The sequence below is a fragment of the Euleptes europaea genome, chromosome 5 (genome assembly GCF_029931775.1).
Source record: "Euleptes europaea isolate rEulEur1 chromosome 5, rEulEur1.hap1, whole genome shotgun sequence".
Taxonomy (NCBI): Eukaryota; Metazoa; Chordata; class Lepidosauria; order Squamata; family Sphaerodactylidae; genus Euleptes; species Euleptes europaea.
This window is the reverse complement of record NC_079316.1, coordinates 103,084,744-103,156,662: the sequence shown is the minus strand read 5'-3', so window position 1 is coordinate 103,156,662 and position 71,919 is coordinate 103,084,744. Positions and strand designations below refer to the sequence as shown.

Below are 71,919 nucleotides of genomic sequence, written 5' to 3'. Positions count from 1 at the left end.
AGCCAAGCGGCCTTGAAAAATGTCTCTGCTGCAGACATCTGTTTGTTTCGTTTTATTTATCGCTGACATCTCCTGGCCGATTGCCTTGCTAACGAGGCTCGTTAAACACTGCAAACGAACAGGCTGGGGCTCAGACACAACGCTGCCTCATTAAACCCTGCCCTGCCTTATTTTTGATCCTATTGGGGTATCAGTTCGAAGGCAACTTTCATTGTACACAATGCTTTGGAATTCCTAAAACATTCCTTAGTCTGTGTAACAGCCCGGTATGGTTGAGCAATAGGGCTGCCAACCTCCAGGTGGTGGCTGGAGATCTCCTGCTATTACAACTGACCTCCAGCCGATAGAGATCAGTTCACCTGGAGAAAATGGCCGCTTTGGCAATTGAACTCTATGGCATTGAAGTCCCTCCCCTCCCCAGACCCTGCCCTCCTCAGTCTTCACCCCCAAAACCTCCTGCCGGTGGCAAAGAGGGACCTGGAAACCCTATTGAGCAAGATTGATTTGCCCTGGACCAGCCAGTGGGCATCAATGCTAAGTGGACAGTTCTAACACAAGAGGGCTGCCCTTGAGACTGATCTGGAAACGCCAGCTGGTTCAAAATGTGGCAACGAGGGTCCTTACCAGGACCCCACTGAGAGCTAGGGTTGCCAACCTCCAGATACTAGTTGGAGATCTCCTGCTATTACAACTGAACTCTGATAGAGATCAGTTCACCTGGAGAAAAGGGCAACTCTGGCAATTGGACTCCATGGCACTGAAGTCCCTCCCCTCCCCAAACCCTGCCCTCCTCAGGCTCCGCCCCAGAAACCTCCAGGTATTTACCAAACTGGAGCTGGCAACTCTATCTCCACCCTACAATCCATCTTGGTATTTTAGTCATTTACACTCTACACATGCTCCAGAGACTGGTGAAATACTGGCAAAAGGAAAACTACAGATGAAGAAGAAGAAGAAGAGTTGGTTTTTATTTGCCAACTTTCTCTACACAAGGCAGAATCAAACCAGCTTACAATCGCCTTCCCTTCCCCTCCCACAACTGACACCCTGTGAGGTAGGTGAGGTTGAGAGAGCTCTTAATAGAACTGTGACTAGCCCAAGGTCACCCTGCTGGCTTCATGTGTAGGAATGGGGAAACCAACCCAGTTCACCAGATTAGCATCCACCACTCATGTGGAAGAGTGGGGAATCAAACCTGGTTCTCCAGATTAGAGTCCACTGCTCCAAACCACCGCTCTTAACCACTACACTACATATGAAGGCAGCGATTGGTCTAATAGCTGCTGATGTATCCCTTAAGAAGAACTGCAATGATGTTTCCAGATATATTGCTCCTAGGGGAAAGGCCGTTGTGGGGGAGGGATTGCTTTCAGGTTGCAGGTTCTCCACATGGTCACGGGTTCTCCAGGTTCTCCCTTCCTCTATCGAGTATTGTCTATTTTGAATGGAGGATAGGGCTACCCATGGCTACTAGTCAAAATGGATACTAGTCATGATGCATACCTATTTTCTCCGGGATCAGAGGAGCACGCCTATTACATTTGGTGCTATGGAACACAGGCAGGATAATGCTGCTGCCGTTGTCTTGTTTGGGGGCTTCTTAGAGGCATCTGGTTGGCCGCTGTGTGAACAGACTGCTGGACTTGATGGGCCATGGTCTGATCCAGCAGGGCTTTTCTTATGTTCTTATGAATGGCACTTTCTCCTTTCTCCAGCTTTTGGACTGATCCTCTCACACCCAGTTCAGGAGGAGAAGGTGTGCAAGGTAGAAATCAGCTCACAGAAATGTGGAGTATAATTATAGGAGATCATTATATCCATATCCCTGTTGTTATCATCAGTATTACTGTTACTATGGCTGGCAGATTAGGATGTATGGATGAAAGATGGTTTCTTTAAAGCCAGAACCAAAAAGTACCCACTTTATTGAAGGAAGAGAGAGCATCGATGTTGCTGCACCAGAATGTGTATTTCACAGCCGCGCGCACACACGCACATGCTCTGTGCACCTGCAAGCTCCATCTGTCTCTGCGTATATTGTAAAAATTATTTAGACGTCACTGGAAGCGGGTGAGAAGCAATGAGATAAAAGCTCTACTTTATGAATGCTCTCAGTTGCTCTCTCCTCAGCACCATAAATACCTCTGGCATCTGCTGGGAGAGATGTGTCACCATGAAATGGTGGAGGCTATTCATTTGTACGTAGGGTTTATTATCCAGTCCCTCCTCACCCACCCACCCCCTCGTTCTAACTCACTTAGGTTGAATCTAAAGGAACTTGCTTTGAAATATTTCTAATATGAGCACCTTGCAATGCCCTGACCTGGGTGGCCCAGGCTAGCCTCATTTCATCAGAACTTGGAAGCTACGCAGGGTGGGCCCTGGTTAGTACTTGGATGGGAGACCACCAAGGGAGTCCAGGGTCATGGTGCAGTGGCAAGCAATCCAAACCACCTCTGTTCATCTCTTGCTTTGAAAACCCTATGGCAGGGGTGTCAAACTCAATTGTTATGAGGGCCGGATATGACATAAATGTCACTTGATCGGGCCGGGCCATGCCTCACCAGCCCAGATTGAGAGTAGGGGGGTAGCTGCCTCGGCTGACTCGCAGGCCAGATAAGAGCTCTCAAGGGGTCGGATCCGGCCCATGGGCCATATGTTTGACACCCCTGCCCTCTGAGGTCACCATAATTTGGCTGTGGCAATTACACTTTCCACAACCACTTCATGATATGGTGATATGCACTTGGAGGATCAAGTATGCCAACTGGCAAAAGAGATAACTTTAGCTCAGACCTCAGTAGGATCCCCTGAATCACTGGCTCTCTGGCAAGCAGGCTCAGATGCCACAATCTGTCTGCTACTGGCTTACTTTATCAAAGGTGACTGTGAAAGCTGAGCTTTCATGCCACCGCTGTGGGTTACCTAGAAATCATTACAACTACCAGGTCTGTCGAGGTCAGGTCTTCCCAGTTGCAGAAGCTTCTCTCCTTAAGCACAGAGTGATATATAACCTCAATCCTTGACATTTTGTAATGGCTCCTCCTCCTGCAGCAGCCATTTTGTGATTGCACCCACAGCCTTTTAATAGAATTCCATTGGTGCCTGCAGCCTCAAAAGGTTTGGGGACCCCTGGCATAAGCTGTGTTCCATAGGAGGAAGGGGGAGAGAGGGGCTCTGGGCTTTCCTGATAGACTGCAAGCCGTAGCCACTACGATTACATACATGTGTGAGGCATTCCAGTCCTGAAGGTTATGGGACTTGTTATGGGGCTATGCCCTGCTATGCCAAATTTCCCCCTGCAGTCTGCGCTCTCCTGCTTGTTTGATGCTCTCCAAACCTTATCTCTCATCCAAGCTCAGATATCCTGCCCTCTTTGTGCCACCAAATGCACTTGCCTTTTCAGTCTGCCTCTTCGTTGTCTACTGTCCTTCAAGCTATGTAGATGCACAGCCAAATTCCCTCACTTCACTCTGCGGTCTGTGTTCCTGTGTTTTTGGAATCTTTCCTATCAATTCTCCCATGGACATTAATGTTACACATAGGCCCCTTTAATTGCCTCAAAAAAGAGGACCTCCTTATTCTATCTGATTGATGTTTGGCAGCATGGATGTCCTAGGAGTGTGTTGCAGTCTGTGATGAACAAGCTCAGAGACAGGGAGTGGGCAGAGCTAAGGAACTCACTCTCTCTGTTCTGAAGAAAGGAATTGATTCTGATTTTGGTAACCTGCATGTTCAGTAGCTGTGTTTGACTCTGGGAGCCTGAGGGTTCAGATTTGACAGGCAGAGACTGGGAGGAAAGGGACCCTTTGTCAGATCACTGGGAAGGAGATATTCCAGATACAGGGTGTTGTTTAGTGATTATTGCCACAGAGGTGGGGTATACCTTTAGTGAGAACTGGAAGAGGGAATTGAGGAGAAATCTCCATGCTTCTGTGTTTCTCTGGGGAAGAGAGATTGTATGGTCTCTACTTTCCCTGATAGCTAGGCAGCAGAAACATCTATAAGAAATTCTGGGTGGATTTTAATATTACATTGGCAGTTGCTAAATTTCTTTCCCAGACAATTAAGATTTAAAAAATATTAATTTCTTTATGGGTTAGTTAGATACTTACTTTTTCTTTTTTCTTATTTTGATCTCAGTGGGACATTGTTCAGGGCCGAATTGGCCATGTGAACAATATCATTAAAGTATAAGAGGTTCTGGGAACTGAACTGAATTTGTGAACTGAATTTAAGAACTGTAATTCTGTACCATCTAAGATCTATGCCTTCTCTGAAGTAAACTTGTACAATTAGCTCTGATTTTATGCTCTTCCTTACTCTGATGTCTCATTTCTACTGAGGTAAAATAAGTAAAGGGGACTAAGGTGAAAAATTAAAACTTCAAACAAACATTTTGACAAGCAGTGTCTCTCTCTCTCTCCCTCAGCACACGCACACAAGGGGTTGTGATACAGTCCCTCTGAGTTCTGTCTAGTTTGGATGGAAGACGATGAAGGCACACACCTAAGAATATGAGGGGTCTTCCATTTAAACCAATGGGGAACAATATTGAAATAGAATTATGTAAATGAAACAACAATAGCAAAAGAAACAAAACAAGGAAACAAAACCATACAAAACACCTCAATAAGGGAACAGTATGTTTAGGAATTAATTATAAAAAGGAAAGAAATTAAACAAACTCCCATGCACATGACAGCCAGCAACTCTTCTTTTTCTTCTGCATGTCTTATTACAACTATACAGGTCAGTTCCCCTGGAGAAAATGGCAGCTTTGGAGGACAGTTTCCATATTATATCATAGAGACTGCACGCCCACTGAGCTCTCTCCCATTCCTAAGCTCTGCCTGCCCTCCCCAGGCACCACCCCCAAGACTCCAGAAATTTTCAAAGCCAAAGTTGGCAACCTTAGGTGGTAACTCTGTAACATCAGTCACTAGTGTTGCCAACCTCCAGGTGGTAGCTGCAGATCTCCTGCTATTACAGTGGACTTCCAACCAATAGAGATCAGTTCCCCTGGAGAAAATGGCCACTTTGGAAGGTGGACTCTATAGCATTATACCCCATTGAAGTCCCTCCCCTCCCCAAACCTTGCTCTTCTCGGGATCCACCTCCAAAATCCCCAGGTATTTTCCAACCTGGAGCTGTCAGTGTAGTAAATTTTTTTATAAAAGATATACCTTTATATTTAATAGTCTTTGGGAACTGGTAGGTCGAGACTTTGCCTTAACATCCCATAACCTTAGTTTTAGAGCAAGGAGAGCTAGTTTGGTGTAGGAGTAAGAGCATCGGACTAGAATCTGGGAGACCCGGGTTCAGTTCCCCTCTCTGCCTGGAAGCTTGGGGTGTGCGCCAAGTCTTTTCGCTATTTTTCAGGTTTTAAAGACCCAGACATTTTCAAAAAATCCTCAAAAAGCTGAATACTTATTTCGGCTTTTCCCGGAAAACTGAAAAATTTCGGGTTAGTCAACCCAAACCCGAAAAATACACGGCCAGCTTTCAGACCTGTGTCCCCACCGCCACCAAACTCCACGTGGAGATTGGCTGTGGCGACAAACCCAGCCTTCAGTTCTGTGTCCCTGCTCCAGCATGTACCCCATAAGGTTGCCAGGTGCCCCCAGCCACCAGTGGGGGAAGTAGACTTGCCAGATCCAGGTTGGGAAATCCTGGAGATTTGGGGGTGGAGCCTGGGGAGGACAGGGACCTTGGTGGGGTATGATGCCATAGAGTCCAAAGTAGCCATTTTCTCCAGGGGAACTGATCTCGTCTAGAGATGAGCTGTAATTCCAGGAGATTCCCAGGCCCCACCTGGAGGTTGGCGAATCTCTGCTTCTACTCAACAAGCATTAACTGTAGACAAGAGACCATTGCAAGGCATTTGACCGAGAAAACTCCGTATGAGGAAGATAATGGGTTTATTACAGGAGCTACTTTCTGCTTCCCTTGGCACTGTGTTACATTAAGTCTTGCGACTCAATTTCATTTGCAGCCTGCATCTATAAATGCTGGGGAGGTATTCTTCCAAGGAATAACACCCCTGTACGATTTGTGAGGACATTTAATTAGAACTATGGTAATCAGGTAGGAAATCCAATAGGAATGGAATACAGGTGTTAAATTTTTCCTTGCAACCAGAAAAAAAAGGGCTCCTGGGTAAAGTAAAGGAAAACACACATTGTGAGGCCCACTGACATCTGGTCGTTCAAAAGTCCATTACTTATCTAATCTCCCAGAATCTGAGCCAATTTTACTAGGGTTAGCTTTGCCATTAGGTAAACCATAGAAAGTTATTTGGGGTAGTGTCAATACATTTCTTTCCAATATAAGATCCAGCATTGTGTCGCGGTTAGAGTATGGGCGGCAAACATAAAGCCCGGGGGCTGAACCCATCCGGCCTGCGAGCCACCTGAGGCAGCCCCCCCACAACCCTATCTGTCACCTGGAGATGAGCTGTAATTCTGGGGGATCCCCAGGCCCCACCTTAGGGTTGCCAACCTCCAGGTAGTAGTATTCAACACAATTGCACAATATAGTTTCATAAGTTTACTTACCTGTGTTATTTAGCCATCAGTGCTGTTCTTGCTTAATAACCTCCAGGGAGTAGCTGGAGATCTCCTGCCATTACAACTGATCTCCAGCTGATAGAGATCATTTCACCGGAAGAAAATGGCCGCTTTGGCAATTGGACTCTATGGCATGGAAGTCCCTCCCCTCCCCAAACCCCACCCTCTTTAGGCTCCTCCTCGAAAACCTCCCGCCGGTGGCAAAGAGGGACCTGGCAACCCTGCACCTGGAGGATGGCATCCCTATATACGTTGAGTTTGCAGTTCATGGCTGCTTTTATGGCAGCTCAGTCGTGGACTCAGCATTATCAGCTGCTGCACTGACACTCACAGGCCACCCCCCTCTCCCTGAATGGGATGGCTCAGCTGCCTTTTCTTTTCTTTCTTAACGTGGTGGCTCTGTGCACTGCAGCATGAGAAGATGCATCCCTTCCCTTTGGGGCAGCCTCAGTACTCATTCCGGTACTCTGGGCAAAAGTCTAGCAAGTGCCGGGTTGCCAGCCTCCAGCATGCAGCGCTTCTTGGACACTGACTCTACTGCCCTGGCTGGAGGGTGTTACAGTATTCATTACGTTCAGTATATTCTGTGTAGGCATGTTGTGGTCTTTTTTTTGTGTGTTTCCATCCATTCTACCTTGCCACCACTGACCGGATTTTTGTCTTTGCGCATGCTCGGCTTGCAGCGCCTTTTTGAACGCACTTCATTCACCCCAATTGGAGGTTTTTCTTCTGTGTCCTTTACACTTTGTGGAGGCATGTTATGACCTTTTCCATGATTTGCATGATTTGTGGAGGCATGTTATGACCTTTTACACTCCTGTTTATCTTTTGTATGAGCTATTATTATGATTGCCATATTGAACTGAATTGAGTCTATCTAAAATTGAATTGTTGTGGTTTGTGTGTTTGTTATACTTAATCCCTTTTGCTAACCTCCAGGTTCTAGCTGGAGATCTCCTGCTATTACAACTGATCTGCAGCCGACAGAGATCTGTTCCCCTGGAGAAAATGGCCACTTTGGCCATTGGACTCTATGGCATGGAAGTTCCTCCCCCCCAAACCCCGCCCTCCTCAGGCTCCGCCCCAAAAACCTCTGGCTGGTGGTGAAGAGGGACCTGGCAACCCTAAGCAAGGGTCTGCAGAATCACTGCCCTCCCACCCCCTTCCAGCACCCAGCAAGGAGCTGCCCAATGCAATGCAGGCAGGAGCTGCCACCCGACGCCATCTGCCTGAAGTCCAGACAAGGTGGGCGCAAGTGACTGCTGCTGTGAGCTGGCTGCACGTGGCCCCAGATGAGACAGGCACCAGTGACCATTGCTTCCCTTGGTTTGTTGGCTCCTCCTCTTCCTGCAGCAGCTATTTTGTAGTTGTACCCACCGCCCTGTGTCAGAATCCTAGAGTTGCCCGCAGGCTCAAGAGTTTAGGGACTCCGATCTAACCTAGTGAAAAGTTACGGCCAGCTTGAAAGCGTGCACAAATGTTTTAGGTAGGGTTGCCAACCTCCAGGTAAAAGCTGGAGATCTCCTGCTATTACAAATGATGTCCAGTTCCCCTGGAGAAAATGGCCACTTTGGAAGGTGGACTCTAGGGTATTATATCCCACTGAAGTCCCTCCCCTCTTCAAACCCCACCCTCCTTAGGCTCCTCCCCTAAAAGCTCCTGGTATTTCCTAGCCTGGAACTGTCCACCCTTGCTTTAGGGTTTAGGTACGTTTAGGAAAGCTGTTTTGCTTGTTATGTGAGAGGCTTCCATAGTTATCGGATCAGAGGTGAATGCCCCTTTCCAGCAAGGGTAGGGTTGCCAGTTCTAGGTTGGTAAATACCTGGAGATTTTGGGGGTGGAGCCTGAGGTGGGTGGGGCTTGGAGAGGGGAAGGACTTCATTGTCATAGAGTCCAATCGCCAAAGTGGCCATTTTCTCCAGGTGAACTGATCTCTATCGACTGGAGATCAGTTGTAATAGCAGATCTCCAGCCACCACCTAGAGGTTATTCAACCCTATGCAGTCACTATGGCAAGCAGAAATTTTTATGAGAGAATAACACCATAAAGCAAATTGTATATATAAAGAATTGAAATTATATATTGTACTGTTGCTTCACATAAACATAAAAGTAATTTTCATATATATTTTCATATATTTTTACCGCAATAAAGGAAACAAGGTACTTGTTACTTCACAAGCCCACAAGAAATGTTTCTTTTTCCACTCCAATATGAGTAAAGTCAAACAAAATCAAGACAGGTATCCGGTAAGAATGTCCTGTTTCAAAGTCAATTTTTCTTCAGTTGATATATATATAAATTCCAAATGAAAGAGGTGATTCTTCTGCTCATCTAATAAATCTTTGTTTTCTTTCTTTTACAGGTTCCAGTTATCCACACTGCGGTTATGAAGTGTCAGCACTCTGTGCCTTCTTCTTTATGTTATATTTAACATTCTATTATTAGAAAGATTTTTATACAGGTGATATTATACAATAATTCCAAGATGCAACTCCAATATATTAATACAGAGATTAAAAATAAATAATTGTTACTCACCGACTTCTTTAGTCATATCTTATGTTGATCCTAGCATATGCTATGCATATAATGTTTCTAAGGCATAATGCTGGATAATTGCAATGGTTACCTTCTCAAGCTATACCCCAGGTATGACATGGATTTGTTTTTTGAGGACAGCCTGTGCTTTAAACCAGTCTTTCTGTGTTCACATACAGGAAAGGAATGTGTAAATTCCCCCCTTTAAATATCCCCAATGGGTTTCCTACTCAGCGTTCCGGATAGATCTGGAAGAGTATAAGTAGGTAATGTTATGGGGGCTTCAGTCAGGAGTCCCTCACACTTTGTGATTTCTGCCGTGCTCCCCTGAGGGGTAAGGGGTAAGGGATCCTTCTCCACAGAGTGTTATTTCCATTAAACTGCTAAAAATAAGCTCACCCCAGCAAACAATGATAAATGGGACCCTTTAGGGGAGCGTCATGCATCATTTAACAGATGATGTTTTCCCAGGTTGAATGAGGTCTCCCAACCAAGCTCTTTTTTACCCTCTTAGTGTATGTACAGAGCATAAAGGAACACAATTTACGCCTGATTTATGCAGAATATCTGCTGCCCGCGATAGCAACACCATCCCCGTCCATGTTTGCATTTTGTATAGATGACTATTTCAGGCATGAATGAAAATTGGTTTTGCCAGCATTAGCCCTATGAAAATGTATCTTATTCCGTACAGAAGCATTAAAGGTAGCATGAATCCTAGCAGGAAGATAACAAGGTCTCATCTTGAATGTATAAATGAGGAAGATCCCTAACTGAATGCACCACACTAGAATTGCACTCCACAACTGTGTTCAGTGTTCACAACAAGAGAATTTGTACCAAGCAAGTAAGGTTCTGTCGTGAGTGCTATCGTGGTGAGTTTAGGGTTGCCAGGGTTAGGAAATACCTGGAGATTTTGGGGGTGAAGCCTGAAGGCGGGGTTTGGAGAGGGGAGGGACTTAAATGCTATAGACTCCAATTGCCAAAGTGGCCATTTTCTCCAGGGGAACTGATCTCTGTCGCCTGGAGATCAGCTGTAATAGCAGGGGTTAAAGGGAAAAGAGAGATGTGAGTCACTTGGAAGATTGGACTGGTGGTGAGAGACTTATTCAACCCACCACTGCTTATTAGGTCAGTGACATTGTCATGGCCCTTAAATGGCATCTCTCTGCTCTCTCATGAACTAGTACCAGATGCTGGTGACATAAGACTGAATTGAATAGAATTATTCATCACTGGTCTTTTATGTATGGCTGTTTTTCTAGCCGTCTCCCCTCTGACAACTTCGGGTCTTTGTTTGGATTATGCATGCTGTTTCCAACAATCAGAGGTTGCCTCACTCTCCCCTGCATTTCCCTGTGTTTTGCCCACGTTTTCAAATTCGAGATAAAACAGGTCCTTCAAAACACGGGCAAAATGCGGGGAAACACAGGGGGAGAGCAAGGCGACCTCTTATCCAAACAAAGACCCAAAGACGTCGGAGGGGTGACGGTGAGTGAAACAGCCATGCATAAAAGTCCACTGTCAAAGACCAGCACAAAAGTAAATACATCACCAGAAAGGTTACATTAAAAAACTTATATCCAAGTAAGCAAATGTAATCCATTAAATTAATACAGAAGTATGATAGACATGAGCAGCCGCACAAAATGTGGCCACCTTGTCTGTGATCCAAAGCTCATGGTCCGAGAATATAAAGGAAATATATGATTCCTCTGACAAACCTGGCTTTTTTGTGAATAGGAGTAATGAAATCATGTCTAGCATCTCCAAAGAAAGGGAAATGCAATAAAACATTCCCAACAGTTTCAACTTCCTCGCTTGCTCTAGGGCAGATACGTTCCTGGTACAGTATACCATGGTATCTCCCTTGCAGGACTGCCGAGGGTGGGAAGTTAAATCGGGCCAAACAAAAGGTTTCCCAAATTTGGGGATCACTAGATTGGCCAGATAATTTGAAGCCAAAAACTTCTTGTCCCCAAAGAAATGATATTTTGTGTTAAGACATAAGAACATAAGAAAAGCCCTGCTGGATCAGACCAAGGTCCATCAAGTCCAGCAGTCTGTTCACACAGTGGCCAACCAGGTGCCTCTAGGAAGCCCACAAGCAAGACTTTGACTGCAGCAGCACCGTCCTGCCTGTGTTCCACAGCACCTAATATAATAGCCCTGCTCCTCTGATCCTGGAGAGAATAGATATGCATCATGACTAGTATTCATTTTGACTAGTAGTAGTCATGGATAACCCTATCCTCCACGAACATGTCCACTCCTTTTAAGCCTTCCAAGTTGGCAGCCATCACCACATCCTGGGGCAGGGAGTTCCACAACTTAGCTATGCATTATATAAAGAAATACCTCCTTTTCTCTGTTTTGAATCGCTCACCCTCCAGCTTCAGCAGATGACCACATGTTGTAGTATTATGAGAGAGGGAGAAAAGAAAAGACCTAACTGATGCCGCAGTTCAATATCCCAAATCCTTTGCTTAGTGATGCATTTGGCTTTCGGGTAGCCAAGGGCCAAGGAAATAGGGGACGCTCTTCATCTTCAGAGCTGTGCTCGCAAATTTCAATTTGAGTGACCACCACTAAGACCACCATGATCAATCAGATGGACTTCTGGTTTGATCCAGCGGGACAGTTTGTATGTTCTTTCATTCTGACATAGTAAACCCTCTTCTCTTCTACACTACCCTGAATCAATAAATTCTGGTGCACAGGACCTACAGCTGAAACCTAAACACTAAAATGCTAATCTATTCTCGAAAAGAAATGTCTGCTATTTTGATCAACAACAATCCATCAGGACGCCCTTCAGATCAATTAGATGTATGTCTGGCTAGTCCAAAGGGGAGCGGTTGTTGCTGCCTGCATGTTGTGTGTGTGTTTTAGAATTCTGATTAGAAAGAGAGAGACAACTTTGGGCAACGTCGGAGGGGGAAAATGTCTTTCGGGCCGGACCCCAAAACAAAGCATCTTTATTGACCGCAGACGTTGTTAAAATATCTGGAAGGGTTTTAAGAGCTGCCGTGAGATTTGTCTAAAATGGAAAAGGAAAATCAACAAAAATGAAAAAAGGTTGAACTCTTAAGGGCAAAGAGAATCTGCCTTTTTGCACACTCCTATGAACAGAAATTGTATCTCCGGCCTGGACCTCATTAGATGGGAAAGTGACTTGCCTTGTGTTCTTGTCACCTTAGCAACTTTTCTTTCACACTTGCCTTTCTTCGGAATAGATATTTTTTCTTCGATCTAAACCCATCTGGATTATTGTTTACCAGAGAAAGAAACTTTATGCAAGTTCGAAAACCCGTCTGAGTCTTCTCAACACCCGATCTTTAGCACAAATCAGGTTTAGTCAATTAATTCTTCTCAGCTTTCTGCCAACCATATTAGATCAGGGAGTTTTTAAATGTCTGATTCTCTCTTCCCCATTTCCCAGCACAGAACTTCAGACAGTGCAGTAGGGCTGGCAGGTCCCCCCTGGCTACCAGTGGTAGGTGTGGGTAGGGTTGCCATCTCCATGTTGGGAATCTCCTGGAGATTGAGGTTTGGAGCCTGGGGAGGACAGGAACCCCAGTGGGGTAGAATGCCAGCATGGTGTAGTGGTTAAGAGCGGTGGTTTGGAAAGGTGGACTCTGATCTGGAGAACCAGGTTTGATTCTCCACTCCCCCACATGAGCGGCGGACGCTAATCTGGATTTGTTTCCCCACTCCTACACATGGGTGACCTTGGGCTAGTCACAGCTCTCTTAGAGCTCTCTCAGTCCTCACAGGGTGCCTGTTACGGGGAGGGGAAGGGAAGGTGATTGTAAGCTGGTTTTATTCTTCCTTAAGTGGTAGAGAAAGTCGGCATATAAGAACCAACTCTTCTTTTTCTCATCCATTTTCTCCAGGGGAACTGAGCTTGGTAGTTGGGAGATGACCTGTAATTCCAGGGGAACCCCAGGTCCCACCTGGAAGCTGCCATCCCTCAGTGTGAGGCAAGGGAACAGCTTCCTCTATGGTTGCCAGCTCTGGCTAGAGAAATAACTGGAGATTTTGGGAATGGAGCCTGGATAGGGTGGGGTTTGGGAGGGGGAGGGACCTCAGTGAGGTACAATGCCATAGAATCCATCCTCCAAAGCAGGCATTTTCTCTCAGGGAACTGATCTCTGTAGTCAGGAGATGATTCCAGGGGATCCCCAGGTCCAGCCTGGAGGCTGGCATGCCTACAGTGTAGCAGGAATAACTATTGTTGTAAGAAGCAACCACTATGTAGGTAGGGTTGCCACCTCCAGGTACTAGCTGGAGATCTGCTATCACAGCTGATCTCTAGCCGATAGAGATAGGGCCCTTGTATCTCTTTCCCAAATAGAAAAGGCTGCTTTCTAAATGTAATTGTGCTTTGTTTCTCGCTACTAAGAAAACAGATGACATGCCTTTACGAAAAGCTTTGATGCCTTTTTCATGAAGCCTATATAGAGGTCTCCAGTGGGAGATTTTCTGTTCACTTTTGTAGGATTGCTCATTCTATTTCTTCCATTTGGAACTTATTTAAACCTTTGGCTATATTTATCCCTTTTGCTTTGGGAAGTAATTTGTGAGAGAGTTTATTTTGTTTCTTTTCAAAGAGCATCATATTTTTTTCCCCCACCTCGCCATTTGTAATGACAAATTGGCCTGTACAGAAAAAACAAGCCCGTTCTTGTTACTAGAGATAGAAAACAACTTAGCATCTATATTCGTTGTCATTTCATGACTCCTTGTGTATCCTTTTTGATTGCATTTTGTCCCATTTACATTTTTCCTCTCACCTATACTGTCATGAAGCCTCAATAAATACAGCGATGATGTGTAAGATCACAGCTAGCGTTACCACTTAATTTCACCTCAAGTGAATGTGAAGATTTCTCTTCGGGCAAAAGAAATCCAGGGATTTTGAGAGAACCTAGACCCCTTTCCAGAAGACCCATGAAATTTCATTGTGTATGTACATGTTTGCACATGCCTAGAGTGTAGGGTTGCCAGGTCCCTCTTTGCCACCAGTGGGAGGTTTTTGGGGTAGAGCCTGAGGCAGGCGGGGTTTGGGGAGGGACTTCAATGCCATAGAGGCCAATTGCCAAAGCGGCCATTTTTTTCCAGGTGAACTGACCTATTATCGGCTGGAGATCAGTTGTAATAGCAGGAGATCTCTAGCTAGTACCTGGAGGTTGGCAACCCCAATAGAGTGTCACCTGTTTCCATCTGAACTGAAATGTTGACACCCATGTGAATGATCTCCTTGGAAGAAGTATCTGAAGAGACTGAAGGGAAGCCCAAATATCAGGGGTCCAACGTGGTGCTTGCAGGCATCATGGTGCCTGCTGATACCTTTCTTGGTGTCATAGAATCATAGAATTGGAAGGGACCACCAGGGTCATCTAGTCCAACCCCCTGCACAATGCAGGAAATTAACAACTACCTCCCCCCACATCCCCAGTGACCCCAACCCTCCCCCTGCCATGCGGGGTGTCCACCAAGTGTTTTTAGGAAGAAGAAAAAGAAGATGAAGAGTTGGTTTTTATATGCCAACTTTCTCTACCACTTAAGGGAGACCCAAACCAACAGTCACCTTCCCCTCCCCACAACAATTGCTGTTGTTACAGCACTATTCTACTTTTTGTACTTGTATTCTCCTTGCCCAAGAACCTGGAGGTTGGCAACCCTACCCAGCAAGCTGCATGTGGAGGAGAATCAAACTCGGTTCTCCAGATTAGAGTCTGCCACTCCTAACCACTACACCATGCTGGAGAAACAATTTGGAAACAGTGTGGGAAAGTATGGCATGATGGTGGTAGACAGGACCATCAATTTGCAGCCGACTTGTGGCAACCCCATAGGAGTTTCAAGGCAAGAGAAAAAGAGCGGAGGAGAAACCTCTGATATGAGACAGAGAAAAAATGTGTTTTTTACATCCCCACCCCTCTGTTTCAAGGCAAGAGACATTCAGAGGTGTTTTGCCATTTCCTGCTCCTGGGCAGTGACCCTGGACTTTCTTTGGTGGTCTCCCGTCCAAGTTCTAACCAAGGCCAAGTACTAACCAGGGCCAACCCTGCTTAGCTTCCAATATCTGATGAAATTGGGCTAACCTGGGCCATCCAGGTCAGTGTACAAATGTACACTGACCTGGATGGCCCAGGTTAGCCCAATTAAGGCTGCTTCACACCTTAGATTTTTTTCAGGCGTGCAGCTAACCTATTTTAAGCATTAATTTGAAATGTAAAGTGTGAATACCATTGCTAGAAAAACAGTTTGATAATGTGAGATGTTCCTAAGAATGTAAGGTAGGGCAGCTCCATACTTCTGAGTACATTGGGTAGTGTTTTTCTCACTTGATGTACCACATTTATATTCAGCCTTTTTGCTACCGCATCCAGCTAGACATATTAAACTTCATTAGGCTTTCAAGGAGAAGAAGCCATAGCAGATTCAGGATTTAGATGGAAATCCTGGCTGCTTCCACACGGTGGCAATTTTCTGTAGCCCTGTTCTCGCGTCACATACATCCTGCAGGGTTGGCAGGTCCCTCTTCACCACAGGCAGGGGTATTTGGGGTGTAGCCTGAGGAGGGAGGAGAGGGACTTCAATGCCATAGAGTCCGGTGGCCAAAGCGGCCATTTTCTCCAGGGGAACTGATCTCTATCGGCTGGAGATCAGTTGTAATAGCACGAGATCTCCAGCTAGTACCTGGAGGTTGGCAACCCTATGCATACATCTGTTTGTAAGAAAGAGCGAACACGCATTCACTATACAAATGAAATCGGGGACCAGTATCTGGATAAATGTGGGGTTTCAATCACACATTCAGCTGTAAATTTATTGAACGTAACATGAGAATTACTCGATGCATGTAATAAAGAAAAACCAATCGTACACTGTACATGGATTATACATGTGTTCGTTGTATCATGTAGCCAGGGCTTGTGGAGTTCTCATTGCTGCTGTGAGGCATTCAGAGTGGCAATGGAGCAACCACGTGGCAGCTTCCCCCACACTTTACATGCCTCAGCATCCTCCGGCCACCATTCTCCTTCCCTGCCCCACTGGAGGGCTTTTTGGTGAGGTTCCATTTTGTAAGGTAATTGTTAGATCGATACAGAGATGGATCTGGGGGGACAAGGGGGGGTGCCTGCCCCAGGCAGCATACAGAGGGGGGCAGTGGCAGCAGTTTATATATAAAAAATGTATCTATATAATATAGGGGGGTCAATTTGTACTTTTGCCCCCCTTCAAAAAAATGTAGATCTGGTAATGACTTATTGCCATGTTCCTCTGAATTTTCAGCTTTCCTCCCCCCGCCCCCGAGTAAATCTCTAGCCCTGTGATTTTTGGAAAAAAGCTCATGTCAAACCAGATTTGGGAAAGATTACAGCAAAACAGGGGGGAAACGCAGAAAGTGGACGATTAGGGAACGGCATTGTGTGGACGCTCCAGAACCGGAGCAAAGCCTTTGTATGGAAGCCCTATTTATTGGGGGCAGGGGGGGGGAGGAAGTTGCCATCAAGTTGTCGCCGGCTTATGGCGCCCCTATAAGGTTTCCAAGGCAAGAGACATTCAGTGGTGGTTTGCCATTAGCTGCCTCTGCATCGCAACCCTGGACTTCCTCAGCGGTCTCCCATCCAAATACTGACCTGGACCGACCTTGCTTAGCTTCCGAGAACTGGAAAGGTTGGGCTAGCCTGGGCTATCCAGGTCAGGGCCCTGCAGTAGTGGTGCAGATAACCGTCCCCGAGAAATTCTTACTGAATTGTTCGACGATGGTTTCGAGAAACTGATGCTGTTGAAAGTTTATCGAAGTGAAGGTTGTCAAAAGTTACCTCTGCACTGCAGCAGAAAAAGTGGGATTAACAGTGGGGTTTCTCCGTAAAAATTGATTTGTCTTTTTTTTTTCCCCCAAGAGCGAGACAATATAGATTTCTATTTACGAGGAAGGGCGTTTATTTTGGGATTTAAATGGAATGGAAGAGAACAGTAAATATGATTTCAATTAATGTTTCATGTGGCTATTTTGAACGGTCACTTTGCAGTGTGATGGATGTTTCTAATTTGGTACGGTGTATGTGCTTGGGATATTTATGCATGTATTGGTGTTGGTGCTTGAATATGATTAGATTAAACCTTTTGTTATGCTCGAGCAGTCCTGCATTAGTTTTTTTTATTTCAAAACAATGTTGCCGAAATTTGACTATGACAAATGTGTGTTTGCAAATGTGTTGTTGTGGGGAGGAGGATTTCTTTTTCTAAAATTCACTTTTTTAGATATAGTCATCGATCCCTTTTATTGTCTTTCTTCCCCTTTTAAAAGCGGGATTTTGCTTTCATTCCACTTTTACTTCTCTTTGTAGAGAAATCCATGAACCTTTTTGTAACATCAGATGTTTTATGTTACACTCTGCAGGAGGGTGCTCTAGCAGAAGGACTGGAAGGTTTGGGAAGTCATTGCCTGCCTCTGAGCATCTACAGAGTGAAATTCTGGAACTTTGCAGAATTTCCCTTCCTGCCCCCTCCTCTCTTCAAATTTCTGTTTTTGGGGAGGGGCTATGGCTCAGTGGTACAGCATGCAGAAGATTCCAGGTTCAATCCCCAGCATCTCCAGTTAAAAGGACGAGGAAAGTAGGTGATGCGAAAGACCTCTGCCTGAGACCCTGGAGAGCTGCTGCCAATCTGAGTAGAAAATACTGACTCCGATGGAGAAAGGGTCCAATTCAGTATAAGGCGGCTTCATGTGTTCGTGTGTTTGATCAAAATGGAATTGATTAGAAACTGACTCCAGATGCCTAAAAAGGGGGAAAGAAACAGATTTGTGGATTTCAGGGAGAAACTGGTTAAACCAGAATTAACAATGCAATCCTAAAGCGAGTTATTCCAGTCTAAGCAAATTCATTTCAATGGGCTTACACTGGAGTAACTTTTCACAAGATTCACAAGAATTTCTCTTAATGATGATAATTTTCAACCAGGTAACAAGCAGGTACTCCCATCAGGTATCAGTTACGGGCTGCAGTTCCCTGCTGTGTATACACCACAGTAGAGTTACACATAGAGTCTTTTTATACATTATGCAAAGGCAAGCTATCTATATAACTGAAAGCTCTCTGTGTGCAAACGATGTTCACTATATTCTTTGCACTTGCATAACACAAATAAATAAACTTCCTAGGAATAATTTAAACTGATTCATGAAGTCTTTCTTCTGTTTGTCAGATGCAACTGCATGACACGCCAAAACATTTTAAAATATTCCGTGCCTCAGCTATTCTTTGGGAGCGCTGCAGTTGTTTTCCTTGGGCATTAAATACTTTATTTGCGTAATTGTTCCCAGGAGACAGAACTGGAAAAGAATCATGCATGCATTTGCATGGTGTTAATGTGCTAATAAACCTCCCAAGAAGAAAATTCCCCTTCATCCAGGTGGAAACCAATCACTTTAAATCAAAGCCTAATGAATATCAAAGAGGATTTTTTCCCCTTTGCTGGTAAAGTTGTGGGAGAAAAGTGGTCTGGATGTTAAAATTAATTAGAATGTACAAATAGCAATTTCAAAAAAATACAGTGCATGTCATTTTCTTGCAGTACAGTGTACCCAGCCATTAAAGGAAGAAAACATTGGTTATACTGAAGGAAACTGAATAGCAATGACACCTATGATAAACCATCTCATGCTGTCACTGCAAAGTTCACTTTTTGAATGGCAAAGGCATAAGTTCCAGCCTCATGAAGCTTCCTTATACCAACAGCCTGACTCAGTTGGTCTATCAAGGTCAGTATTGTCTACTCTGACTGGCAGCAGCTTTCCAGGGTCTCAGGCAATTTTTCACATCTCCTATAACCTATTAACTGAAGAAGGCAGGGATCGAACCTGGGACCTTCTGCCAAGCTGATGTTCTACCACTGAGCCCCATAGAGTCCAATTGCCAAAGCGACCATTTTCTCCAGAACTGATCTCTGTCACCTGGAGATCAGTTGTAATAGTGGGAGATCTTCAGCCACCACCTGGAGGTTGGCATCCCTACTGACACCATTTATCCTAGTGTGAGCATTCGTGAGTCAAATCTCATGGCTTCAGATGCACATTGGAGGGAAGTCATTTTGCATACATTTATAAAGAAAATTACAGGGGGTTGGAAGAGGAGTTGAGGCAGAGAGAGGGTTGGTATAGGTACTATCATAAATATTTTGGGGTGACCCTTCAGGAAAACTAGTTGTTGAGGTTGGGAACCCTCACACTAGTAAGCTAGAGGTATTAGTGCTGTTGGGGCATGGCATCATAGTTAATGTTTAGGAATGCGAACTTCCAAGTATCACCTGGAAATCTCACACTATTTTTTCAATTGATTTCCAGATGTGTATGTGTTATGTGCCATCAAGTTGCTTCCAACTCATGGCGACCATATGAATCAATGTCGTCCAAAATGTCTTATCATTAACAGCCTTGCTCATGTTGATTCTATGACCTTAGGCAGATCATGAGAGGGTGGGCATCTTGGTCATTTTCTGGGCATGGAGTAGGGGTCACTGGGGGTGTATGGGGGAGGTTGTTGTGAATTTCCTGCATTGTGCAGGGGGTTGGACTAGATGACCCTGGTCCGACCTGGTGGTACCAACTCTATGATTCTATGAGTTGTTTTCTGTCGTCCCAGAAGGTCGGACCAGAACTAACGGGTGGAAATTAAATCAAAAGAGTTTCCGTCTAGACATTAGGAAGAATTTTCTAATGGTTAGAGCGGTTCCTCAGTGGAACAGGCTTCCTCGGGAGGTGGTAAGCGCTCCTTCCCTGGGAGATTTTAAGCAGAGGCTAGATGGCCATCTGTCAGCAATGCTGATTCTATGACCTTAGGCAGATCATGTGTGATTTTGGAGCAGAAACGATTCCTGTCCGCAGAGGACGCATAGTGCGGAACGACCACCTAAACTGGGGCAGGATTTCGTACGGTACCTGACCCTGAGGCAGACGTGGCAAAAAAACTATCTGCCCACCCTATCAAACTGGCTCGGAGAGGTCGCATCTCCTCTTCATGCCGTCAACATCACATTATCGTCCCCACTGATGTTTGGGGGTGTAGGCAGCCATTTTCTCCAAACTACAAAATGATTGCTCAAGGTCATCTCCCTGAAAAAGACCCCCTGATCTCTCAATTGCAGCGCTGTCCGCTGAATTGCCCTGGCTTTTAAAACATTCTGTCACAAGAAGGGAACAATTCTGACGGGTTTTCGTCTTTTTAATGGAAAACCCGTTCCTTTCCCCATTCGTGAAATATAGCGATGGCAACAGATACTGCCATTGTCTCCGCAAATCCCCATATCATATTATTTATTATCTAGCCTAAAATAGGAACTGAATTTCTTATTAAATAGGCCCTGATAATATACATAGCAGCCATAGATAAATCCCTGCGTCTTGCGCAATATGCCGGTGGAAATGGCTGGAATGCTAAAAAGGCAGCAGAGCCCCCAAAAGCTCCCATCTTGGTCTCTCCCCGCCCCTCCCGGCTTCAAATCTAATTCGGAAAACTTCAGCCAGCCAGCTTGCTCGGAGGAGAAATGGCGCTAAGCACAGACTCATTTATTTTCTGCTGATGAACACAGCCATGTGAACAATTGATAAAGATGTCTCTCCCCCCCCCCCCCCGCCCCTTCTCTGCAGAAGGAACGAACCGGCGCTGCAGTTATGAGCTTAAAACTCCAAACTTCCTAATCACCCTATTTGTTAATGCAATTATGGGTTTGTTTGCAGCGCTTGCGGCTGTCAGTCGGCTGCCGCATTCGGCGACGCTGAAAGATATTTCCTTGTCTTGTTTAGGGCGAATGGCAAGGCTGAGAGAACACAGCCGAATGGAGGGCGGGAAGAGAGATTTCACATGGTATTTCCTTGACAGTGCCTGGCGTATGGGTGTAGAACAGGGTTGTGGCCGAACCCCCTTACACCAGCCAGCGTTACACAACTATGCAGGGAATTCCAGGAGGAAATTCACAGTATCTAAGAAAGTCAACATCCACCTAGGCCATCACAGTAACATAGGGTTGCTATCCTCCAAGTGAGTCCTGGAGAGCGCCCAGAATTACAACTGATCTTCAGATGACATTCATCAGTTCCCCTGGAGAAAATGGCTGCTTTGGAAAGCGGACTCATCGGCATCACATCCTTGCTGAGCTCTGGGGTTGCCAACTTCCAGGTGGCGGCTGGAGATCTGCTACTACAACTGATCTCCAGGCAACAGAGATCAGTATCCCTGGAGAAAATGGCCACTTTGGGAATTAGACTCTATGGCATTGAAGTCCCTCCTCTAGTCCCTCCCCTCACCCTGCCCTTCCCACACTCCACCCCCAAAATCTCCAGGTATTTCCCACCCAGAAATGGCAACCCTACCCATGAGTGCCTATAAGCATGTGCAAAATTCTTTTTTCCCCAAGAGTAAAGAAAAATGGCTCTAGGCCAAGTGCCCATGATCATGTGCTGAGTGCCAGCATGATGTAGCAGTTAAGAGCGGTGGTTTGGGGCAGTGGAGTCTGATCTGGAGAACTGAGTTTGATTCCCCACTCCTCCACGAGTGACGGAGGCTAATCTGGTGAACCGGGTTGGTTTCCCCACTCCTAGACATAAGGCCAGCTGGGTGACCCTGGGCTAGTCACAACTCTCTCAGCCCCACCTACCTCACAGGGTGTCTGTTGTGGGGAGGGGAAGGGAAGGTGATTGTAAGCCGGTTTGATTCTCCCTTAAGTGGGAGAGAAAGTCGGCATATAAAAACCAACTCTTCTTCTGTGAATGAAAAATGCTGCTCTATCTAACCAGAGATCTCTCTCCTTTCTTTCCTTTCCCTGAAAGGGTTACAGCCTGGTCTTAATAAATCTCATTACCTGTGTTTGTACTTGTGCATGTTAACAATCCACTGTGATTGCAACAAATCAGAGGGACTCAACTGGGAACAAAATCAACTATAACATACATATTTTTGAAGACAAGGTTAACTCTATAGAAACCCCCAGCCTGTTTATTTTTACACAGCTAATGCCATCTTCTGGGAACAAAGGAATAAATATTTTACTGTTCAGAAAGGGGAAAAATGTCTCAAACTGTTAAACCACACATATCCTCCGCAGCAAAGGAATAAAATATTCACTGCTGGGTTCTTGGATCATACTCCCAAGTCCATAGGCTGGTAAAGGAACTTATCCGTGTCATTCATACAACATCCAGGGGATCACTTTGCTTCCCATAATGGAATATTCCTGACCAAGAAAAAATCCTATTACTTTTACCTACTCTGTGACCCCTAGGGTTGCCAGCTTCAGGCTGGGAAATACCTGGAGATTTTGAGGGGGGAGCCTGAGGAGGGCGGGGTTTGGGGAGGGACTTCAATACATATTTGGGGAGGGACTTCAATGCCATAGAGTCCAGTGGCCAAAGCGGCCATTTTCTCCAGGTGAGATCAGTTGTAATAGCAGATCTCCAGCTAATATCGGGAGGTTGGCAACCCTACTAGTAGTTATTGCCAACTCTGGACTGGGAAATTCCTAGGGATTTGGCAGTGGAGGCTGGGGAACACCGGGTTTAGGGAGAAGAGGAACCACAGTAATATAATGCCACAGAGTTCATCCTCCAAAGCAGCCATTTACTGTGGGCAAACTGATGTCTGTAATCTAAAGATCGGTTATAATACCAGATCTCTAGGCCTCACCTGCAGGCTATCTTCTATACAGTTGCCAACCTCCAAGTGGAGCATGGAGATGTCCTGCAAATAGAACTCATCTCCGTACTACAGAAATCGGAAAATGGCTGCACTGGAGGGTGGACTTAATGGCATTATATTCTGCTGACATCCCTCCCCTCCAGCTGCCAGCTCCAGGTTAGAAAATACCTGAAGATTTTCAGGGTGGAGCGTGACATGGGCTGGTTTGGGGAGGGACTTCAATGGAGTATAATGCCACAAAATCCACCTTCCAAAGCAACCATTTTCGCCAGGTGAACTGATCTCTGTTACCTGGGGATCAGTTGAAATAGCAGATCTCCAGCTAATACCTGGAGGTTGTACAAAATTGTGCACAGAAACCAATATGTACAATGAGTATATGATAACAAAAATGCACAATGAGTATAGCAAAATGCAAAAGTGTATTACATAAGAAAGGGCAAAAATATTGCCAACTGTATACAAAGACTGATACAATATATTAGGCTTGCCAGGCCCTGCAGCTCCACCAGCGGGAGCTTTGCAGAGCCGTGGCGTTAGCGCGCGATGCGCCTACATCATTTCCGGTTTAATCCGGAAGTGACGGGGATGCTCTAGCGATCCCGGCCAAAACTCTATGGTTTCCATAGAGTTTTAGCTGAGAGTGCTAGGTCGTCCGCGTCACGTCTGTGTGAGCGTGCCCGCAGTGCCGATCGTCCCTCAGCTGGCCGGCAGGCAGCCCTGTGGATGGGCGGTAGTTTACCCGCCGCCACCGGGCAATTGGCAACCCTACAATATATATATGTGAAAGTCCCCTGTCTGTCACTCTCCCTCCAATATTCTTGTTTTGTAGGTGCAGTTTAGAGACTTTTTCAACTAGATGTATTCTGGTGTGACCCCATAATCAGGGAGGAAGAGAAAGACGGCCGTTTCCAGTTCTTCATCACCTCTTCATATCCCTTATATACAACATACACACTCACAATTATTTTGAACAAGCAAAGGACATAGCATGCATTATTACTTACATGATGTATCTCGTATTATAAATTCCAATCCCTTCTTATGACAACTTGCAAAGGTTCCCAGCTGGATACAATAAAGCTTGCGAAGGTTCCAAGACGGATACCTTATCACAATACTGACACAACATCTCTATTCAACAATTTTCTTAATGATTCACAGGTGTGAAAAGCTAATCAGCTGCTGCGTGTTAAAGGAAAACCACTCATTTTACCTAAATGAAACAGGAAATATCATTTTCCAAGTTTGGACCCATCCTAAATTCAAAACCTGTTCTTCTATAGGGGTTAAGATTCTAGAGGAAAGGTTTGTGTGTGTGTGTGTGTGTGTGTTAAGTGCCGTCAAGTCGCTTCCGACGCATGGCGACCCTATGAATGAAAGTCCTCCAAAATGTCCTATCTTTGAGGAAAGGTTTATTATATATTTTCTTATTATATTTTATTTTTATTTATTTTATTTATTTATATTTTTATTATTTATTTATTATATAATAAGATATTTATATCTTATTATATTTTTCTTCTTCTTCTGGTATGGACGTTTCTGAAAAAAATGTTGCCCCTGATTCCTGGGGTGAAGAGCATAGCTCCTGTTGGAACTGGAGCTAGCATTGGATTTGCTATTCGATTCCTCCTCAGTGGAGTCTCCTTCAGTTCTACATCCTGACTTATTTTTGCATCTGTTGCCCCACCCCACACTCCCCTCTCCTCAGGTACCGCCCCGAAATCTCCAGGAATTTCCTAACCCAGAGTTGGCAACCCTTTGCATAGGTGGGTCCCACAAATCACTGCAAAGCTTCTTTTCCCTCCTCCAAAGTCCTGGCCTGCTGATCAAAGTCGGTTTGCTACGTTCTGCATTGCCGGTCTTCTGCAACAACCAGAGTCAAACTGATTTGGGACAGTTTATTCCCGGTTGGGAGTCCGCTTCTTACAGGCTTGCTCGGGAGTAAACCCCGCTGGAGACAACTGGATTTGCTGCGCAGGGGGGCAGGGGAGGTTTTGCCGCGGATTTGCCGCTCTCTGCGCGCACATTTCCCCCAGCTGCAGTCTCAAACTCCCAAACAAGCCCCCGTGCAGAGTGTGGAGAGTCTGGACGGTTAAAATGGGCATCTAGAGAGCGGCAAAACCTCCCAAGGAAAGCTCACACCCTGCCAGAAAATATTTTTGTTAGTCTTTAAGGTGCTACTGGACTCTGGCCCTTTTTTGACTACTGCAAACAGACTAACACGGCGACCCACTGTGAATTATCCCAAGGATAACGTTTCTCCCTTGCCCGCATCAAACGTGGCCTTCTGGCATACCCAAAAGAAAGATGGGTGCCTTCTCCCCTCCCCCTCCCCCTCCTCCTTCCCCTCCCCCTCCTCCTTCCCCTCCCCCTCCCCCTCCTCCTCCTCCTTCCCCTCCCCCTCCTAAGATTTTACGCTCCAGAATCTTCCTGAACGTAACTATAAAAGAAAAGAAAAGAAATGGGGCCTGCGCTTTCCGCCCGCCCCCTTCCCAGCCAGCGGAACTACTTCCGCCCTCATTCAAGATGGACGCCGGGAACCTTGGCGAACTCCTCCTCTAAGGGGGAGGGGCCCGCTCCGCAGTGACGTGAACGGCGCGACAGCCCGTGAGGAGCCGGGAGCGGAGCACGTGACGCGGCTGGAACGTTCGCTGTGGCGTTGAGTAGCGACGCGAGAGGCGCGGGGTCGGGCGTGGAGAGGTGAGTGGGGAGGGGAGGGGAGTGGGGAGGGGAGGGGAGTGGGGAGGGGAGGGGAGGGGGAGTGGGGAGGGGAGGGGGTCGTCGTCTGGGCGCGCTTCCCCCTCCGGGCTGCCGGAAGACCCCTGCGGAGCGCGCCCTTCGCCACCTTTGGGGAGACAAGAGAGGGGTACTTGCTACGTCATTAGCTCGAGTCTCTGTTTCCTCAACCTCCCCCTCCCCAGTTATAGAGAGAGGGGGGGGGAGGAAGAAGGGTGATTTTTATTTGGACTTTCCTCCAAGTTGCTCAAGGTGGCCCGTGTCATCCTCCCCCCCCCCATTTTATCTTCACAACAGCCCTGCGAGGTAGCAGAAAAGGGCAAGAGTCCAGGAGCACCTGAAAGACGAACAGCATTTTCTGGCGGGGTGTGAGCTTTCGTGAGCCACAGCTCACTTCTTCAGATGCAGCTAAAGTTTAGATACGTGTAGGCATAAAAATGTGCGGAGGCCGGCCGGCCGGCCTGCGCCTTGTTACCTGCTCCTTCTCTCACGTGTAGCAGAGTCAAAGACTAGCACTGCTTTCACACGGCTTATAGTCAAAAAGGGCAAGAGTCCAGTAGCACCTTAAAGACTAACAAAAATATTTTCTGGTAGGGTATGAGCTTTCGTGAGCCTGTGGCTCACAAAAGCTCACACCCTACCAGAAAATATTTTTGTTAGTCTTTAAGGTGCTACTGGACTCTTGCCCTTTTCTACATCTGCCTTTAAGTATAGGAGAGTACTTATATACTATACTTAAAGTCAGATGGATTCACATTCTAGCTGTATCTGAAGAAGTGAGCTGTGGCTCACGAAAGCTCACACCCTACCAGAAAATATTTTTGTTAGTCTTTAAGGTGCTACTGGACTCTGGCCCTTTTCGACTACTGCAAACAGACTAACACGGCTACCCACTGTGAATTATCAACACGGCTTATAGATCGCGATGGGTAGCCGTGTTTGTCGGTAGCAGTAGAAAAGAGCAAGAGTCCAGGAGCACCTTAAAGACTTAACACAATTTCAGGCAGGGTCTCCGCTTTCGTGAGTCACAGCTCACTTCTTCGGATACAGCTAGAAATAAGCTGTGACTCACGAAAACTCAGACCCTGCCTGAAATTTGTGTTAGTTTTCAAGGTGCTACTGGGCTCTTGCCCTTTTCTACTGCTACAAACAGACTAACGCAGCTACCCGCGGTGATCTAAAGCTATTAATAATATTCAACCATGCCATTAATCAGCTGCAACTTGATGCCACTTTCCGCACACATTGAGCAGGCAGGTAATGCTGGGGATGCCTTCAGACCAGTTTTAACTGCAGTTAAATAGGAATGTGCAGAGACCTGCCTGCCTGCCTTCGCCTTGTTACCTTCTTCTTCTCTCACATGTAGCAGAGTCTAAGGCTAGCACCACTTTCACATGGCTTATAGATCATGATGGGTAGCCATGTTAGTCTGTAGCAGTAGAAAAGAGCAACAGTCCAGTAGCACCTTAAAGACTAACAAAATTTTCTGGCAAGGTATGAGCTTTCGTGAGCCACAGCTCACTTCTTCAGATACAGCTCTGATGTGAGTCCCATCTTTCCTTAAGAAAAGTGAATTAGACACACAATGTCAATGTAAATGTCAAAAAACGAGTAAATAATATTAGCAGGTGTGATTGGATCAGGTGTGATACACAGAGGGGTAGTAGGTGTGGAGAAATCAGCACTGGTAATGAGACAGGAATCACAGATCTCTATTCAATCCAGGAGAATGCATTGCCTTGAGTTTCATTATTCGTTGTAATTCAGCAGTCTCTCTTTCTAATCTGCGAGGTAGTAAACAAGACTGAGAGGCAGTGGCTAGCCCCTGGGCGCTCAGTGAAGCTCATGGCCAGCCATGATTTAAGCTTGTGGTTTTTCCCCCCCAGAGTCTAATCTGACATCCTAACTTCTGCTGCCCTATGTTATTTCTTACTGTTTCCCTTCTTGTTTCCCAAAAGGAAAAGAAACTGAAAGGAGTTGGGCACCTTTAAATGGTATTTTCAGGGTGTGACAGTCCAGGTGGTTGAGTGGTTATAATGTGGATTAATGTTTGGGAGACCCTCACTTGGATGGCCTAGCCTGATCTCATCAGATCTCAGAAATTAAATAGGGTCAGCCCTGGTTAGTACTTGGATGGGAGACCACCGAGGAAGTCCAGGATTCTTACACAGAGGCAGGCAATGGCAAACCACCTCTGTTTGTCTCTTGCCTTGAAAATACGAGGGGCTGCCAAAAATCAGCTGCAACTTGATGGCACTTTACACAAGCTCACAATACTTTGAAGACTCAGGCTTGTTTATTACTATATACAATATAGTCTGCCTTTTCCACTAGAACTCCACTTGGCTATGAAACTTCCTGGCTGCCTTTGCATCGGTTGCCCTCTTTCTCAATATTTTCAAAATATGGGTTTTATTAGTAACTGTGTTTCGTTACAGTATGGTAAATCACCCTCGATAACACTTCTTTTTGAGAATGTGGCATTGAAATGTATTAAATGTTCACGATCTTTTCTAAAATAGATCTAAGTTTTAATTCAAAGCTCATTCTTTATAGAAATGATTCTTCCTAATCAGGCTGGTATAATGGAGGCATCAAAAAAAGAATAATATTTAAAATATATTTATGCTGGGGTGAAGAAATTAATGAGGATCTAGATGTAAAGAATAGTGTGCATTAACTCCACTGTAATTCATTTCTGCATATATTGTAGATCTCTTGGACCATGACTCTAATAATGCTTTGGTCTTAATACGAAGAAGCTGCATAAATCTTTATTAATGTTCATTTAGTTGCATGTTTCCAGGATTAAAAGAATCTGTATGTCCCTTGAACACACTTCTTCCGTGTTACAGGCTTTATGACATCACATGACTCTGACTCAGCATTTTCTTGCTGCCAAGGAAGGATACCCTCACAGTGCGGAACATTACTCTTTCTTGCATCATTTCATTGGTAGCCGCTTCCTCTTGTTTTGAAAGTTTTGGAGAAACTAAAAATAAGAACCTTTTTTTTAAATGAAAAAATATATATACATATAAAGTAAATTCTGGGATCTATTTCTAGGCCAGAATAATCATTGTAAAATGTTTCCAAATAACAGTTGTCCCTTCTCAGTCATTGTCTATCAACCTATGGAAAATACTCAATAGATTTTAGTAGTGCAGAAATAACGGGATGGTTTTCTGTAGAAAATAATGCATTAAGCCACACTGTTTAAGGCTGCGGATCAAGTGCATGAATTATCTTTTCTTTCAGCACTTCTGGGGAAGTTATTTCCTAGAGCTTATTCACAGGGGGGTTTCTTTGATCGAAGCTGTGATTGCTACAAGTACTGTGTAATGGAATCCATCCTGTCACTTCCCGTTCCTTTTCCTCCTTAAAATAAAACAAGGGAAAACAGTAGACTGATGAGAAATGTGTAGGTCTTTTGAGGAGAACTGTTGTTAGGTACACAACGACCTCAGCTGAATATATTAGATGCGAGGTGGGACGCCAGCTACATCTTAGGTTTTATTTGCTTTTTAGGATGGAAGTCAGGAACTTTGTTAATTTAGAATATCAGATATTCAGAAAGTGCCACGTAGCATGGTTAAGTTTAAAGTGGATAACAGCATTGGATAGCGGCTTTTTCCTACTCCTGCGGCATTTTAATTACATTACGACCGTGTAAACTGCTTACTGGTTGCTGCCTGTTACCTCAAGGACACTGAAGGTGCATCCACATGCAGCTGATGAAAATTTATCCCGCATTGTCCCAAACACTGTAGCATTCCCTTGGGCCAGGGGTCACCAACATAAGGCCTGCGGGCTAAATCCGACTCCGTGAGAGCTGTTATACAGCCAGCCGAGGCAGCCCCCCCCCAGTCCCAATGTGGGCTGGCGAGGCATGGCCCAGCCTGACCAAGTGACATTTATGTCATATCTCGCTCTCGTGACAATTGATTTCAACACCCCTGCCTTGGATTGTACTGCTCTCACTTCTGTTCCTGGCATACCACGTTATAGAAAGGGATCAGCCTTTCTACATGACCTGTTTTCCGATTTCAAGGGATTTGTGTCTAGCTTCCTTAATGAAGGCCTTTTCCTGTGTGCTGCTCATATTTTTGATTCAGGCAGTCAGCATGAGAAATGCTCTTGTGTGAAGTAGCTGCCTGGCTTCTCTCTTGTCTCACCCCCCCACACACACATACACAAACTCACAAAGTAGGCTGGGGGCGCACAAAGACCTGAGAGGGAGGAGAGTAGGCTCAATTTCCACTGTAATAATAAACAAGCCTGCTGCTTGCCTTTCTCCCAGCCTTGCCTCTGTCGTAGAGCATCTGCTTTGTTTGCAGAAGGTCCCCATTCCACCCCCTGCATCTCCATTTAATAGGATCAGATGAGAAGGATCTCGGAGCGCTGCTGCCAGTCGGAGTAGACAATACCAGCCTTAGTAGGCCAAGGGTCTGAGTACGGCAGCTTCATGTGCTCTGAAATCTGATGAATTGCAGCGGCAAATGCGAACAGAACTGCTACTGTGCTGTAGAGCGTAGCTTCTCAGTCTGTAGGTCAGGATCCTCCTTGTTTTGGTGGGGAGAAATGTGGATGCGGGGGGCGGGATGCACATGCTGGGACTCTGAAAATTACCTCTGGGCTGAGGAAGCCCCTTCTTGTAGAAAGGCAATGCCTGGAGCAGCCAGACTGTGGGAATTCATTCCTTTTGAGGAATACCACTTCCTTGAATTGGTCACTCCCCTGCCTTTTGGTAAGAACTGCAAGGGGTATGCATTGAGGGGCGTTGCAAGAGAAGAGCACAGCACCTCTTTTTAGCCACACCTTTCAGAGGAGGAAAAGGAATCGAAATGCCTCTTTCCACCCCCCTCTTGCAAAGGCTGTCTCCCTCTTGTGAAGGCTGTCTACTTCTGCCTGTGGGATTGGGCCCTACACTTTTGACAGTGGGTAGAGCGATTCTTCTGGCATGTCGAAGGTCTCTCTGGCTCCATTTATCTCAGCAGCACCTGTTATTAACATTTTACTCTTCATATATTTAAAGCAAAGGGCCCTGTCTTAGTGTCAGAGTGCGTGCTTCGGGTGCAGGGCGTTCTGGGTTTAATCTCGAGGTCCTCCGTCTGAGAGGGCGTTCCGCCTTGAGACCTTGAAGAGCTTCTGGCCTCTATCGTAGGCGTTGCCGGGCTAGAGGGACCTTGAGTACAAGGCAGCTGGGAATGGTCAATTCCTGTTACGTTCTGTTGTTTGCAAGTGAGCTGCGGCTCTGTTCTTTTGTCGTATTGTCACTAAGAGATCATCACTTTGGCTTTCACATTGTTACAGAATCTGCCCGTGACTGCAACAGCCATGTTCGCGGCGAGGTTGGTGTGCTTTCGGGCCCTCCCATCCCGAAGCCTTCGCCCGGCACTTATTCCGGTTTCACCAGCCTTGAGGAATTCCACTCTGAAGACAAATCAGTGTCTCTTGCAGCCTTATCGGGTAAGCACTATTTGTTTTATAAAGGACTGTGTGTATCCGCAGGATGGCCTGAATCAACTGCTTTTGGGAAAAAAATTATGGTGGTGTAGATCTGCCTGAGAGCCTAATATGGCCTTGAGCACATATATATCCAGGAACTGGGCATATCTCTAGCCCTTCTACCTAAACTAGAGCAGAAAGAAGCTGCCTTGTATGTGGTTAGATCCAAGTGTGATAATTGCAGTGGTTTTAGTCCTGCATAGTGTGATGTAGGTAACAGTAGCAAAGGCAGTAGCATCTTGAGCCAGTGTGGTGTAGTGGTTAAGAATAGTGGACTCTAATCTGAAGAACTGGGTTTGATTCCCCACTCCTCCACATGAGCGGCGGGCTCCAATCTGGAGAACTGGGTTCGTTCCCCACTCTTCCGCATGTAGCCTGCTGGGTGACCTTGATCTAGTCACAGTTCTCCCCGAGCTTCTCAGCCCCACCTACCTCACAGGGTGTCTGTTGTAGGGAGAAGGGAAGGTGATTGTAAGCTGCTTTGAGACTCCTTAAAGGTAGAGAAAAAAACAGCTCTTCTTGCGTGACTAGTTTAAAATCTGTCCTGTTCTCACTTCCCTGGACATACACATGTGCTGGTTTGGGAACTTCATCCCTGTGAGGAGTTACATGGGTGGCAATGCGTGACAGCCACGTTATGGGTACCAATCACAAGGGCTTTCCCACCTGAGCAGCACAAGAGTAGGAGGAAAAGTCACAATCAGATAGAAAAGCAGCGTATTGAAGCCATCACACAACACTGCTTAATTTTTTTTAAAGCAGAAATTTTGAAGATAGTTGACATATATGCAATCCTCTCGTAACAAACCTAAACTTATTTTACTTCTGTCAATGACATAAATGTATCATTTCTATCTTAGTTAAGATATGAAATTGTCTTGTTCGAGATATTGATGGCATTTAGAAGCAAAAATGTCTTATTTCTCTACAAGTCAAATTGCAAATACACCCAGTATTTGCCAGTGAGCAACAATTTGCTGCACCCTGTGATACCTTAGTGCATGTATCTTAACTTTTAACACATGAGATGTAAGGAAAAAATAAAAGTTCAAAATAGGAAATACAAGCATTGTGGTGAACACAAGGATTTACCTCCTGTTGTCACGATCGAGCTAGCAGGATATTTGAAGAGGGCTAAACATAATGTTGGAAAAACTGAACCAGTTAATGCATTGAACACCGTGCATAGTAATTGTTACCATTTTTTCAAATTTAATAAAATATCTTTGAAAAGATGTATATCTGCAGTAAACATAGGAATTAGCATTATCTAATGTGGTGGGTTGTCTTGCATAAAATGCGTTTGTTACACATTTTGTGTGTAAATGTAGTCTTAAGTATTTCACTCCTAGAAGAGAATATATTTAAATAGCAGTTTTTTCCAGTGCTTCCCAAAATTTTGCCATAGAAAAGTTGGGGGAGGGGCAGGAGGGTGAGGAACACTTTTTGTTTTTCCTGGTGTTCTTTCCAAGCCTTCGCATCTCAAACTGTGTGATTGGCCTCCTCTGTGGATTTCATTGTTTGTGTGTATATTGGAATCACATGGGATCACACCAGAGGAAAGGGTCTCACGTGCCTCTGTGAACACATGAAGCTGCCTTATACTGAATCAGACCCTTGGTCCATCCAAGTCAGTATTGTCTACTCAGACTGGCAGTGGCTCTCCAGGGTCTCGGGGTCTTTCACATCACCTACTTGCCTGGTCCCTTTAACTGGACATGCCGTGGATTGAACCTGGGACCTTCTGCATGCCAAGCAGATGCTCTACCACTGAGCTACAGCCCCTCCCCATGGTCTTTTTTGTTTGGGTGTGGTTTTCTTTGTTGGTGTTCTTAACTGCTTCCTGCATACACAACCAAATGTGATCTCGGAAAGTTTTGCTTCCAGCTATCTTAATCCACTGTTGTTCCCTTCATCACTGGTGTTTTACTTGACGGCAACATAGAACTCACTTCTCTTCCTTCGATTTTGGTTGCATCAGGGCTATGTCACCAAAGCCAGGATGGGCTTGCGCCGGGGGAAAACCGGACAAGAAATTAAAGAAGCGGCTTTTGAACCTGCCATGGAAAAGGTCTTCAAAGGTATGCTTGAGCATATGTGCATGTTCTCTCACACCATTAGTTTTCTGTCGCTTGTAGGTAGGGGGCAGAGAAAACTCAAATCGGCATGGATGAAAATCAAGGGAGAAATATATTAAAAAATCAACTATATGCATTTTTTCTTGAAAATGAAATAGTAACATAAATCCCTGGTGGCAGCCCCTGGCCTGGGCATCTCCTCTCTGGCAGTCCCATTCATGGCTCGTGGATCCCTAGGAAGTATGAGAAGTCCCTGCCCCCATCATTTTGCTAGCTGCGTTATATCAAAGAAAGAAGCACATGACAAAAATCGGCACACGGGTTGATATAGGATGAGATAGTCGTTCAGATCTGTGGGCTGCAGGTCATGAAGGGTGTTTAAGGCTAAGAACCAGCATCTTGAATTCTTAGCCCAACAGCAAAGGTGTCAACAATGAGCCAACATCAGAACAGATTTAATATGATCAGACTAGGATCCTCCAGTCATAAGGTGTTCCAAGTGCAGTGGCACTACATGAATTGCTTCCATGTTGTCTTCAAGGGCAGCCCCACACTGAGCAAGTTATAGTAGTCCACCATAGAATCCTAGTTGGTGAGAGAAACAAACTGGAGTGTATCCAGGTACCTGCATTCAGCGGTCTCAGTAGGCTGGAGTTTGAGTCAAGGTCGCAGGCTCAGAAACCTTCAAACCTACACTGGCGTGTAGTGGTTAAGAACAGTGGTCTCTAATCTGGTAAACCAGGTTGGTTTCCCCACTCCTCCACATGAAGCCTGCTGGGTGACCTTGGGCCAGTCACAGTTCTCTCTGAACTCTCTCAGCCTCACCTACCTCACCAGGTGTCTGTTGTGGGGAGGGGAAGATGATTGTGATCCTCTTTGAGACTTCTTAAAGGTAGAGAAAATCAGCATATAAAAACCAACTCTTCTTCAACTCCATGTGCTTCGGGCAGAAGGTAGGGGAGGGAGAGTTTGTGAGCAAAGTGACAAGTTGTGTTGGTGCCTGTTACAGACCAAGTTCCGTTTGTCGTGAGTCTGAATGCAGCCACGATGTACTATTGAACAGGATTTCTTATCTATTAGAAGGAACATGGTTTATATAAATTACAATTCAAAATATTAAGCCTCAAATGTGTCAATATTTTATCAGAATATAATCAAGGTCTTTAGGATCCAGAAAGGAAGGCTTTTTCTTACAGAATCCAGAGTCTCGGTGCCTGGTTGCATAGCTTCAGAAGTTACAATAGGCATTAGACCAGGGGTGTCGAACTCAATTGTTACGAGGGCCAGATATGACATAAATTTCATTTGGTTGGGCCAGGCCATGCCTTGCCAGCCCAGATTGGGCCTGGCGGGGGGGTGTGGGCTGGTCCACGGGCTGGATAAGAACTCTCAAGGGGCCGAATCCTTATGAAGAAGAAGAGTTGGTTTTTATATGCCGACTTTCTCTACCTTTTAAGGAGAATCAAACTGGCTTACAATCGTCTTCCCTTCCTCATCCCATAACAGACACCTTGCGAGGTAGGTGGGACTGAGAGAGTTCTGATTGAACTGTGACTGGCCCAAGGTCAACCAGCTGGCTTCATGTGTGTGGAGGAGCCAAGAAACAAACCCGGTTCACCAGATTAGAGTCCGCCGCTAATGTGGAGGAGTGGGAAATCAAACCTGGCTCTCCAGATTAGAATCCACCACTGTAAACCACTACACCATGCTGGCTGTCTAGGCGTTGGACTCTGAAATTCAAAACACAGTGGTTTCAGGCCAAGCTGAATGCACAGCACTAAGTATGGCTGGCGGCCTGCTGAGAATTTGAGCTGTTGCCTGCTGCGGGAGGAAGGAGTCATCATCTGGCTCAATGCAAGCAACCCACTGGCTTTGCAGAGGACAGCTTTGCATGCCGGCTGAGTCTTCTAAAATCCCTCTTTGACTGCCTTCTGTTTTTCACAATCACCTGAATGTTGATCTCTGATCAGAAGCGATGGATACCTTACTAAATCACTCTGTCCTGTGTAGGGCAGGGAGAATGTGAAACTAGAAAATGGTGTTAATTTAATCCTCAACTGGATAGGAGAGGGGGCAAACAATTTCAGGGAATATAATTATCGATTCCTCTTCACCAGTTGATCAGATGGGAAGATGGTTCGTTGCCGGAGGTGCCGTCGTCGGACTCGGAGCTCTCTGCTTCTACGGCTTGGGGCTATCAAATGAGATCGGAGCCATTGACAAAGCCGTGTAAGCAAAACTCTTGAAACATTTTATAACTTTTCCATTGTCAAGGGGACGGGACTGATAATAGAACGGGGAGGAATAATCAGGAGCCGCACCGGTCAGTTTTTATAGGGAGGTTTTAAAAGTGTGTTTGTCCCCTCAGGGTTGTGAGTCCGCCGCTTTCTTTCTGTCCTCCTATTTTTCCCTCTCTGTTGCCTTCATTTATCTTTAGGATGGGAGGAGGAAAGTACTAACCAAAATAAAAATTATGGGGAAACCAATCGTAGCTACTACTATTTGTAATTGATTCTGGACTTTTCAAGTCATTTCAGTACATTCTTGCGATTAGTATTACTAGACACGAGTACCAGAACACTTGAAATGCTTCATGTAAAATAACTAGAGCTGTGAGCTTTGAGATTAATTTAATTTACTAAGGAATTAATGGACTGGTGAAGGTGAAATTGCTAATCAGTAGTGATGCAGTGTTTTGTTTTTCTTCAATCTGTTTTGGTATGCTATTGTGATAGGTAACGAGAAAATAGGGGTTTTTTCTTTTACACACTGAATGATAGTCTTCTGTTTATTTACCACAGCATGTCAGAAAGGTGTATATATTTAGAGAAGATACAAATACGTATTGTGGTTTAGTAGTGTAAAAGCACTTTGATCAGCTAAACTTCTTGGGTTGGATGAAAGACCTAAAAAACAACTTAGGGCACCTTTTTGAGAATCTTAAAGGTCTCTGGAGAGTGGTATAGAAAAACCCTAAATAAGTATTTGTACACTGTTTTAGATCAGGGGTCCTCAAACTATGGCCTCCAGGCCGAATCCGGCCCCTCAGGGGTCTGAACCCGGCCCCCTGCCTAAAGTATTCGCCGGGGAAGCCGTAGTTCTTCTTAAGCCCGCCCCGCCGTTCTTTCTTTTCTCTCATTGACTGGGAAAGACGCCCATCACCGTCCCTCTCAGCAGCCGGCAACTACCAACCACCTTTCATCCTGTTTCCCTCCCTTTGCTTCATTCGTCCAAGTTAGCATTCTACCCCGCCTTCTCGTGGCGTTGCTGGCCAATCAAAAGACCTGTCGACATTAAAGGGCCTCAACACCCCCTCTTCTCTACCCAAGCAGTTACCTCGAATTGAATTCTTTTCTTGGTCGCCGCGCGCCACAGCCCCCTCCTCTCCCCTTGCAACAATACCTTTTAGAGAGAAGAGGCGGGGCCATGATCCCCGCACCCCCTTTCTCGGCGGCGCGCTGTTGCTGCTGCCTTAGATGCGTGCCGTTTTGTGCCCGGCAGCGAGCTGTTGCTTTTCGCGCCGTTTTGTGGAAACCTCCAGGGAAGGAGAGCTTACCACCTCCCGAGGAAGCCTGTTCCACTGAGGAACTGTTCTGACTATTAGAAAGTTCTTCCTAATGTCTAGACCAGTGGTTCCCAACCTTTTTTTGACCAGGGACCACTAGGACTTTTTTGTTCAGTGCAGGGACCCCAAGGTTCAAAATAAAAATTCTGAGAATTTGAAAATAAACTTTAATCATAACTGTTAATATTTGAATATATATATTTATAATAGAGAACTTTTAATTGAAAATATTAATTTATTATGGGTTTATAACTTTGTTTCGCGGACCTTAATTTAGTTCTCGCGGACCCCTGGGGGTCCACGGACCCCTGGTTGGGAACCAGTGGTCTAGACGGAAACTCTTTTGATTTAATTTCAAACCGTTGGTTCTGGTCCGACCTTCTTGGGCAACAGAAAACAACTCGGCACCATCTTCTATATGACAGCCCCTCAAGTACTTGAGCATGGTTATCATATCCCCTCTCAGTCTTCTCCTCTTCAGGCTAAACATACCCAGCTCCTTCAACCTTTCCTTATAGGACTTGGTCTCCAGACCCCTCACCATCTTTGTTGCCCTCCTCTGGACACGTTCCTGGCGTTTTGCGATTGACTCCCGTGCTAGACGGGAGCCATCTTGTGGTGGCACCCGTTCCCCGTCATCCACAGGTTCAACCACACAGAATGTTAAAACAACAAAAAAGGGAAAAACTCAACCAAATATTAGAGAGAGCTTCAAAGGTTTAGCTGCAAACTATACACTATAACAATTACATTTATTGCAAGGAGTACACTAAATCATATTCAATTATTATTATTTTTAAACCGAGTTATGATAAGAGTAAAACTAATCTGGCTTTCTTTTTTGTCTCCCTTTTTTATTGTTTTCTATTTTCAGATAAAAATATCTCAAGGTTTATTTCCAGATTTTTTTTTTACTTTATGTTTTTATGTCCACTGAGGAAGGCCACATCTGGTCTAGCATTGGTCATTTACATTGATTATGTCAACTGCGTATAAGAATTTTATAACTGATATTTTTATATGTAGCCTTTATTCCAGTCCCTGTGTTTTTTACAATTTGCAATAAATGTAATTATTTTGTTATAGTGAACAGTTTGTAGCTCAACCTTTGAAGCTCTCCCATGGAATGTTAGAAGCCTAGTTTTTGGTAGTCGTTTTCTTTATGTAAGTAACTTCTGCACCACTTGTCGCGAAGCATTAAAGGGAGCTTAAAGTAATGGTGGGAGGGAATAACAGGACAATTTTGAGAGCAGTTATGATTCAATCAAGCGACAATTCACCCGTTTGCAAAGTTGCGCTCTGAAACGTTCGTCTTGTGTCCTTTGTCCTCGCTTTCCAGCATTTGGCCACAGTACGTGAAAGACCGAATCCATTCCACCTACATGTATTTTGCAGGAAGCGTTGGCTTGACGGCGTTGTCTGCTGTAATGGTCAGCAGGACTCCCGCCCTCATGAGTCTCATGATGAGGGGCTCTTGGCTGGTAAGAGCCTTCATTTCAGTCTTCTCTCTTCAAATCTGTCAGAATATCTTTAGAGAAATCTTCAGCCTCTCCTTGGTTCATAATCTGCCGTTGTTCTTTAAATGATAGTTGCTGAGAGAGGCGATGGGTTGGATCCAACCAGCTTCACCTTTGGTTTGAAAAACGAGGAGGAGGTCCTCACTGGGGATCCTGGGAGCTGCCTAGAGATAAGTCATTTGGAAAGGGAATTTGGTGAGATGGAGTGGCTGGATCCAAATCAGAGGTGTTTAAAAGATGCTGCAGTTTTTAAACCTGAGTTGCCTGGCTTCCCTCAAGGAACCCTGTAACGGTAGCATAGCTGTGCCCTGTATTGCCTCGCCTGCCTCTGTTTGCTAAGTGAAGAATGAGGTGTGCGCCCTTTAAAGTTGTACATTTCTTTTTGTAGACCTGTGACTGCTTCTCTCTGAGATCATTAGAGAAGAAGAAGAGTTGGTTTTCATATGCCAACTTTCTCTACCACTTAAGGAAGCATCAAACTGGCTTACAATTACCTTCCCCTCCCCACAACAGACACCCTGTGAGGTAGGTGGGGCTCAGAGAGTGTGACTAGCCCAAGGTCACCCATCTGGCTTCATGTGTAGGAGTGGGGAAACAAATCCAGTTCACCAGATTAGCCTCCGCTGCTCATGTGGAGGAGTGGGGAATCAAACCCGGTTCTCCAGTCAGACTCCACTGCTCCAAATCACCACTCTTAACCGCCACACCATGCTGGCTCTATAGTCCAATAAATCCTAGGTGTTTATATGGATCCTGCCTGATCAGACTTAACACAGGCCAGTTTACCAGCTTTGCTGCCAACAAAACGGGTGAATTTTCTCTCGCGCGTATTCTGTGGGAGAAAGGTAGGTGTGACTGGTTGAAAAGTTTTCAGCTGAACATCAGGAAGAACTTCCTGACAGTTAGAGCTGTTCCTCAGTGGAACAGACCTCCTTGGGAGATGGTGGAGGATTTTAAACAGAGGCCAGATGGCCATCTGTCAGCAAGGTTATGAGGATTCTGACCGCTCAAAGCATTTCCCATTTTCCCACCATGGTAAGGTGTGTTCTGTACAGATAGAAAGTCTTGTAGGAATGTGAATTTCCCAATTTAAAAAAGCAACCATTTAAGCTATTTGAAGGTTGTGGTTAAAATGTTAGAAACCCCCTCAGATATAGGGAGGGGGCTTCACCCCCTGCAGAGCCAGCTTGATGTAGTGGTTAAGAGCGGCAGACTCTAATCTGGAGAACCGGGTTCAATTCCACGCTCCTCCACATGCAGCCTGCTAGGTAACCGTGGTCCAGTCACAGTTCTCTCTGAACTCTTTCAGCCTCACCTACCTGGCAAGGTGTTTGTTGTGGGGAGAGGCAGGGAAGGTGATTGTAAGCCACTTTGAAACTTAAAAGTGGAGAAAAGTGGGGTATAAAAACCAACTCTTCTTCTCTTGGCTCTCAATAACACACTCCTCTGCTAAATCTTGGGTCTCACTATTTAAATGTTTGCAGAAATGGAACAGGCCTCCTCGGGAGGTGCTGAGCTCTTCTTCCCTGGAGGTTTTAAGAAGAGGCTAGATGGCCATCTGTCAGCAATGCTGATTCTATGACCTTAAGCAGATCATGAGATGGAGGGCACCTTGGCCATCTTCCGGGCATGGAGTAGGGGTCACTGGGGGTGGAGGGGGGTAGTTTGGAATTTCCAGCATTGTGCAGGGGGTTGGAAAAGATGACCCCGGTGGTCCCTTCCAGCTCTATGATTCTGTGCTTCTATACCTAAACAGTAAACAAGGTGACATTTCTGCAGGAAGAACTACAGGGAGGTCAAAGTTCAAAGCAAAATTATGACTCCCCCCCCCCTTCGAAGATGTTTCTCATACAGCTTACCTTTAGCTAGATTGCAAGCTGAAGGCTGGATATGTCTTGGCAGAGAGAGAAATGAAAAATAGCTTGCTCTCTCTGTCTTCTAAAACTCCCAGCATATTTGCCATTGTTCCAGAAATATTGCTGAAGATCTGCTGAGCCCACTAGAGGGAGCTATTGTTAACTCCTAATAAAACGCTGCCTTTATGCAGAACTTCACTGGAATATATCACATCATGAGAAATTCCAGTATTGGTCACTTCTGTTGCTTGTCAGATGGGATTTTTTAAGATCGTGTCAGTCTCCAGGAATGACTTGCCTGGATTCATAAGAACTGACACATTGGTTCTAAACAATAGGTCTGTTTTCAGGCCGCACAGTTCTCTATATATCCATTGACCAATCTCTTACTGATTCAGCCTATAAAACTGTCAGGTAACTTGTGCATGAAAAGCCTGTAAACGTTACATTCCTTTGGCACACAATCTTCCAGTGAATATCATCTCTGGCTCACAGGATTCTGAACTGGTTCTGTCTGCCCTGTGTATGGTTCTTGGGGCCAGTATTTTTTTTTAATTAAAACTTGCAACCCTTCTAGGTAATGGAACTATTTACATGGGGGAAGAGAAGTTTCCCTTGCACAGCCTCTGCTTGAAAACTTCCAGCATCCATCTATCTAGGATGCTCTAGCTTTTAATTTCCTGTGTTGAGCCAGGGAATGGATGATATGGGCCCTTCCATCAAGGGTTCCGCTTTAAAGCTGAGAGAAAGCTGCTTCATCTCGAAATGAGAGTATGCGCCATTTCGCGTATTCTTTCAGACTCTTCAGTCACACACTGTGGTTGAGTGGGAAATTGAGAAAGTGAAGAGAGGACCAAGGGGTTCAGAGGGTATAAACATCTCATGAAATCAGGGAGATGGTTTTGAATACTGGCTGGTTTTTCTCACTAGACTGCCAAAGGAATGTAATGTTTACAGGCTTTTCATGTTCAGGTTACCTGGCCGTTTTATAGGCTGGATCAATAAGAGATTGGTCAAAGAGCCAGCATGGTGGTGTGGTTAAGAACGGTGGTTTGGAGTGGTGGACTCTGATCTGGAGAAACTGGTTTGATTCTCCACATGAGTGGCAGACTCTAATCTGGAGAACCAGGTTTGATACCCCACTCCTACACATGAAGCCTGCTGGGTGACCTTGGGCTAGTCACTATCGTCTCAGAACTCTCTCAGCCCCACCTACCTCACAGGGTGTCTGTTGTGGGGAGGGGAAGGGAAGGTGATGATTGTAAGCCAGTTTGATTCTTCCTTAAGTGGTAAAGTCGGCATATAAAAACCAACTCTTCTTATGGCTGCAAACCTGTGCCTGTTTATTTGGGAACAAGACCCATTGAACTTGGGCCTGAACAAACCTGCCTAAGGCTGTGCCATATATGGCTTATACCGCTTGTAAGTCCCAGTGGGAATGTCGAGCCCATTTTGGGCTCAAGTTCTTCCTGCGTTAGGGTTCTGCAATAGATCTTGCCAAAGAGTGTATACTTTGGAGTGGTTTTCACTCTACGATCTAGGGGGTACATTTGCGAGCGTGATGTGCCTTTAAATCATCTGGCAACCATTTATTTATAAGTTCATGTTTATATTGATATTAATACAGCCTCAGTGAAAAGGATGTATTTGTATAACCTTTAACAAGAATCAGCATTTTCAATAAAAAGTATAATGTGGATGAGCAGAGTACTGTTTTGGAAATGAATGCTTCCTACAGATGTCAGAAACTAAACTGCAAGTCAAGTAAACCCTCGGTCACAAAGTCTGCTACCGTGGGAAGTGCGGACGGGCCCCAAGTGAATATCATTAGTGAACCTCGGCTACCTAGCAGAGCAATCCTAAGTGGAGTTATGCCCTTCAAAACCCATTAACTCCAAAGGCCGTACCTCTGCTTAGGATTGCGTCACAAGAACACCTAACCTTCCTTCCTTTAATGGTACAGCTCCTAGCCAATAGGCTGTGAGCGAACCACACCGAACTGCTGGGCAGAATTTTAAAAATTATTATAGCCCATATAATTTATGTAATTGTATATATGTTCTATAAATTCTCCTCGTGTCTCTTAAACTCAAAAATAAACCCAAAATAAATTTCTCTGCTGGATCACAACCACCCAGCAGAAATTGTAGCTTATTACCTACATGTGTGTCTCTGTATCAGGATTGATCAGCTGTGTTCTTAGGTGCTTATATCTTCAAAAGTAAAATAAGACAAGCTCCTAACAGAAAGCAGCAGACAGAAGAAATGTTTGCTTGTAGTAAGAATAACTGTCTTGTGCAGGCAATCGGCGCAACCTTTGCAGCAATGATTGGGGCTGGGATGTTGGTGAGATCGATTGATTACGGGCAGAGCCCCGTCCCAAAGCACCTTGCTTGGATGCTGCATGCAGGTACGTGGTCTTTGGTTTTTCTTTTTCTTTAATTAATTTTTTTGTATTTTACACATGACATACATCCTATCTACATAACACTACATATTACCAAATGTGCCTTACTTAATCTTAAACTGACCTTCCATTCAAACCGTTCTTATTTTCTACCATCTATTCAACACTATTTCTTGTTATCTCCAAGGTAAAACGTTTAAGATTAACCATTAGACTTACATTTATACATGAAAGTATATAAAACATTTTACTATTCCGTGCCTAAGTTTCTCAAACATCTATATTAAGCTGTTAATATTGTTTGTCCAGGATATAACATCTATCTATTTTAACATATAATATTTGTTGTTTAATATGGGTTAAATACGTTTAAGCTATCTGTTCTCTTAGCATAATAAATATAATTTTTATAAAGTCATAATCTGAACTATTACGTTTGGTTTTTCTGTGCAGCAGTTTTTATTTTATAACAAAAGATGGACATTGTTAGTCAGAAGGCAATTAGGACAGCTCACTGTAGTGTATCTTCTGAATCACCAAAAAGATACCAACTTCCCATGTAAAACCTGTTGCGGTGACGACGTTTTAAAATGCACATGACATTTGGGAATCAAGTGCAAAACTACGAGCTTTTGGCTGGTGTGTTGCCTGTGGGAGCAGTGGTTTTCAGCAGGGCTGTCTCATCCAGGAGGCACGGTGGGGAGAAAAGAGCTGCCCTCCCTCCCTTCCTGTTGCCTAGGTACCAGAGGTGCTAATGCTCACCACCTGTTTTCTCCCCTAAGCCTCTCTTAAGAGCCAGCGTGGTGTCGTCATTAAGAGTGGTGGACTCTAATCTGGAGGACCAGGTTTGATTCCCTGCTCTTCCACATGAAGACTGCTGGGTGACCTTGGACAGTTACAGTTTTCTCAGAACTCTCTCAGCCCCACCTACCTCACAAGGTGTCTGTTGTGGGGAGAGGCAGGGAAGGCGATTGTAAGCCACTTTGAGACTCAAAGGTAATAAAAAGCAGGGTATAAAAACCAACTCTTCTAAAATCGACATGGCAAGGTGTGTGCTTCCTATATCTATGGACTATCTGAACTCAAGTGAGGCTCCTTCAGTAATGTTCAAACACTTGTGAGTGGAAGGAGTCTTGTGAGTGCTTAGAAAGCCCTGTTAGAACATAAGAAAGGTCATGCTGGATCAGACCAAGGTGCCTCTAGGAAGCCCACAAACAAGACAGCTGCACCAGTGTTATCCTACCTGTGTTCCACAGCACCTAATATAATAGGCATGCTCCTCTGATCCTGGAGAGAATAGGGATGCATTTTGACTAGCAGCCATGAGTACCCCTTTCCTCCATGGACATGTCCACCACATCCTGGGGCAGGAAGTTCCACAATTTAATTATGTGTTAAATTTAACTATTCCTGTTGGGCAGGCTTGGTGCCGTGGTGCATTAGTGCTTCTGCCAGGGGTAGGGGGCACCCTCAGCTGGCAGGATGCTTTGAGGTGCTGCTGGTTCTCAGGCCGAAGTGGTGGTAAGGAAAGCCAGGGAGACAGTGTTGGTTGCGAAGGTCCCCAAAGGAAAGTAGGCTGTGCATGCCTTAGGATTTCTCCCTTCACCAGCCAAGTTGTAATACGCTGAATCTTCTGGCAAAGTTAACACTATGTTGGTTGAGGCGACCATTCCCATGTTCGTCCCTCAGCCTCGGATTAATCTTGGAAGGAGCAGTTACTTTGATAGTGTTTCTCTGTGTGTAGCTTTAAGAAATGATCCCCCACACACACATTCCCCTCCTCAGTGCTGGTATTGGGCTAGTAGTCCAGTTTAAAGCAGTGCACATAGCAGCAGGCTGCATGTTTGCAAAGACCTGGGAAGGGCTGTAGCTCAGTGGTAGATCATCTGCTTGGCATGCAGAAGGTCCCAGGTTCAATCCCCCGGCATCTCCAGTTAAAGGGACTAGGCAAGTAGATGATGTGAAAGACCCCTGCCCGAGACCCTGGAGAGCCACTGCCGGTCAGAATAGTCAATACTGACTTGGATGGACCAAGGGTCTGATTCAGTGTAAGGCAGTTTCATGTGTTCATGTGACCTTGTCCCTCTCTGATACGGGATGAACGGAAATCACAGGGACAGAAGACCCAGAAGGCAGAATAAGCTTTGAAAAGAGGCCGGAGTTCAAAAGCTTTTGAGAAACAATGGCCCAGTTGTGTGGCAATGATTAAATAGCAATAAACAGTGGCCAGGATCCAAAGCTCCATACATGGTCTGCGTGCATATTTATTTATTTCATTTATAGGCTGCCCTTTCCCAGCCAAGGCCAAGCTCAGAGCGGCTAACGTTGCTCTAAAAACAATTTTAAAAACGCTTTCATGTAACTACATAAAAATGTGGGGCTCTTTTGGCTTTTTGCCTCCCATCTCCAACCCTGTTGCCTACCGTGTTTCCCCGAAAATAAGACACTGTCTTATATTTATTTTTCCTCAACAAGACACACTATGCCTTATTTTCGGGGGATGTCTTATTTTTATTACCGTAAGTACGGTATGTGTCCCGAGTCCGCGACCTGGGGCTGACCCTCGGGACTGCGCCTTGCCCCCACCGCCACACCTGGCCCTCCGGGAGAACCCCAACGCCTGGGGAGGCAACCCCACTTACCAGGCCGGGGGGAAGAGGAGGCGAGGGCAGCCGAGCCCGCTGGCGGCGTGGGTGGATGCAGAGCCGGAGGGGGAAACTGGGGAAGGCCGAGCGCCGACCTTGCACCTCGGGGGAAGTGGGCCGGCCCGAGGCAGATGGCACGGGTCCTGGGTGTGGGGCAGGGACAACCCCTTCCCGGGCAGCGGACACCCTGAAACTGGGGGACCCTCCGGGAGAACCCCAACGCCTGGGGAGGCAACCCCACTTACCAGGCCAGGGGGAAGAGGAGGCGAGGGTGGCCGAGCCCGCCGGCGGTGCGGGTGGATGCAGAGCCGGAGGGGGAAACGGGGGGAGGCCGAGCGCCGACCTTGCACCTCGGGGGGAAGTGGGCCGGCCCGAGGCAGACGGCACGGGTCCTGGGGTGGGTGGACAACCCGGGGGACCCAACAGAGGCCAAAGCTCTGCCCCACGTTCCAGCGGGGGAGCCGTCGGTGGGAGAGGGGAGTGGGGAGAAGACGGGGAACGGGAGTGATTGCCCCCTGGGAGGTCGGGGCGCGAGCGGGGGAACAGGGGAAGACTGAGCCCAACGGCCCACAGAGGGTGGGGCTCAGAGGAGTTTAGTCTCCCTCCAGCCCCGCCTGTCACTATGTCTTATTTTCGAGGTATGGCTTATATTGCGCAAATGCTTAGAAATCCTGCTACGGCTTATTTTATGGGTATGTCTTATTTTCGGGGAAACACGGTACAGGAGCCCTACAGGGCCAAATCTAAAGGACATGCAATGCAGAAACTCACCCCTAGAGGCTGCTTGTATACTTTGCAACACCCAGTTTACCTTGAGTACCATCTCCAACAGCCCTGACCTGGATGGCCCAGGCTAGCCTGATCTTGTCAGATCTCAGAAGCTAAGCAGGGTCAGCCCTGGTTAGTATTTGGATGGGAAACCACCAACGAATACCAGGGTTGCTGTGCAGAGGAAGGCACTGGCAAACCACCTCTGTTAGTCTCTTGCCACGAAAACCCCATAAAGGGGTCGCCATAAGTCGGCTGCGACTTGACGGCACTTTACATACACACACACACACACACCATCTCCAACCCCAATCCCCCGAGATTGAGGGTCATCTAGAGCAGAAATACATGAGTGGTGAGAGTAGGGTTGCCAACTGCCAGGTAGTAGCATGAGATCTGCTAATTCAACTGATCTCCAGCCGATAGAGATCAGATCACCTAGAGAAAAATGGCCGCTTTGGCAATTGAACTCTATGGCATTGAAGTCCCTTCCCAAACCCCACCCTCTTCAGGCTCCGTCCCCAAAATCTCCCGCCGGTTGCGAAGAGAGACCTGGCAACCCTAGGTGAGAGGCTGCTCCCAGAAGTAAAAGTCACTTGCCCATACCAACACAGAAGTGCTTTCCCCACAATCATCTTGGATCCCAGCCAGTTATGGTGAGGCTCCTATTTGAAATTTGCCTCTGCCACTAAACCCATCGCAGCCCCCCCATCTGTGGTATGGGACTGATATTGGTCTGTCTTACAGTATACTTGTGAAAATTAATGCACATGAACTACTATGAGCTTCAGCAAACCACTACGCAAGTCCTGGACAGATGTTACAGTGAACACCCCAGGAGCCTCGAAGGTTGAGCTGGAAACTATAACTTCTTATAAAATAATTATATTTATTAAGTGCACACAATAGTATGGTAAACGCTCAAGTCATGAAGCACAGGCTACATATAAATCCACCAGTATAAACAGATATAGAAATATTCAACACAGTTGAAGAAAATATGTAATATAAATGACCAATAGACCTTGCAGCCTCTTGGTCATATATATAAAACATGATTATTAAAAACACATCAGGAAGTTGGAAAACCATATGTCTTGTGTGGCCAGACGTAAAGTAATAACACCAATTAGTACAGTAACTTTCTCACACAAGTATCTGTTGTAAAATTGTCAATATTCCTGGATGTTCATAACACCAACCAGTGATAAAATCTGTTAGCACAGTGAACACACACACATCCTGCCTGGACATGCGTACATCTCTTAAGGAAGAACCGATGCGAGTTCACTATATGAACGAAGCTGGAGACCAGTACCTAGATGAAAATGGGGGTGTGTGTGTATTACATGTTCATGAGATGGATTGACTCAGTAAATGAAGCCACGGCCCTCAGTCTGCAAGACCTGAGCAAGGCTGTTGCTAGGACATGTTGGGGGACATTAATTCATTGGGTCGCCATAAGTCAGGAGCGATTTGACGGCACTTAACTCACGCACATCACGTGTTCGGTTGTACATGCGTTGACTGTATCATAAGAATTGCTGCATACACATAGAAAGAGCAATTGAGGGTACACTGTGAATTCACCGTAACTTGCAAAGACTTGTTAGTCGAAATATTGTTGAAGGCTTTCACAGTCAGAGTTCATTGGTTCTTGTAGGTTATCTGGGCTGTGTGACCGTGGTCTTGGTATTTTCTTTCCTGACGTTTCGCCAGCAGCTGTGGCAGGCACCTTCAGAGGAGTAACACTGAAGGACAGTGTCTCTCAGTGTTACTCCTCTGCCAAACTTGTTAGTCGCTTTGGGGTTTTCTGAAAGAACCCTTTTCCGTTTCGAGCCCTCGACATCTCTTTCTTCTCACAGGCGTTATGGGCGCAGTGGTGGCTCCTCTGACACTTCTGGGTGGCCCCCTGATCATCCGAGCGGCTTGGTACACAGCAGGAATTGTCGGCGGCCTCTCAACAGTAGCCATGTGCGCACCGAGCGAGAAGTTTCTGAACATGGGAGCACCTCTGGGGGTCGGCTTTGGCCTCGTGCTCGCCTCTTCTCTTGGTAAGTGGAATCGCGTTGTATTAGGAAAGGATTCCCCAACGAGGCACCCGCCAGCACCTTTCCTGGCATCCACCCGTTGGTTTTAGAAAGTGAGTGGGGGCCAGGGGAGCTTCTGGTCTCCGGTCCAGCAGGACTTCTGAATGGTCATTGGAGATCTGATTGGCTGTGCAGATTTTTTTTTAAGTTGCTCTTCCAGCAGCTGCCACCACAGCACAAGAATATTCCCTTCATTATTAAGGTTAGCTGTATATATGCAAAGTATTTTTTTAATATGTTCATTTTAAAAGGCATTCTGTCAAACCGAGCTTCTGCCTGAAATGTGAAAGTATTATTAGTCATTTTGTTGCTGGCTCCGCCTCCTTTGGCAGCCATTTTGTGGTTGCTTCCACCACCCTGTGTCAAAATTCCAAAAGAGCCCACAGGCTCAAAGGGGTTGGGGAGCCCCGTATTAGAATTCAGTAGCAGTGCAGTACTTAGTATCAGACTTCCTCAATTCTCATCTTTCATGCAGGTAGACTATTCTAATAGTTAAAAGGCATAAAAATGCCCTCTGCTAGGCGCTGCATGTCAGCATTCCTGTGCGTGATTCTCTTTCTGCTAGAAAAATTTAGGTTGTAATAAGAGCTGCCCAGTTTCATATGTTGCTCTGCTTCTTCTTTCTGACGAAGACAGAAAATATCTGATGCTTTAGAGAGATCAAAAGGGTGGTTGAAACAAGTAACATGTCGCATAGAGTGTCTCCCATAAACCCATGGTATTGAGGCATGCTGTCATGTATATATATAGGGCGCTTTCACACATGTCAAATAATGCACTTTCAGTGCATTGTGCAGCTGGATTTTACTGTGTGAAATGGCAAAATCCACTTGCAAACAATCATTAAAGTGCATTGAAAGTGGCTTCAAAGTGCATTGTTCAGCATGTGTGAAAGCGCCCATGGTATTTGTGGTTGGCTCCACTTCAATTGATACGGAATGCTGCAGCCAGGATGTTGACTGGAGTGGGTTGTAGGGACCGTATCACTCTAGTATTGGTTCATCTACACTGGCTCCCGATTTGTTTCTGGGCACATTTCAAGGTGCTGGTTGTGACCTTCAAAGCCCTATATAATTTGGGACCATCTTCTCCCTTATAAACCTGCCTGACCACTGCGGTCATCTTCAAAGGCCCTGCTTCGGGTGCTCCACCTTCTGAGATTACACGGGTGGGTACCCGGGAAAGGGTCTTCTCGGTCATGGCACCAAAGCTCTGGAACTCTCCCCCTGGGGAGTGTTGCCTGTCCCTTTCTATTGACATCTTCCGCCAGCAGGTGAAGTCGTTTTTGTTTCCCTTGGCATTCCCTCAATGATCCCCCCTTCCTAACCAATATTTTAATTTTATGTTTTGTATGTGTTTTAACTCTGTTAACTGGAGAACCAGATTTAATTCCCCACTCCTCCGCATGAAGCCTGCTGAGTGACCTTGGGCCAGTAGCAATTCTCTCCAAACTCACAGCCCCACCTTCCTCTCAAGCTGTCTGTTGTGGGGAGGGGAAGGGAAGGCGATTGTAAGCCACTTTGACACACCTTAAAAGGTAGAGAAAAGCGGGGTATAAAAACCAACTCTTCTCTTTTTAAATTGTTTTAAATAATGTGTGGGGTTTGGGGGGAGTTGATTTGAATGGTTTTAAAAATAAGATTCATGTATGTTTTAAATTGTTAGCTGCCTTGGTGGCTCTTGAGAAGGCAGAAAGGCGGGATACAAATTTTGTTAAAAATAATAATACTGTGCCACACGTTCATGCAGTCCTTTTGATGGCTTCCTTCTTTGTTTGTGCCAGGATCCATGTTCTTTCCCCCAACATCCATCTTTGGGGCCGGCCTCCACTCTGTCGCTGTTTATGGTGGATTGGTACTTTTTAGCTTGTTCCTGCTCTATGACACCCAGAAGGTTATAAAGCGTGCAGAGACTCAGCCATTGTACGGTGTACAGAAGTATGATCCCATAAACTCGTAAGTGTTTTTTTCTCATGGTTCACCCTAGCTCTAATTTAATAGTATGTTGCCACAAACACATAGAACGGCTTCCGCAGAATCCCAGTGTTGCGGAGTACCAAGAAAGTGAGCTTTGTATTTATTTCAGAACTGCTGTATTGTATTCCAGAAATGTTTTCTGGGAGCTCGAGAGAGCCACGTAACATCATAACAGAGATGAAAAAAACTTAACCCTAAACAACAAAATTAAGTACCCAAAAGGTCAAGAAAAAATAAATAAACATCCAAGGCCAAATGGTATGATTTTATCAGCCAGCGTGGTGTAGTGGTTGAGAGCAGTGGTTTGGAGCGGTGGGCTCTGATTTGGAGAACCAGGTTTGATTCCTCCTCCACATGAGCGGCGGACACTCTGGTGTCTGGTGAACTGAATTTGTTTCCCCACTCCTCCACATGAAGCCAGCTGGGTGACCTTGGGAAAGTCACATTCTCTCAGTCCCGCCTACCTCACATGGTGTTTGTTATGGGAAGGGAAGGTGATTGTAAGCCAGTTTGAGTCTCCCTTACATGGTAGAGAAAGTCGGCATATAAAAACCAACTTCTTATGTTTTATTGTGTTATATGAGCATGTCCATTAGGTAGGTTTTTGCAGGGCCCTATATGTGTTATATGTGGTATTAGATTTTAACCTGAAATAAATACATACATATTTTGTACTTACATCATTTTTAGATTGTATAACCTTTGGCCTTGGATGTTTGTTTATTTTTTCTTGACCTTTTGGGTACTTAATTTAGCCACATAACCCATAGTGGGCTTTCCTATTCCCCCTCTTTCTGGAGGCAGCTTCTTGCCTGTAAGGGAATATTTCTTGGAGGGGGGCGTTCTTTTCACATTTGGAGAGGAGCTCCTTGGAAAATGTGGGGTGATGCCGTTGGAAGGGGGACGCAGGAAGCGCATGTGCACAAAGACTCCCCGCAGTACTGAGACCTCGGAGCCGGTTGTCTGTGACAGTTATGACTCAGACCAGTGTCTGATATTTTTATCTTGGGATTTGCCCACAGTATGTTTGCATTCCGGCCCTTCAGAAACACTCGTTGGCAAACTCCATGATCAGAGAAGCTGAAAGTATGAAGCTTTTTGTAGTGGTGGTGGGGGGTGACTACTTCATTGCCTCTCCCATCTCCACAAATCCATGCACACGCCTTACTGCCGTTTCTCCCCCAAAAGCCACTCCCACTCATCCCTGTTACCTGGTTTGTCCATTTCCTCCCCAGAATATTTATTATCCATTTTATTAAGGCTTTAAACCAGGGGTGTCGAACTCAATAGTTATGAGGGCCGGATATAACATAAATGACACTTGGTCAAGCCATTCTTTGACAGCCCAGATCAGGGGGGAGGCTGGCTTGCGGGCCAGATAAGAGCTCTCAAGGGGCCGGCTTCAGCCTGCAAGTGGTATGTTTGACACCCCTTCTTTAAACTGCATTACTAATGCAGGTGTTACCTCCCTTGCCGTTAGCGCATGACTGAAGGAACGGACTGGCTCTTCTGTGTCATAAGTACAAACATCCTGGAGGCTTTGTGGTTTCTGTAGACTTGGAAGGACCTGTGTTTGCTATGTGTCTACCTCCTTGATAGGTTCTGTTTCTCAGAAGCAGACAAAAGGGAGGACCGTTGCTTCTCCTCCTGAGGTTCAACTCCTCAGAAGTCACAGGTTTTGTCTGAAGATCATCTGGTCAAATCCCGAGTAGTGAAGGACAAAGCCGGTGAACTCCAATCCTTCCATGTCGGTTTTCCATTATTACTGTCACCTGCGCTTGATGACCTGGGCCGAATGCAGAATCCCAGTGATGACTGCTGGTTTCAGTAATCCAGTCCGTTGTTTCTTCTCACCTTCCAGGTGCATGGGCATTTACATGGACACCCTCAACATCTTCATCCGAGTGGCCACCATGCTTGCTGGCAGCGGCAACAGGAGGAAGTAAATGGCGGCTTGACAGGTCCCCCCCGATGCTTTGGTTTATCTGCTTAGTGCATAATATTGAATAAAAGTTACTGTTGTGTACAAGCAGCATCTGTCGTGGAGAAAGTCGGATCTTCCCAGCACTTCGACATGATCATTAAGGCATTTCCAGTGTAATGTGACTTGAATCATAGTTTCCTGTTTCAACTTAAAATTAAATAAAAAGTGGAAACTGGAGGGCTGCAATGCCATAAAATTGCTTCTCCCCAATTCTGGGATTTTTTGATATGGGGAAAGAAGTTCATTTCAGTTTTGTTCCCTCCTTTGGAAAAAGGAAGCTGGATGGTGTACTATAAACTTCTGAACAGTGGCCAAAGAGGAGGGCCGTTATATTCAGCCTGAGTTTCAGCAGCCGGGGTTGTGGCCCAGAACTTTGTTAATCCAGAACAGGCGACTAATTTGGGGCTGAAATGTGTCGGCGGCGACAAATCCGTAATTGGAGACAAAATAACTTAGCTTAAAAATTAGGAACCTAAAGTGATTCTTTGTGGAATCCTCTCTGTGTTTTAGTGAAAATTAAGGGGGGGCTATCAAGCAAGACTGTATTTGGGTCACTGTTACCTGTTCAGTGCAGCAAGTCTTCAACATCTCAAAAACCATTGTGAACCGTAGTCGCTAAACTAGGGAGTGGTGGAGACAAACTATCAGGGTGTCACTGAAATTAACAGAACAAAGGGGAAATAAATCAATTTTATTTATGATTTGATTTATACCCTGCTCTTTCCTGGCAAATCCAGGCTCAGGGCAGCTAACAACATATAATACACACATTATAGTATTAAATTAAAATATACAATTAAAACCATGTAGTATAAAAGTCAAAATATACAATTAAAACCATGAACCAAATCTAAACTAATAGGTGTATAAGTGAAAACTTTCCCACATGGTGACAGGTCAAAAATGACAATGGGAGGCCCACCAGCTAGGAGCAGTCTCATTGCTTCCGTGGGAAGAGGAGGAGGGAAAGAAAGGAAAAAGAGGAAGAGGGAGGGGAGGGAATTTCAAACCTCAATTTTCCTCAAAAGTTAGGTGTAACTCAGTCTTTATTTCGGAAATGCTTTCTTCTCAACACCCAACTAAGATGCAGCCTTCCTTACCCGGACGTCCAGTTTCTAAACGAAAAAGTTTTAATTGTAGTCATCTTTATTTTTGAGAAAAAGATTTTGAGCGTTTGCAGATATTTATAAGCTCAGGAAACTCTGATGCGGGTGAATTCCTCAGATAGGTAATGAGAGTGACTTGGGAAACTGGCGTGGGACCTGCCGCGTCGCAGCAGTTCGGCCTCTTTTTTTTTCCTTTCACTTGGCTAAATCAGCCGTGCTTGTACCAGTTTTAAAACAATAAAGGCCTAGCCCAGCAATTGATGCCACTTGTTTTCTCTGATGCGCCAGAGGACCTGATTCCCAGCGTGCCAACTCTAATCTGGAGAGCCAGGTTTGATTCCCCACTCCTCCACATGAAGCCAGCTGGGTGACCTTGGGCCAGTCACAGTTCTCTCCGAACTCTCTCAGCCCCACCTACCTCACAAAGTGCCTGTTCTGTGTGTGTGTGAGGGGGGGAGGTGATTGTAAGACACTTCAAGGCTCCTTACAGTAGAGAAAAGCAGGGTATAAAAACCAGCCCTTCTTCTTGAACTGAACCCTGAAACAAACTGACAACCAGAGCAGAGTTCTCAAAATGTGTCCTATTAGCCAAGTGGCCAGCCCCAGTCAACACTCTGTTGCATTTTCCACTAGTTGAAGTTGTGATATGTTGAGAAGGGGGTCTCTTTATAAAGGCTGCTGGGTGTTTCATTAGGACTGACCTGGCGGGTGGAGAGTGAGCATGTGTGTATGAAAGCATGCTGGGTGGAAGAAATGAAAACTTTTGAGGTGTTGAATTTACCTTCTCCACTGGTTTTTTTTTCCCGCCTTTGTTTCTGTTGGCTTGAATGGGAACCAATTACTATGTGTACCTGAGGGTGGGTGCGAGTCTATAAGAAAAGAGTTACAGTTGAAACGGGTTAGATGCTGTGGTACCACAGACCTCCAGTGTACATCCTTAGCTGTAACTTCCTTTTTCTCTCCCTCATATGAGATGGGATGCTCAGGCCAGCAGATTCTCAAGAACCAAATTTCTGGCAGACAGGTGGGGACAGCATCCTAGGGCCAGCATCAGCATATCCCAAAGTGGGGCAGCTGGCAAAGTCCAAACCTTCCAGCAGGACCGGCTGCCGCTGTCCCCATGCAGGTGCCCTGCTGCTTGGCATTCAAGGGGCGCATGCAGCTGGAACTCACTGGGGAAGGACATGCTGGTGGGCAGTGTTGGAGGGAACCTAAGGGTTAAGCTGAAAACTAAACATTCTTAAAAAGTAATATATTTGTAAGGTGTACACAATGAAATTGGAAAAAACACTGGGCCTGGACTACAGCCGACATATAAAACCACCAGTATAAACAATTACAAAAAATAATCAACACCGTTGATGATATGCAAAATAACGTGACAAAATCTATTAGCATAGCATGGGCAGTGGTAGAGGGCCACACAGGGAGGTGAGCAGGTGGGTGGGAAGGGTACACGGGGGTGGCAGCAGTCGGGGGTCCCCCGAGCACTCTGCCCCTGGGGCCCCCACAAACCCAGAACCAACTCTAAAGCATCTCTATTTGGCTTCGGACAGATGATTATTTGGCTTTTTTGGGTTCAGCTATTTGCCTTTGCTCAGATGCATGGCTCTGTGCTTTCTCCCAATTTTCTATCTTTTTTTTGACTGGTTTTGAGGTAGGGGTGGTGTAATCGGAGCCAACTTGGTCTGACCAAACTATCCAGCTAGTCTGCAGGCAGAAGGGTCATTGAAAAGACAGGGTGCACCTAGTCCCGGAGGAATACACCCTCCAACTAAAAAGAGCCAGCTTCAACAGCTGCTCGCACCACCAGGCTTCCGGGGCTCACCAGTCCCATCTGGAGGGATATACCCTCCAACTAAAAAATGACCACTTCTACAGCTACTCATTGGGCTTTTTGAAGAAGACTCCCCACCCACACGGAGGAGCAGTCTCCTTCACAAGAGCTGCCATGACTTTGGCTGGCTCCGATATCACCCCCCCCCCGAAAACCTGCTTTGAAACTGAAGGTTGCCCCGAGTAGAGGTTTCATTTCCCTGCACCATGGCCATCTCTTGAAATCAGATTTTTGATTACTACAGTAAAGGACTCTTCCCTGTGTCAGGAGCGGGCCTGTTCGGCTCCTCTGCTCCTCTGAGGTGTTATGACTTCCTCTCGGCTTCTTGCAGCTGCCTCGCTTTGTTGTTCTAACGGACACTTTATCTCGTGCATTTCTCTCCCGTGGGAAACTGAGTTACTATGCCAACCTGCCATATCAGCTATGCTAATATATATTACTGATTTGCGCCAGCCAGCCATTCTTGGCTTAGTTAATTTGCAAGCACTGTTAACCCGTTTGATTTCCAATAAAGTCAACTTGCCTTAGGACCACCTGTCTGGGTTGTTGTTTTTGGGGATTCTTTGGGCCAAGGGCTTACACACTGGATGTCATTTGCCACCAAAAGAAATGTTTTTTGTGCCTTATTTTTCTTGCATTTAAGCCTTTTCCCTCAGTTTGGAAGCTAATTTGCATGGACATCATGCTACGTGCACCAGATACATCATGCTACGTGCACCAGAAACTTCGAGGCGTGAGCCTGGCAATCGGCTCTTTCCGCCAGTCCTTGGCAACGCCAAACTTCTGAACCTGAAAACCGATGGACAGCTCGGCTCACAAATGCCTGGAGGATGGGGGTGACCCCTTTGCTGGCCCCCTTTCCCAGAGTTCTCTAAACTTTGTTGACTGTCTAAGGAGAGTCCCTTGCAGCCACGCTGCAAATTTGGGGACTATACCTCCAAAAATGCCCCCACAGTAGCTTCAAAAAAATCCCCATAGACTATAATGGACCCGTAAATAAACCAAATACCCATATTTACCCGTATGGGTATTCGGCTGATTTCAGCTTTACTGAAAAAAAGGTCAAATAAATCCGAACCCAAAATTGACCTTTTTTTTTTTTTGCATAACCCTAGTTTAGACCTGCTGCAGTTATCGTGCTTGCTTTCCCATGCCACTAGATGTGTAAGAAATAGCACTTTGGGCTGGTACTTTTAAAAAAATTCCTTAATTTTTACCTACGGTGCCATCAGTATACATGTGGTTAGGGTTGCCAGCCTCCAGGTAGGCCTGGAGATCTCCCAGTATTACAATAGATCTACAGACTACAGAGGTTTGTTCCCATAGAGACAGACAGTGGCTGCTTTGGAGGGTGGACTCTATGGCATTGTACTAAGCTGAGGTCTCTCCCCCCTTCGAACCCTGCTCTCTCCAGGTTCCACCGCTAAAATCTCCAGGTATTTCCCAACCCAGAGCTGGCAACCCTATATGTGGTTTAACAGTTTCATAGCCAAAACTAGAATCCATGGCTTTGAATGGTTAGGGTTGCCAGCTCCGGATTGAGAAGTACCTGGAGATTTTTGGGGCAGAGCCTGAGGAGGGCGGAGTTTAGAGAGGGGAGGGACTTCAATGCCATAGAGCCCAATTGCCAAAGCGGCCATTTTCTCCAGGGGAACTGATCTCTGTCGGCAAAAAACATGAATAATTATAATTCATTGTTCAAACCAAAACGGGAATAAAATTTAAAAAGATAAATGAAGCACAACTCTTGCCTAAGAAGGATTTTCTGAACATTATCCAAATCAAAACATTATATATGTTTTTGGTAGGATTCTTGCAGTCACCTTCAGAAATTAAAGAAATTAAAGTAGTCACAGCTGTTCCATTTGTTAAGTTTTACTAGCTCTGCACGTAGCATAAATTCACTGCACCTGTAGCTTTGGCCACCAAGCAGCCTAGAGCGGAGCAGCCTTTCGGGCGCAGAAAATTTACAAACTTTATAAGAAGTTCACTTCATTCTTGAGGGATGCATGTTGTATTCAGTTTATTGTGTGTTTGTCCTTGATGTGTTAAGAAAGAGACCAAGCTTAAGAAAATGCAATTTTATTATTATTTATAGGAGCTTTGTCTCCTGTTTAACGGAGAGCTGATGAAGCTGCCTGAGCGGCAGTGAAAACGCAAAGCATCCGGATGGCGTTCCAACTCCTCCTCGCGTCTGTCAGCCTTCCCGCCCCCTGTGGGAATCAATTGTACATGGACTTTATTGGAGTCTTATGAGACTGTTTACAAATCTTTTTATATAGTAGCTTTTTGTAACTTTTGTAGCCCTTGGCTACTTTGTTTGCTATACCCGGTCTACCTTAGTTTTTGATAAGTTTCCTTTGATGTATGTCGACACGTTCACCTTTTCATTATCCAATATATGTTTTTGCAGTAAGCTGTGAGCCTTGTACTATTCTTTTCCACAGCTTGACTATATTAGTACGAGTGCAATTTTTGTTCTCAGACTACCTGGAGGTTGGCAACCCTGTGGATGGTAGAGCATGGCACCAAAGTCTCGGCTGGCAGGGGCAGAGCTGGGGCCCTTTTCCGAGTGGGCTGCAAGGTCCTTGGATAAAGAAAGGTGTAGCACTTGGCGCGATTCATTCCTGCCTAGAAGTACATCGGAACTTCTTGTCCTTTATGCCTAGACCTTGTCACTTTCTACCTCTTTTAGCTTTTCAGGGATTCCACAAAAATGTTTGCAAAGGCTCAGTTCTGAAGGTGTGAGGACGTTAATAATAAACTGCAGCATTACAGCCCAGGAATCCGATGATTTAGAGCTGATAAAGCTCTGATACAGCCAGGGCAGCCTTGGCTTGAAGTAAATTCCTGCATTCGAGTCACTTATCTAGATTGGACCTCTGCTATAACTGTGCTGTTTGCACAGGTGTGTATGAATGTGCATGTTTGTACAATGAATCCAGACACCTATTTCTGCCCCATGTAATGTCTTAGGGTTGCCAACTCTGGGTTGGGACTAGGAGTGCCAGCCTCTAGGTGAGATCTGGGGATCCCCCAGAATTACATCTCATTTCCAGACTACAGTGATCAGTTCCTCTTGAGAAAATGACTGCTTTGGAGGGTGGACTCTATGGCACTGCAACCCTCTGAGGTCCTTCTCCTCCTCAGGCTCCGTCCCCAAATCTCCAGGCATTCCCCAACCCTGAATTGGCAACCCTAGAGCATTCAGACAACTGCACTTGCAACCTACAATCCCCTTCCCCTTCATGGGAGCCTACAAAATTAAATAGTATTTACTCATCCCAAGAGTCCAAACTAGGGATGCCAACCTCCAGGTACTAGCTGGACATCTGCTATTACAACTGATCTCCAGCTGATAGAAATCAGTTCCCCTGGAGAAAATGGCCGCTTTGGCAATTGGACTCCATGGCATTGAAGCCCCTCCCCTTGTAGGCTGGGTTTTTATTTTGGCATTGCAGCCCCTCTCCTCCCCATACCCAGCCCTCCTCAAGCTCTGCCCCAAAAACCTCCCACCAGTGGCGAAGTGGGACTAGGCAACCCTAGTCCAAACCCATAAAGTCAGGTCCTGATTTTGCAAAGTGTGAATATCTTGTAGGTTGGGTTTTTATTTTGGCATATGCTCAACATTTTGATGCGGGAGCACCTGTTAGCTGTTTGCTCACACTGCAGAACAGTTCAAAGGCCAAATCTCCTCCCACCCACAGCCAACCACCCTTGATACACTATGTAATCAGTCTTTTATTAGAGGTGAATGAACAGAACCTGCCTCTCAGCCTCTTTAGAGATTCTGTCTACAACCAGCTCAGGGAAACCATGAAGCTGTTGAATCTCTTCACCTTGCTGTTCATCTTGATTCTCTGCCTCGGAATCTTTGCTGCTGAAGGTACAGGTAAGCTATCGGCCCAAGCATGGCTGAATCATCCAAGAACAGCTTCATTGACAACAGAACTTCCTCGGGACATAGGTCCAACAAACCTAAAATTCTGTTTCCAGTATTGGCCACTTGGACTTCCCACCAGTGTGGAATGCAATCCAAGTCTTATGCATTCACTCCCCCTCAGGCCTCCGAAGGCCACTCACTATGGGGTGACAAGTTTCACAGCAAAATTCAAAAGCCAGTTCTTTGAAAAGTTTGAGATTAAACAGCAAAAGCTTTTACCATGGCCTTTTATGCATGGCTGTTTCCCTCGCTGACACCCCTCCGACAATTTAGGGTCTTTGTTTGGATTATGCATGCTGTTTCCAGCCGTCAGAGGTCGCCTCGCTCTCCCCCTGAGTTTCCCCGCGTTTTGCCCTTGTTTTCAAATTCGAGATAAAACAGGTCCCTGAAAACACAGGGAAATGCGGAGGAGAGCAAGGCGACCTATGATGATCGGAAATGGCATGCATAATTAAAAAAAAAAAAAGACCCTAAGTCGTTGGAGGGGTGACAGCTAGGGAAACAGCCATGTATAAAAGGCCTGTGTGTGTCATTTTTGACCTCGTGAATAGACTGTTGTGTTTACATCCTTGCATCTTGGCTCTGCTTTCTGAGCCACTTGGTGTCTAAGGCAATAAGGTGGGACATAAAGATTAAATAAATAAAGGTGGTGCAGTTGAAAAGCACATGGTAACTATTTTTTTGTAAAATGCCTCATAACAACCAGCAGTAGATGTGGTCCTGTAGAACAAGCCCATGTGGTTTGAAGCCGAGGAAAACCATTAGCCATTCGATGGATCTTGGCTGACAGATTCTCCCCTCCCAAGCATCTCTGTGTCCTCCCCAAAGGCAATAGCTCTGATCAGTAGTGTTTTGCTGCTTTGGGAATGGCTTTCTTGAAGCCCTGGGGAGAACACCAACCTTGACAATTTTCAGGAAATGCTGCAGAGTAGTGTTTATTCAGGAGGATGGATGTTGTTTTTTGGACTCTGCTTTAGGGATATGTGCTTGGATCCTGCCAGAAATCTCTGCTGACAGAAGGATTCCCATCTTCAGAGAGCTACTCCGCTTCCCCTCTCCTGCTATGGCCCAAAATGCCCCCTGAAATGCTACTACTGGGGGACAAGTGGTTTTGACAGCTCTGGGAAATACCTGGAGATTTCGGGAGGGATGTAAGCAGTCGGACCCCTTCTCCCACTAAGGGGTGCCATGAAGGCACGGGGGCCAAGGACTGGCATAAGAACAGGACACTGCTTCCCACAAAATGGATGCCTCTCAGAGGGTTTTGGGATTCATCTTATGTTTCAAGCCTGGTCAGGAAGGCTGTTGGCCGCGGAACTTTTCCCCTGGCCCTAAGATGTGCCTGGCTGACCAGTGGGGCTGGCTAATCTCCATTATGTCACCCTAAGGTGATTTAATCAGTGCTCCAAGCAGACCATTACTTACTCTATCTTCACACATCCCAGCAATCAATCAGTATTCAAGAGATTAGCCCAGGCATTCTCTTGGGTCCTGACGACACATCAAGCCTCTCCTAGCTTTTTGTTGGAACCCTGGAAAAGCAATCAATTCTTTGTCTCGGGCTTTCCTGTCAGCTTACCTCATACTGCCTCAGGACTCATTTGGGGGTATGAATATTGGTCCTTTGGCCATTCATAGTGTGTGTTCTGGATCTGTGCGCATACTCCCACCTGTGTATGGGCTCTTTCCTTTGCTCCTGGAAACGCTGGTTGTTTTCCTCTTCAGTGCTGCTTTCTGGATGTCCCTTCAAGACTGGTAACTATTGCCCATCCTTAAAACCCCTATCCGACTTCCTCCCTTTTCTCTTAGTTATCTCTTGTATGCTTTGTGTGTGTGCGTGTGTGTTCATTGCTTACAGTATTTTTCTTGTTTCTATTATTTTATTCTGTAATAACACCAATTTTAATTATACAACAGCCTGCTCATTTGAGAATTTTCACCCAGGACTATCCTGGTATACATAGGTTATCAATCCCAGTTATCCCCTCTCACTCTCTGTCTCTAGCTAGTTCCCCCCATCTGAAGTGAAAACTGCCTACTTATGGTAACAATGAAGCCTGAGGAGGGCAGTGGTTCAGGAGTGAATGAACCTCAGCAGGGTATAAAGTTATAAAGTGTACACACACACACACACACACACACAAACAAAGCAGCCATTTTCTCCAGGTGGACTGATCTCAATCATTTGGAGATCAATTGTAATAGAGGGAGATCTCCAGGTGCCACCTGAACGTTGGCAACCCTAGGATCAGGGGACCCCTCTAGGAACAGCATGGATGGGGAGTTGGAGGTCTGCCCAGGGAGAGGAGAAATAGGGAGGAATCAGTGGTCTCCAACCCATCAGTATATTATTTTATGGATTATGTTTTAAAATCTGAGTCGCTGGGCTGTCTCTTGACCTAGATGGCCCAGCCTTTCATCTCTTGCTATTGGAATGCACCACTGAAGATCCCAAAGAATTGTCAGACTTTGGCTGTGCCAAGATAACAGAAGGGCTTTTATTCTGGCCCAATCTGAATGCCTTTCCTTCAGCAGTTATGACAGGAAGATACTTTGGTATCTCCTCTGATAGATTGTGTGCCTGTGGATCAGAGAAAATTGACACTATTGATCAAATTCTTCTTGAATGCCCTTGATTTTTAGATGATAGAAATGAGCAGATATTTCGTTTGATTGGAAAGAATTTTGTTTCTTCAGAGGCCAATGTTTCACTGTTGCGAAGTGTCAAAGAACAACAAATGACTTTGCAGGTCACAAAATATTTGATAGCAGCGATAGCTTGTCAGACCTCTAAACTACATTAGCATTTGTTTGTGCTTCCTGTATTTGAATGAATGAACAGTAACAAAAGTAGTACCAGTAGATGGCCCAGGCTAGCCCGATCTGGTGAGATCTTGGAAGCTAAGCAGGGTTGGCCCTGGTTAGTACTTGGATGGAAGAACACCAAGGAAGTTCAGGGTTGCAACGCAGAGGCAGGCAATGCCAAACTACCTTGGAAGTCTGTTGGCTGTGACTTGACGGCACTTTGCACCACCAGTTGGGCTGGGCCCAGAATTGTTCAATCTTGGTGGAGGAGAGACACTGTAAGTAGCCCTTGTGCAAAAATGGCAGGATCTATTTTTATCAATAATTGCCTAGATTATCAATAATCTGCCCATGCAGCCCACAATGATTCATCCTTCTATAATTAGCCTTGGTTGACTTTCCAGTCTTTCAGAGAATATGCAAGCACAAGAGGAAAAAGAAAGGATGCAGAAAGGAAATCCCCTGCATTTCCCAGGTCATAGGTGGAACTTTGTACTGTGACTTTCTCCCAACAGTCTTCAGGATATAAGCACTTCCCTATCACTCCTGGAGAAATTGAAGTGTAGTTTGCTCATGTCTGTTTTTTGGCTATTTGAATTACAAACCATGTTTGTAACCTTTGATTATCCTTGGTAGTAGAAAGTGCCATCAAGTTGCAGCTGACTTATGGTGACCTCTCATGGGGTTTCCAAGGCAAGAGGCTAACAGAGGTGGTTTGCCATTGCCTGCCTCTGCCTAGCAACCCTGGAGTTTCTTGGTGGTCTCCCATACAATTACTAACCAGGGCCAAACCTGCTTAGCTTCTGAGATCTGATGAGGTCGGGCTAGCCTGGGCCATCCAGGTCAGGGTTAATTATCCTTAGAAGTATGTACATTTTTAGTATTAACTTTCTATTCATAGTAGTTCTCTCCTTTTGCCTCTTATTTGGGATGTTCATTCAAATTGGGACATCTTTTTCATAATTACTATTTTCTCTCTGTGTGTGTGCTTAGTTTCCTTCTGCTTGCTTGACAACATTTTGTTTATAACTCCCTAGGTGACAAAGTTGGAAGATGTTGCTGCCGCAAGATGAAGGGGTCAGGTTTTGGGGTGATGCAAAAAAGTAGGTTTGCCTTTTATTTTCATAATAATTTTCATAATAATAAACATGACTTGAAAATAGGCCATTCCTTAATGTCAGCCATTCCTTAAGGCAAAACCCATCTAGTGACCACTTTGGGAAACTGAATATTGAAACTTGAGACACTTCCTGATTATGTATTTTGTGGGGACAGATCTCTTGAATTGGTGCAGTGATCATCCACAATCCAGACATGTAGAGTTAAAAGATTCATGAACAAGAGGGCCATCCATTGCTATTAGCTATGATGACTAAAGCCAGCATGATGTAGTGGCTAAGAATGGTGGTTTGGAGCGGTGGACTCTGATCTGGGGAACCGGGTTTGATTCCCCATTCCTCCACATGAATGGCAGACGCTAATCTGGTGAACCGGGTTGGTTTCCCCACTCCTCCACATGAAGCCAGCAGGGTGACCTTGGGCTAGTCACAGCTCTCTTAGAGCTCTCTTAGCCTCACCTACCTCACTGGATGTCTGTTGTGGGGAGGGGAAAGGAAGGTGATTGTAAGCCGGTTTGGTTCTTCCTTAAGTGGTAGAGAAAGTCGGCATATAAAAACCAACTCTTTTTCTTCTTCTTCTAAAAGGAACCTCCACATTAAGAGGCAGTAAACCTCTGAATAATGGTGCTAGGAGGTACCAATGGGGGAAGGAAGCCTTGCCCTCTATGTAGGGTTGCCATCCTTCAGGTGGAGGCTGGAGATCTTCTGCTATTATTACCGATCTCCAGGCGACTGAGATCAGTTCATCTGGAGAAAATGGCTGCTTTGGAAGATGAACTCTATGGCATTATACTCCATTGAAGTCCCTCCTCTCCCCAAACCACGCTCTCCTCAGGGTCCACCCCCTAAATCTCCAGAAATTTTTCCAACCCAGAGCTGGTAACCCTGCCTCTATGTTCTGTTTGTTGGCCAGATGCCTTTCTCAAAAAACATTATTCAAATGTACCAGTAGGTAAAGATTAGTGCCTCTCAGATTCTCAGAGTTGAACACTCTCTTTTTTCTCTGTGTTCTGTCTTACAGAAACTATTAGATGTTTCAGGAGGCCCAGTTGTAAATCTTGTACCAAGAAGAAAAATGTACACAGATTCCTCCCTGGACCGCTTCCTCAAATCTGAAGTCAAAGACCTAAAAACATGGGCCGATATATTCCAGAAGAAATGCCTGTGTTTTGAAGTCCTCCCTTTCGTCCCCCAGATGATCTCGCCTCACTAAAATCCACTCACTCATAGCGCATGCCTGGTTTTTTTCCCAGCAAGGGTTCTGAAGCCTCCATTCCAGGTTGTTGGTTGGCATCAGTTCTCCACTGCTGGCCATCAGGTCAGAATACTGGTCTAGATAGGCCTTTGGTCTGCTCCAGCATGGTTCTTTTTATGTCCTAGTTGTGGCAGATAAATATTTCCCCAGAAGGTTGCTCTGCTACCCAGTACACAACATACCGGGGCGGGGGAGAGAATGGTACAAGACTAGCCCACTTTGTGTTTTGAACTGAACACAGCCATTGATGTGGAAACTAACTGTGGGACGTCAGGAGTCCCACCGTTCTGTAGGCTCATCATACAATCTAAACAACAGAGAAATACCTTACTGCCTTAAATGTCTTCAGGGTGCACAGCTGTCCCCAGCAAGACCGCTGATAGCTCTCCCACACCATGGCAACGTTCCCTTTTGGAACCCACTTGTCAACACGCCAGGCCATTGGGAAGGATTCCAAATCACCCTTTGTGAAAACACATGGAGCTGCCTTCTACTGAACCAGACCCGTACCACGCATTCCTGAAGTTTTCGGCCAAAACCCCTTAGGAGGCGGCGTGTACCTCGCCGCCAGCGTAAGTGCGTGTAATCACGGATTTGCAAGCACTTACGCTGGTGACGAGGCCAGTCCCGCCGGCGGCCGAGCGCCACAGGACCATGCCTCGCCTCTCCGCTGGCACAGCCTCTCAGTGGCACAGGCCACGGCATAGAGGGGCTGCGCCGGCGCAGGGGGGTGTTCTGGGGGTGGGCCAGGGGAGGAGCCGCCGGTTAGGTGGCTTCCTATCCCGGTTTGGCCCGGTACACCGGCGCCGGCAATGGCGGTGCTGCTCCTGCTTTTTAGCTGCCGCAGCCTCGCTGTTCCCTATGGGGCAAAAGGCCCTGGTTAAACAGAAAAAAGCCGAAAAATGGCTTTTTGTTTGTTTAACGAATTACGCGAAACGACTTAGGAGGGGCGAGGCACGGAAGGGAAGAGCTGTGCCTCTTCCCCGCCATCTCCGTACGCTGTCAGCTCAGGAATGGGCTGTTGGTCCATCAAAGTCAGTATTGTCTACTCATACCGGCAGCGGCTCTCCAGGGTCACAGGCAGAGTTCTTTCACATCACCTACTTGCCTAGTCCTTTTAACTAGAGATGCCAGGGATTGAACCTAGGACCTTCTGCGTGCCAATCAGATGCTCTACCACTGAGCTACAGCCCCTGCCCTGGTCCAGTTGTATGCTCTGAAGCCATCCTAGTGGAGAAGATTCCATATAATTTGACTTTCCCCGTGGTCACCCCCACAGACTGCTTTGGGGCTTCCTTTTTCTTTCTTTTTTTAAAACGAAACCAACTTTATTTCCAATTGGTCAACAGAAAAAGTCACATATGCATGTAAAACAATATTTATAAAAGGCACACACTGGTAGCCATCTCAAGTTGTGAAAGGATCTCGTAAAATGTTTTTGCTTCTGGGTTCTGAAACTTTACTCCATATAAGGCCAAGATCCAAATGCAGAGTTCAACACGCCACCGATTTCACTGAGCTCTGCACTGGAGAGGAGGGTAACACATTACGTTACGGAACTTGCTTGTGTGACCGTAGGTTGTCCTTCCCAGAAAGAGCCCGTACAGATGTGACCATTTCATCTTCTACCAACACAGCAATTCCACTGGTTGCTTTCCAGTAAATAATTTCTCTTCTTTTGATTATGCATTCCTTTTCTGCCCATCAGAGGTCACCTAGCTCTCCCCGCACGTTTTGTCCATGTTTTCCAGCTGTTTTAGCTAGCATCTGGAAAACGTGGCCAAAACACACAGGGAGAGCAAGGCAACCTCTGACGGGCGGGAAAGGCATGCATAATCAAAAGGAAGCCCTGAAGCAGTCGGTGGGGGTGACCGCGGGGAAACATCCCTGCATAAAAGGCCATTGAGTCCCATCAAAAGGAGGTCAGGCATATCTAAGGCTGAAATCCTAAGCACATGTTAATAAAATGCCAACTAGTCAGTGAGCCAATGTGGTGTAGTGGTTAAGAGCGGTGGCTTGGAGCTGCAGACTCCATTCTGGAGAACCAGATTTGATTCCTCGCTCCTCCACATGAGTGGCGGAGGCTAATCTGGTGAACTGGATTTGTTTCCTCACTCCTACACATGAAGCCAGCTGGGTGACCTTGGCCTAGTCACCCTCTTTCAGACCCACCTACCTCACAGGGTGTCTGTTGTGGGGAGGGGAAGGGAAGGTGATTGTAAGTTTTATTCTTCCTAAAGTGGTAGAGAAAGTCAGCATATAAAAACCAACTCTTCTTCATCATCATCTGAGCACCAATTTGTGTTTTGGCTGGTAACCAGTACTAGAATTAGAAAGGCCAATTGACCTCAGAGTCCACGGGGTACCAGTTTCAATGCAACTTGATTCGCACTTTGTGTTTTGAACTGAAAACAGCTATTTATGTGGTGTCCAGTGGTGGGCAAATAGGTCTGGCCTCTGAGATGTGAAGGTAGTGTATGCCCCCCCAACCTTCATCATGATTTGTCCTGACATGGGGTGCTTTCAATTGGGAACCAGAAGTGAGGGCTGAGTATCAGTCCAGAACTTTTTTCCTAATCAGCTCAGAGATTTTTAAAATTATCCTTTCATAGAATCATAGAGTTAGAAGGGGCTGTATAGGCCACCCAGTACAACCCCCTGCTCAATGTAGGATTAGCCTAAAGCATCCCTGACAAATGTTCATCCAGCCACTGCTTGAAGACTGCCAGTGAGGGGGAGCTCACAACCTCCCTAGGCAGCTGATTCCACTGCTGAACTCTTACTGGAAAAAAAAATCTTAATATCCAGCCGGTACCTTTCCACCCACAATTTAAACCCATTATTATGAGTCCTATTCTCTGCTGCCATCAGGATCAGCTCCTTGCTCTCCTCTAAGTGAGAGCCCTTCAAACACTTAAAGAGAGCAATCATGTTCTCTCCTCAACCTCCTCTTCTCCAGACTTATCATTCCCAGGTCCCTCAGCCTTTCCTCGTAGGGCTTGGTCTCCAGGCCCCTGATCATCCTCATCACTCTCCTCTTCACCTTTGGGCTTTCCTTACTTCCCTACACCCCCAAATCTATCCAATTCTCCACCTTCTGCCCCCAGTGCAGGGTGGATGTCACAGTTGGCAACTCTTAACATTTACTGGGAAGAAAGTATAGTCAATGTTTTAGTAGATTTCTTTGAAGTGTGGTGTTGGAGGAGAGTTTTACGGATACCACAGACCACCAAAAAGACAAATCAGTGGGTTCTAAATCAAATCAAGCCTGAACTTTCCCTAGAAGCTAAAATGACTAATCTGAGGCTGTCATACTTTGATCACATGATGAGAAGACAAGACTCACTGGAAAAGACAATCATGCTGGGAAAAGTCGAAGGCAGCAGGAAAAGAGGAAGACCCAGCAAGAGATGGATTGACTATAAAAAAAGCCACGGCCCTCCGTCTGCAAGACCTGAGCAAGGCTGCTGATGATAGGACATTTTGGAGGATATTCATTCACAGGGTTGCCATAAGTTGGAGGCGACTTGATGGCACTTAACACACACACAACCATTACACCGCACCATCTGTCTTTTAGACAAGTTTAGCTATTTAGGAGTTTTAAAGCCGCTCTGAGCCCGACCTTTGGGTTGGGGAGAGCGGGGTAGAAATGTAATAAATAAATTAATCCAGTTGAAATTAATTGAACTGAAGCACTTGTCTCATTGTTTAACTCCCCTCCCTTTAATTGTGGGTCAGGCACAGTTTAGCGCTCTCTGGATTTAGTCCATAAGTGAAAGCAAAATAAAAAGTTCAAAAACGAACCAGCAGAGGGCAGCCATTCCAGTTACTGAGTGACTAGGGTGGCAGCGCCCAGATGTACCAACTCTGCTGCTGCTCCCTTGAATCACACTCATAACTGTGGCATTCTTGCATATATCAAAGCTTTGTTTGCAAATCGTACAGTTTATATGTTCATCTTAAGAAAGGGGACTTGGCATTGCTGTCCTGAATAGAGAGTGCAATTGCTGGTGATTTTGAAGCTTCAGTTTTTATATTGTGGTAAATTATTAGGATCCCTACCTCTTTTGGGGTGGCTGAGTACAGATGTTCACAGAATCCACTGGACCTTGCAACACTCTGGGGATCTTTTTTCAATTGTCTGATTTGTTGATGGCTGTCATGACACGTGGACTAGTGGGTCAACTTTGGTCCACTCGATAAATGGACCATTTACCTAGTGGAAGTACAGGTAACCACTTGATAAGACAGCCAACACAGGTTTCCATAGAGTTTCGGCCGAGATTGATAGAGCTTCCACATCACTTCTGAGTAAACCAGACGTGACGTAGACACGCATGTGGGCTCATTGTGCCAGGCCTGCGCGTGCACCGCACGCTCAAAGAAACCTTCCGCCCATGGACCAACAGGACCTGGTAAGCCTACTTGGGGGTTAAGGTTTAGCTTAAGCCATGCAATGATAGAAGCCATGCAAATCCTTGCCTCCACCCTCACCAATCCTGCCTCCAATCTGGCTGTAGCAATCAATCAATCAATAGTTTATTTGCAGTCACAGACTATCAAATAAAGGAAATTTGCATGGTTAAAAAGTACAGGATAAAAACAGATACAAATAGATTTGCTATTAAAATGATTAAGTAGTTAAAATGGTTAAAAATGGCAAGATTATCAAAGTGCATAGCTAATTAATATCCAAACGAATACTAAATATGAATAAAATTAGAGTGCATGGTAATAACCTAAAATTACAGAGACTAAAACTAGGAAGATAAATAAATAAACATGCATTCAATCTGTGTAGTGAAACAATATTCGTTCTCTATTTCATTGGCTATTGTGTGTTCTTAAGAAAACTCTGCCTAATTTTAATTGCTAGCCAAGCAAACCTAGCCATGCTTACAGATATCATATTTTTTGCTCCATAAGATGCACTTTTTTCCTCCTCAAAAGTGAGGGGAAATGTCTGTGCGTCTTATGGAGTGAATGTGCGCACAGAGCCGGCTGGGCGCGCTGGGAGGCGGGCGGGGAAAGCCGGCTCGCGCCGTTCCAGCGCGCCCAACCGGCTCTGTGCGCCCCACCCGCATTCCAGCTGGCTGTCGGGACGCACAGAGCCGGCTCGTGTTGTTCCAGCGCGCCCAGCCGGCTCTGTGCGCCCCGCTCGCCTCCCGGTTGGGAGGCAGGGGGGTGCATAGAGCCGGCTGGGCGAGCTGGAATGATGGGAGCTGGCTCTGTGCGCTCCGCCCGCCTCCCAGCTGGGAGGCGGGAAGGTGCACAGAGCCGGCTGGGCGCGCTGGAATGGCGCAAGCCGGCTCTGTGTGCCCTGCCCGCATTCCAGCTGGGAGGAGGGCAGGGCTCACAGAGCCAGCTCATGTCGTTCCAGCGCAAGCCGGCTTTCCCCGTCCCGACGGCCAGCTGGGGGGGGGGGCGTATTATGGTCAGGTGTGTCTAATGGATCGAAAAATACGGTAAGTTAGCCATTGAATCCAATAAAAGGAGCCTGTACGAATGTGATCATAAAGATTACACTCAAATAGCACGTGTTTGGTGGTTATAAGCGCATCCTGTTTACATATGCAATTGCGTGCTTCTAATGGACGTTTATTATACAACCCGTCCAAAACCACGGAAGGCAGGGTATTATGCGCAAGAAGCACAAAAGCTCTGCGACATTCAGGGTTAGTAATATTAAACAGATATGGCATAGAGATATTCCTAACAAGCAGCTCTTTTCTAAAGAGAGGGTTCCGAATCTTAGTTAAGTCACGTTGTCTCTCTACCTCAGCTACCCTTCTTTAAAGTAGCCCCTTTGCCTTCTCAGAGGTCATTGTTAAGAGAAATTGATGAGGCAGGCCGTAATAGTGTAGCTTCTTATTCAGTGCTGTTTGCCAGGGTGTTGTAAACGAATCTGATAATATTAGGGTTGTCAGCCCCTTTGGGGGGTGTTGCAGTTTTAGCCAAAGCATGATTGTAATGATCCAAAGCCTGGCCTGAACTGTGATCATCCCCGCTTCAATTCTCAGAGCTGCATTGGAGACAGAATTTGGCGCCTGAAAGATTTTCCTGAGAAACTTAGACTGTACCCTTTCCAGGATGGTTATGCTGCCATTAATGCTCAATGGTGCTCCATATGTAATTTGGGCAAGGGATTTAGCCTTAAATATCTTTATTGCGCTGGAATATACTGGCTGTGGCATTTGATACACAGTGAGGTAGATGTATGGCTGCTCTCAAGAATTTGGATTGAACGCGTTCCAATGGAACAAAGGTGGATGAGGGTGGCCCGATTATGGTCCTGTACATCAGTTGAGCCAATGACTTCACCTGGTATAGTTCAAGTGTGGCTGGTAGGAAGTGTATATAACCTCTCTGGATTCAATAGAATATAAGTAATTGTTCCCCCTAGAGTCTAGGACCTGGAAGATTGCTTGGTCGCCTGGTCTTTAAAGCTGGATTCTGTTTAAATTAATAAAGTAACTTTAAAATAGACCTGATTTTGCTCATTCTTATTGATTTAAAATGCTTCTCCAGAGGGTCTTCAGGCCCCCTCCCTGTAATTTCGGCTCTGTTTCTTTCTGGTTTTGTATTGGCCACAATGATTTCCAATCTCAGAGCACTCCCCACATTAAAATGGGAGCATCAGTGCACTTTCTACGTGCATGCTTCATCCATGCATTAGAGCAGTGGTGTTCAGTAGGTGCCTGACAGACAGACACATTCACAATGATCAGAAACCAAAAGAGCCGCATGGCTACTGTATGACCTATGTGCCACCTAGGGTTGCCAATTTCCAGGTGGTGGCTGGAGATCTCCCGCTATTACAACTGATCTCCAGGTGGCAGAGATCAGTTCCCCTGGAGAAAATGGCCGCTTTGGCGATTGGACTTTATGGCATTGAAGTCCCTCTCCTCTACAAACCCCGCCCTCCTCAGGCTCCACCCCAAATCTCCAAGTATTTCCCAACCGGGAACTGGCAACCCTAGTGCCACCCTACCAAAAACTTACATCAATAACGTAAGATAAAACTATAGCACACGATCTGCAGTTCACCCATCCCTGTCCCTCTGGTTGTGGCTGTTGCTAACAAGTCTCATCAGGTAATGACTTTACCCCTTTTCCTGCAACATGGGGGCAGGTGCTGCATTGGGGAATGTTGCTCTGTAGAGCCACAGGTGTTTCCCGAGCCACTGTGCATCACTGCTTTAGAGAAAATCAGCAGCGGACAGATTCTGACACATGGATCTGACTGTCACATCGACTCGGCCCCTCACTGATTCGTACAATGGGAGGCATCAAAGTTGTCAGGGAAATGAAAGCACTGATATTTGATATACTTCCATGGCCTAAGACCTGCTGCTTACTTTTGAAAAAAAATCTAAACACAAGACCTCTGGACAGCTTCCTTTCAAAATTCTATCCTGCACTGTTCAAAGTACTTCCAGGTCACTCAGAAAATTGGCATTTGGGGCATAAGACGCACTCAGTACTGCTGGGAAAGTTTGATAAAGTGGTTTTTGATACCTAACAAAACTTGGCATGAATCTAATCTCACAACTAGGGTTGCCAGCTCCAGGTTGGGAAATACCTGGAGATTTTTTTTGGGGGGGGGAGCCTGAGGAGGGTGAGGTTTGGAGATGGGAGGGACTTCAATGCCAAAGAGTCCAATTGCCAAAGCGGCCATTTTCTCCAGACGAACTGATCTCTATCGGCCGGAGATCAGCTGTAATAGCAGGAGATCTCCAGCCACCACCTGGAGGTTGGCAACCCTACTCATACCAGAGGTGTTCAGTCTAGTGCTGCACATCCCAAAGCCATACCTATGGGTCAGAATAGTGAGGTTTTGGAATTCCATGATCTGTTTCAGTTTGGTTGTATACATCTTGAGGGCACAGCTGCTGG

The 71,919-nt window shown here is 45.7% G+C and overlaps 1 protein-coding gene across 1 annotated transcript; it reads left to right on the top strand.

Moving 5' to 3' along the window:
- The first annotated feature begins 30,899 nt into the window (after positions 1-30,899).
- Positions 30,900-51,931, top strand: GHITM (growth hormone inducible transmembrane protein). Its single transcript, XM_056849778.1, has 8 exons — positions 30,900-31,031; positions 33,052-33,151; positions 35,266-35,377; positions 38,053-38,194; positions 42,388-42,496; positions 47,772-47,960; positions 49,780-49,951; positions 51,834-51,931. Exons 1-8 carry the CDS (start codon positions 30,900-30,902, stop codon positions 51,916-51,918), a joined length of 1,041 nt encoding a protein of 346 aa, XP_056705756.1. The 3' UTR covers positions 51,919-51,931.
- The last annotated feature ends 19,988 nt before the right edge of the window (positions 51,932-71,919 follow it).

Coding starts and splice junctions, on each gene's coding strand:
- GHITM (XM_056849778.1), top strand. CDS start 30,900: ATGTTCGCGGCGAGGTTGGTGTGCTTTCGGGCCCTCCCATCCCGAAGC. Junction 31,032..33,051: donor GTCTCTTGCAGCCTTATCGG/GTAAGCACTATT, acceptor TGGTTGCATCAG/GGCTATGTCACCAAAGCCAG. Junction 42,497..47,771: donor TGCTTGGATGCTGCATGCAG/GTACGTGGTCTT, acceptor TTCTTCTCACAG/GCGTTATGGGCGCAGTGGTG.